Consider the following 60948-nt stretch of genomic DNA (forward strand, 5'->3'; position numbering starts at 1 on the left):
TAATCTGACAATAGAGCGTCACAGTCCCGCCCCTTTCAGAACGAAGAGGGCACCAGAAGATAAGTTCCCATTCATTTCCCCATAGACATATCAAAACGTATTTATTTAAAGACCTTTTAAGCCTCGGATAAAGCCAACTCAGATTGTGACAAATCATGACAATGACAACAAATGTTGGTCCGGACAAATAATTAGAAATAAGAAAAACTCAAAGTGTTACCCTCCCCTTTTTTTCTTCTAATTTGTTTGGCCCAATTATTTTTTGTTTATTGTTATTATTTGTCACCATCCGAATTTAAAGACCACCACAATTTAGTTTCTTGTTATCTTTTTGTATGTAAAACCTATATAAACATGGCAGAGAAAGTTTTTGTCTTTGGTAGATTATTTCTCTATGGTAACACTGTTTAATTATACCGTTGGATGTTTCAGACGTTATACCTTTATACGTTTGGAAACTCAAAACAATTCAATGGCAACAGAAGGTTTGGCATTGGCAGAGATTTGTCACATTTGTTGTGGGTGTATCCCACACATACTAGAATGTTCATTGTCATTGTCAGCGTGTGTGGTGCTATGTTAACACATTTTCCTGCACATTAGATTTGTTTCTTCAGTATTTTGTTTCTTTCTGTTTTCTTTTTTTTCAGGATTTGGAAAGTGAAAGTGGTTAAATGTGTCTGTGTTTTATAAATATTGAACCAATGGTAAAAGTACTAACAAGAGCTTGTGACTAAATAAAGAACTATTTTACGTCTGTTGGAATGAAGGTTCTTTCATATTCTGCAAACTGCATACAACTGCTACAGTTTCTCATTTTTATTTTATTTGTTTCTTTAACCTGTACTACCTATAGAGCGTCGCAGTCCCGCCTCCTACCCGGGACCAGGAAATGAAATCCAATGCATTATTCTCATAGACATTTCGTAAAGTATTTATTTAAAGACGGTTACGCCGCGGACAAAGCCAACTCGAGTCGTGACAACTCATGACAACACAAACAATATTTTGGACCAAACAAATAATTACAAAGAAGAAAAACAACAAAAAAAGTGTTGTAACCTGCCGTTTTTTTCTTCTTTCTAATTATTTGTTTGGTCCAAAATATTGTTTGTGTTGTCATGAGTTGTCACGACTCGAGTTGGCTTTGTCCGTGGCGTAACCGTCTTTAAATAAATACTTTACGAAATGTCTATGAGAATAATGCATTGGATTTCATTTCCTGGTCCCGGGTAGGAGGCGGGACTGCGACGCTCTATACTCAAGGTATTATTATTATTTTAATTACATCCATTATTATTATTTGTTATTATTATTGTTATAACTATTTGGGGTCAAGTCCGATGGGGTAAAGATCCCTTATTGTTCGTACAGCAACGCAGATCGGCTGAGGCTGCCAAAACTTGCAGTTCTGGCTTAACTGTGCAGTCCAAAACTTGGCAATATGGTAGAGGGCTATGCTACTTTAAACGGTGAGGCCCACAACCATTGGCCAAAGGGTGGCGCTATAGCACTCAAGTGAAAATTTGAATATAAAAAAGATATAGCTCATGAATCTGACACTCAGCGGACTCCCTCTTTACCAAGCGTTTCCACCTTGCAAGTTCTGCCTCGCGTAGAACATACACGCCCGTTTAATCTAACGTGATGATGTTTATGGTCGCTGTCGGGACACCTTACTAACATGTTACAAATGGACAGATCTACAAGCTAACAGCGCATCGGTTGCGAACCGCGTTACAACTTGTAGATCAGCTTATTTTGGCAAGCAAGCCCCTATCCGATGGATCCACTGGTTAATAAAGTAGCAATCTGTAGGATATCCTTTTCCCACGTATAATGAGAAAGAAGGCAATTTATTTAAGTTTGACCTCAAGACTAAAGGCTAATACAACTTGGCAAGAATATTATTAAAAAAAATGATTGAACAATTGCTCACTCACTCCCCTTTGCAGATGTAGTGTTTCGCAGGTAGCGGGTATTGAATCCCAGTCTCCCACTCGCCAGACCGACACACAACCTGTTGAGTTGAGTTGGCTGAGCCTGATTGGCAGGGCTGTTGTGGGCCGGGTCTTGATATCTTTCATCAGAGCTTATGATTATTATTTGATTAATATCATATCACTGTCGTATGTCGGAATGACTGGGGAAATGGATCAAATCTGGACACACAACACAGCTATAATTTCTTTGTCAGATGGTAAGTCCACTGATGCGTTCTTGTGATGATATGTCGTCATGAAATATTAAATGATTCACGGGACATTTGGAGTTACCGAGGCATGCATGTCTGGCGTTCATGTTGTGATCAATATACAGTAGCCTACAGTATAGCCCTATTGGCCCCACAGCCGATCAGCCTAAGTTTTAAGCCATGCTCTGCAAGCCAGCTCTCCTCCAAAGGTGAGATATGAGCAGGCAGCCTCATTGGGAACAGATGCACAACCATTTTGTCGTGGTATTTATATAAGTCACACATTCTACAAGCTTTGAACTGAGCAGATTTAGCAGATTGGCCAAAACATCTTTAAAACGGCCACATTTTGCATTTCTTTCACCATAGTACATGCTACTTTCATGGACTGAAGAGGGCAGTTTTTTACAGACGGGTAAAGGGGCAGGGGCTGAAGCCTATGCACGTGTCTGCCTTTTCTTAATGGTCACCAGTGGACCTAGAATACAGTGTTTTGGGGGTCTTCTCCTGGCTGGCAGGCCGGCCGGCCGGAGGATTGACATTAAAGATGTGGATTGATCCATCATGACATGCTGTGGTCTCACTCTTTCTACCAACACCTCTTAGTGCGGCAACAAATTCCCATGATGACAGTCTGTTGTGACAGTGATCTTTATTGTCTGTATATATATAAATGATAAACCCTTATTCTGAAGTGCCACACCGGAAGTACCGGATATGCCTGTTACCCAATGTGTTTATAATGACACTGCTAATAAAGATGCTCAAGTTATTATGGTCACGAGCTGAATGTAAGTGCTGAGTCCTCATTCTTTTCCTCCGTTATGTTTGTTTATTCCGACTAGCTCCAGGCTATCTAGACTCTTCCTTATCGCTGTAATGGCAGCTCTGCTAACACAGTCTATACAGAGTAGCCTATCTGGTATTTTTGTAACCTCCAAAAGAAAAACTAAAAACAAGAAAAAAATATATTATGAGACCATCACTGCGTCAAATGTAATTCATTTTTTTATAATTTTACAGAAAATATACAATATTCAAAATTGGCCAAATTGTCACCTATCTAAGAAAGGATTAGAAATACATTTTCACAATATGGAACAGTGGTTCAAGGTTCAAGGTGTTTATTGTCACACAGATGTACAGGTACAGCATTGTGAAAAACTTATGTTGGGTGATCCTCCACAATACACATAAGTAAAAAAGTATAAAAGTTTTAAAAAGTTTAAGGAACTCAGATCAGTATACAAGGCCGTAATACCATGGAATGTTCAATGTTCATTCATTTAGGCTTGTTAAGCAGCCTTACAGCCTGGGGGAGGAAACTGTTCTTTAGTCTGCTTGTGTTGGCTTTGATACTTTGGTACCTCTTCCCCGAGGGCAGCAGCCTGAAAAAAACTGTATGGGGGTGTGTGGGGTCCTTAATGATCCTCAGGGACTTCCTGAGGCATCGCTGAGAGTACAGTTCCTCTATGCTGGGCAGCCGACACCCAGTGATGCGCTCGGCTGAGCGCACCACCCTTCTGAGGGCCTTGTGGTCCCCGTCTGTGCAGCTCCCATACCAGCTGGTGAAGCTGCTTGTCAGAAGGCTCTCAATCGTCCCTCGGTAGAAGTTCCTTATAATTTTAGGACTCAGGCCAAACTTCTTTAGGCGTCTGAAACCATATAAGCGTTGTTGCGCTTTTGCAACCACCACAGTTGTGTGTGCCTCCCATTTCAGTTTTTCGTGGATGTTCACCCCCAAGTACTTGAAAGTTTCCACCCTCTCCACCACAGCGCCGTTGATCGTGACAGGAGGATGTGGGTCCCTCCCCCGCCTGTAGTCCACGATGACATCCTTGGTCTTGGAGACATTCATCAGGAGATGATTCTCCTCACACCACCGCTCTAAGTTGGTCACTTCCTCCCTGTATGCTGCCTCGTCGTCTCCGGTGATCAGCCCCACCACCACCGTGTCATCAGCAAACTTCACGATGGTGTTTGTAGGGTTGGGGAGTACAGGAGTGGACAGAGAACACAGCCCTGTGGTGCTCCTGTACCGAGAGTCAATGGGGAGGAGGTGCAGTCGCCCACTCTCACCACCTGGGGGTCAAACAAGATGTAATGCAAATCCTACTGCTTGGCAGGGTGGGGGCAGAGGCGGGGGGGGGGGGGGGGGGTGCCCCATTTGAAATATATATTCTTTTGGGGGGTGTCCCTAGTTCAAACATGATTTTTTGGGGGTGTCTCCAGTTCAGTTATTAAGGGGCCAAGCTAAATGGCCTATGGTCCCTTATTGTAGTTGTTTGTCTTTAAGGGGCCGCGCCCGAAGTGCCTGGCCCCTTAAAACAAAATTGCATTTCTGGCTTAACCGTGCAGTCGGTTTTCGTGAAACTTGGCAATATGGTAGAGGGGTATGCAAGTCCCCCTACGTAAACACCCGTCGCTTAGATATAGCTGCAATGTCGCATTTTCAGCCCGGTTCGGCCGTCGCTATAGCGAACCAAAATATACATCCACGCTACACTCATAACAGAGGGCGACCAAGCGCTTCATTATAGACGTAGCAGCGATATCGAGCGATCCCCAGTGCTGTCTGGGTACATTATAGTATTATTATTACATTACAGTTATTGTGAAGACACACATTATGTTTCTGTGTAAAAATAAGTAATTAAATAACGTAAAAAAGTTATCTAAAGGGATAAATGCCCTAGTCCATGCACTGGAGTGAAACATAGCAGGGATTTTTGTCCAGTGTCCACTTTAGTCCACTGTATTCTGGAAATGGTAAGTCTTTTGACCTCTGACCTGGTGCCAATTTTTGTTTTACACCTCTGCTGCTTAGCGGACGGTGTGGTGTTGTAGAGGAGGTCTCCCCGGACGCGTGCGTATGTCACACTAGTCGAAACATAGCAGGGATTTTTGTCCACTTTATAAAGTCCTAGACCTAGAATGCCTGTGATCATTTAATTAACTTCGTACATTTTCATGTATCATAGGCATAGAACGGTCGCTACTGTCCCTGGTTGAATTCAATTGTGTGCGGCCTGAATGTGATAAATGCTCCGTTTGTACTCACCCATTAAATAATTCCAAAAACGTGGAGGGAAATATGGTCCTCTAGTTTTATATCCATGTGAAAGTTCTGGCACAAAACGTGTATTTAGTAAATTATCTCCACTTTTTCAAGAGATGCACACGGTCACACAATTGGCAGGTGGTGTGATTAATTACCCAGCACCTATCGCAAGGCACCTGCCAATTGTGTGACCCAAACTTTTGTGTTTCCCTTGTCAATTGGTGATGACGTCTAAAATCAGTTCATCGATCATTCCAGTCCCCCCCTCGCCCGGAGAGAAAGACGTCCGTGTGCATCTCTTGAAAAAGTGGAGATAATTTACTAAATACACGTTTTGTGCCAGAACTTTCACATGGATATAAAACTAGAGGACCATATTTCCCTCCACGTTTTTGGAATTATTTAATGGGTGAGTACAAACGGAGCATTTATCACATTCAGGCCGCACACAATTGAATTCAACCAGGGACAGTAGCGACCATTCTATGCCTATGATACATGAAAATTTACGAAGTTAATTAAATGATCACAGGCATTCTAGGTCTAATAAAGTCCATGCTCTCCAGTGAATAGCATTTATCCATTTAGATAACTTTTTAATTTAATTTCTTTACACAGAAACATTACTTATTACTTATTTTTACACAGAAACATAATGTGTGTCCTATAGCATCGTTTAAATGCTTAATTTATCGTTTTAATGTGCAATACTCTAGAGGGTACTCTTATTTTGAAGAGATCGTCCACCGGAAGACTTATATTTGCTAGCTTAGATTTGCCAAAAAAAACAGTGCCCAGCGGTTAGCACTGCAGCATAGTGGTTGTTAGCCTTTAGCTCTGTGGTTGTTTTTCATCGTGGTGAAATAAAGGGAGTCAAATGGAGTCTGTATGGCTGAAGATAAATGAACACATGACGTCGGTGGGAGAGGACATATTGTGTGTTTTGGACAAACAGCAGCAGAGTGGTGGTGCTGATGTTTGTTGTGTGAAGCTTGATGTCAGAGTGTTTGTGTTGGAGCGTCTCAGTTTGGCTGCTCAGGTCATGGTCAACCTCTTCCAGAGAGAGATGGAGACACTAGAAACTCTGCTGGAGAAACAAAACAAAGTGCTGGACATTGATGTTGATATGGATATCGATCTACACACTGCAGGTATGTGTGACACACACACACACACACACACACACACACACACACACACACACACACACACACACACACACACACACACACACCCCAATTGCAGCTGTGTGTACAATTGCGACTGGAGGTGTGGTTTTGCTTACTCATCCTTGTTCACTCTACTGTGTGTGTGTGTGTGTGCGTGCGTGCGTGCGTGTGCACCTGCCTTCCTGATGGGCCTAATATTGCCTATCATTCTGTTATTAACCCCCTCTGGCATCTCACTTTTTTGCTCATAAGTGGTATACCGTATGGCTGACTTGGTACTGTAGCTTAGGGATTATTGCTAATGTTATTTTAAAGGCTTAAAAATGCATCTATCAGGAAAAGAGACAATGAGAGAGCTTTACAAGCTGTTGTGGCAGACTGACACACGCACACAGACCTCTGTATCGTTCCAATTTCATTTTGTATTGGTTTGCTCCCAATCTTTTGCCCTCTGGTGGTGGGCGGGTGGTGTTACAGCGTGACACACAGACAGACAGACAGTTTTGGCCATCTTCTATAGTTAGTGCTCACTTCGTTCGCAATTAGGGCATTTGAACATTGATGCCTGTCAGTCACAATGGGGGACAGGGTCTCATTTTGTGGGACGCTTGAAAAGTCTTGGAAATGAGGGACTGTCCCACGCAAAGGGAGACATCTGGTCTACGTTCTGTGAGGCAACTCACCGTTTCCATGTGAATCCTGAGATCCTGATAACAATGAGATGATTCTCACTGTTCTATTATAGCAGCTGGGTTTACTTTTTATCATTACTGCCGGGCAGAGAAACCTTGTATCTCCATAATTCAGAAGGAGCGAGTGCATTCTCCGACACCGGCAATCAGACGCGGGGGGAGGGGCGGCACCTGCCTTCATTGGAAGGTGGGGGGATTAGTGGAGTTCCGCGGCAGTGTTGGTTCGTTTCGTGGCCGACACAGCAACTGCCGACAACAGTCGCGGCTCACGATATGCTTTGCAAGTTCAAATTCACCCGTGTCTTCCCTGTGAGGTTTGGGTCTGGGGTAGGGTGTCAAGACTGCTGCCGCCGGTGCCAGAAAATGCACTCGCTCTCTCTCACATAATTTAACCTTTGATGTTTTTTTGTAAATTAATGTCCTAATCGGTGTCACCCAAAAGTAACCAAAATAGCCGATCTACAAGCTTTTCATTTAATTTAAATTTTCTGAAAAGTAACATAAGAGGTTTCCACCTCACAGCAACAATATTATACCTACTTGTGTTATTAATATTACATCACATTCCTTATTAAGTTATTTATTGTATTCCTTTATTCCAGACCAGTGTGTGGAGTCCAGTCTGCAGGTGAAGATCAGTTCTCCAGCCACGACTGTTTATATTAAACAGGAACCTGAAGACCACCTTAAACAGGAACCTGAATACCACCTTAAACAGGAACCTGAAGACAAACAGGAACCTGAAGACCACCTGGCTCTCAGTAAGTTTAAATTACTCTGTCTTTATTTGTTTTATTGGTGAAAGTGGGTAGTACTGAGAGTGCAAAGATGAACCGATATGACCCTGTTATCGATTTTAGCATTAACAATGTGACTACATTGATGGTATTATAAATGCGACGACGGTTCGGCAGTAAAAGTATGAATGGGTTCACTGAAGCTTTGCAGTTAATTCCTGCAGTTAGTTCCTGCTGAAGAAGACTCACTGACCTAACATTCAGCTCGTCCCACATCTTCTATGAGAACACTACAATGTAAACAAAAGGCAAAGCACAGTTAGGCCAAGCGCACCATCAAAGTTCAGTTCAAATTTAGGAAAATGTGGCCAAAGAGTAGTAATCTGTTGATACTTTTTCCAGCCACTACTCCGCACTGAGGTACAAGATTCAAACCTTTTATAGTAAAGAGTATCTTTGTATTTGTTCCTAGACTTTCTGCACATTCTTGTGTGTAAAGAGGAGGTTTCACCTGAAGAGGAGAGGAGCTCCAGTCTGGTCCAGGAGGAACCACAACCTCCACAGATTAAAGATGAACAAGAGGAGCTACTTCAAAGACCAGAAGAGGCTGGTGGGTCAATGACTGTTTTCAAATACGCAATACAAAATACTGCTTAAAGAAATACTTTTACATTTTGAAATACATTTTGAGTAGGGCTGTCAAATGATTAAACATTTTAACCAGATTAATCTCAGTTTAAAAATATATTAATCACGATTAATCAGCATTCAAACTATGTCCAAGATTATGCCATGTTTTACAAGCTCACGATACCACACATGTTGAGCAGCTTGTAGATCGGGTATTTGTGTTACTTTTTGACTTTTTTTTCCTCCAATATAATTTTTATTTTCACCTTGTGTTTACATACTATAGATAGATAGATAGATTTGTCATTGCTTGCACGAAACAATGAAAGTTGAGTTCAGAGCTTCACCACTGGCATACAAATAAACACACTGTAATAAATAATTCACAAAGTGCAATAGTGCTAGTGCAACGTACTAGTGCAGTGTAATAACAATAGAGTTCAGCAATCCAAAGTTCAATGCATAGTCCAAGTCCAGTACAGTACACTTGGTCAGGGATGGGGGGATCGGGGGGGCAGGTTGTTCATTCAGCAGCCTGACAGCCTGTGGTTACAGGCTGTTGGTCAGTCTGCTGGTTCTGGACCAGATAGATCGGTATCTCCTACCAGAGGGCAGACGTTGGAAAAGATGGTGTGCTGGGTGGAACTAGTCCTGTAGGGTGTAATTTGCACGGCGTAGGCTGCGGGAGGTGAAGATCTCTGGGAGACTGGTCCCAATGATCCTGAAAGAAAAGGCGTTGCTGTGCCTTCCCCACAGCAGAGGTGATGGTGGTCCTCCAGGACAGGTCGTCGGCCACAGTCACGCCCAGAAACGTAACACATAATTTGCGGACCACGTATCCATACGTTTCTAGGGCTTTTTTATTGAATACTTTCAACACATGGACAGATGCATGTTTCCTTCTTCATACTACGAACTAACAAGCGAACCACAGTATCGAGGGACCGCCATGACAACAGACAGTGGCCGGGTTACAGGTCTTCTGTTGGGGGATCACGGATCACCATGCAGAGACCGTCATAATCGGCGATCGCTCGGACGTGTGATTGTAACGCTTTTTTATTCATTATAATTGCAGTGATAAGACCGCAATGAACGCGTCGGTTGTAATGTATAACGAACTTTTCTGCATCCTAAACCGTGGTGTTGTGTTCTGTGGAAGCCCTTTTTTTCCTTGTCGAGTTGTCCTCTTGTCGACATGTCGACATCACAGCCTGGTTTTGCCCACCGTTCAGGCGGCCCCCGAACGGTGAGCGATCTACAAGGAGATCTCCTTGTAGATCGCTCACCGTTCGACGGCCCCTGAACGGTGAGCGATCTACAAGGAGATGGTGAAGCTTTTTTCCATCGCTCCTACGGGGGAGCGATGAAAAGTTCACCGGGGGTGTCCAGAGAGGGGCTAGCTAGCTGCATGCCCATACATGTTTCCCTATAGCTTGCAAACCAACATCAGCTAATGACAACGCGTCTCACCGTTATACTATAGTTCTGAACCGAACGGTGGAATGGGACTTTTTATAGCCTACGGATCAAGACTTTGCTGCCCATGACCCCCCATGTTACTGCGATCAAGACAATGAAAGCAGATCTGTGAGATAGATTAGGCGAGGCGCTCATCATCATCATCATCATCATCATAATCATCCTCCTCCTCCTCAAGTTTGGTCTGTGGTGCCCACATTATCAGTGGCTTTTACTAAAAGCCACTGATAATGTGGGCACAGACCAAACTGTAATAAAAAGGTTTACATGACGTTCTGCCTCAGTCCATATATAGCGAGCTGTATTGAATAAGTAGAGAACAGAATATGGGACAGTTGCACCGCTCACTTCACAGGGGGGTGATTTGTATTATTATTACAGTAGAAGTTGTTTTCTTATGAAAGCAGAGAGTCTTCTGTTTCATACGGTATATAGTATTTATATGTCGCTATAGGCCTTATTTTGCGAATCTTGAGGAGTTCAGGTCCATGTCTTCTCTGAAGTTATCTCTGGTGGGTGCAAGCTGCAATCAATAACCAATTTGTACATGGGACAAACTGTACATGGGATCAATGTGTACCGTTTTCCTCGTAAAAGTACACATTCAGGGCTTTCATTCGGTGTATAGGATGTATAGCATATTTATTGTGTTCATTTTTATATCTGCCTGTCAATGTCTCTGACTGTAAACCATCCATAACTCTTCTTGCTGTTGAAGATAACCACTTCCAGGCAAAAGCAGGTGTTGCAAAAAGGTCAATATCTCCAGAATGGAAGATAATAAAATCAAAATGTATTTTTTTTAAATTGAAGTGGACAAGTTCAGCTTTCTTTTGATGTATGCGTGTGATTCTCGCTATAGGAGAACATTTTGCTGTGGGCCCCGAAAAATGTCCTTCCTTCAATGTTAAGCCTATAGCACCAGAAGAACAGGCCTGGCCGGATTCTGTAGCAGCCAATGTGTTAAAGTTAGAAACCCTCTCCACCTCCTCATTTCCGATGGAGAATGGCTGAGATGTCCGGAGACTAGGGATGGGTCCGATTTGTCGACAAATCGATTATCGTTAACGGGACCCGAAATCGATTATGAAAATTAATAATCGATAATATTTCTTTTTTTAATGAAAATCTGTTGGAAAGGCAATACTGTCATCCAAACAGGACAGGGCTATAGGCCTACCAAAGTGTGCCTTACCCAGGGGGCAAACCACCCTTTTTTTAGGAAACCTGCATTTGTCATAACATACAAAGTTGTCCACCAGAAATAATATCTATGACCCCATAGGATCACAACCTATATGGACAACTCGGTCAATTTTGTTGCGAAAGTCCAATATGGCCGCCCCCAATATTAGCCCCTATTAGTTATAATGGGGGGTGAATAGGGCACAATTTTAAACTGAGAGATATTTCCACGAAACTTCTCAGGTTGATCAATGATATGAATACGAACATTTTTTGTATTGCAAGTTTCCATGAAATCAAATATGGCCGCCACAATATGGCCGCCACATTATTAGCACCAAAAAATAGGTTTTGGCTCTAACTTCTGAACCAGATAAGCTAGAAATGCAAACTTGGTGTCTATTTCATGGTTTCTGACCATGAGAGACTCAATGGAATACCTATTTTCATTATTGGGTGTGTCTGGACCCTTATTGTGCATATTTACAAGATGGTGGCTACCCGAAATAGTGCTTTTCCATGATTTCTACCATGATTGTTAACTGTTTTGGCAAACACAAGCAATATTAATCCATTGGCTAAGATTCATGGCACAGAAGGAACATATTTTCTTGAGCTTGCATATTGTCAAAATGGCTGCAAACATGAACAAGAAAAGACATTACATTTCCTGTCAGATCCTATTACCCAGGGGGGCAAACCACTCCTTTTTTGGATACCTGCATTTGCCATAACATCAAAGGTTGTCCACCAGAAATATCTATGACCCAATATAATCACAACCTATGTGGACACACCGGTCAATTTCTTTGCTGGAAATCCAATATGGCCACCACAATATTAGCCCCCATTAGCCTATAATGCGGGTGAATAGGGCAACATTTTTAACTGAGGGATATTTCCACAAAACTTCACAGGTTGATCAATGATATGAATACCATATGTTTTTGTATTGGAAGTTTCCATGATATCCAATATGGCCACCACAATACTAGCACCCAGAAAATAGGTTTGGCTCTAAATTCTGAACCAGATGAGCTAGAAATACAAACTCATGGTTTCTAACCACAAAAGATATTATTGTTCTGGGGTGTTTCTTTGCAGAAAGACATCCCTCTGGCTGTATTTTGGTTTTGTTCTACTGTTTGTTGGCATTTCCTCTGTTTATGTTGACAATCATCCCTGGCAGGGACGTGCATCGCCAAGCCGGACATCCCTTCCTTCACTGAGTCTGGATGGTCTCTCAGTGACTGGAATGCAGAGCCAGCCTGGCCTATGTCAATGAACAAGACAATATCATGTAGCTGTATCAAAGGCTGCCAGAAAATCTGTTCATGTGCCAGGGACTGGAGACAAGATGCAGCAGGAGCTTCACTCCATTCCTGACTGGGAATGTCTCAGATGCATGCATCATTCTGTGTGCTCTTTATGGGCCCAAACCACTGGCTCAACTCCAGTCCGCTCCTCTGACAAGTGTCCTGCTCATTGACAAGAGTGACATCCTAGCACACTGGGAAGAGCACTTCAGTGAGGTCTTAAACAGAGAGTCCTCAATTTCCGAAGAGGATATTGCCACGATACCCCCCCCCCCCCCCTGTATGGCACCTGTACCTGGTAATCTGGATAGGGGGAAGTCCCTCAAGACTTCAAGGACGCATCCATAGTGCATGTTTACAAGAGGAAAGGGGACAGGGCATACTGCGATAACCATCATGGTATAGCCCTCCTGAGTCCTGAACATCACAGGAAAGATCTTAGCAAGAATCATCCTCAACCGGCTAATCAGCCATGCTGAGAATGTTGTCCCTGGATCCCAATGTGGTTTCCACGGAGGCAGAGGTACCTGTAACATGATCTTTTCCATTTGCCAGCTGCAAGAAAAGTGCAGAGAGCAGAAAGGTCTCTATATGGTGTTTGTCGACCTCACCAAGGCCTTTCACACAGTCAATCGTGAGGGCCTGTGGCAGATCCCTGGCAAGTTTGGCTGTCCAGGGACATTGATCTCTCTCATCGCGTCCTTTCATGACAGGATGCCAGCCAGAGTCCAAGATAATGGTGATGCATCCCCAGTCAGGAATGGAGTGAAGCTCCTGCTGCATCTTGTCTCCAGTCCCTGGCACATGAACAGATTTTCTGGCATAGGCCAGGCTGGCTCTAGATGGACAGGGGACCATCACTGAGAGACCATACATACTCAGTGAAGGGATGTCCGGCTTGGCGATGCACGTAACATAAACAGAGGAAATGCCAACAGAAACAGTAGAACAAAACCAAAATACAGCCAGAGGGATGTCTTTCTGCAAAGAAACACCCCATAACAATAATACTTAATAGAGGGAAATTATGGCTAAAATATTTATATATCTCTCGTGGTTAGAAACCATGAGTTTGTATTTATAGGTCATCTGGTTCAGAATTTAGAGCCAAACCTATTTTCTGGGTGCTAGTATTGTGGTGGCCATATTGGATATCATGCAAACTTCCAATACAAACCATTATGGTATTCATATCATTGATCAACCTGTGAAGTTTCGTGGAAATATCCCTCAGATAAAAATGTTGCCCTATTCACCCGCATTATAGGCAAATGGGGGTTAATATTGTGGTGGCCATATTGGATTTCCAGCAAAGAAATTGACCGGTGTGTCCATATAGGTTGTGATTCTATTGGGTCATAGATATTTCTGGTGGACAACCTTTGATGTTATGGCAAATGCAGGTATCCAAAAAGGGGTGGTTTGCCCCCCTGGGTAATAGGATCTGACAGGAAATGTAATGTCTCTTTTCTTTTTCATGTTTGCAGCCATTTTGACAATATGCAAGCTCAAGAAAATATGTTCCTTCTGTGCCATGAATCTTAGCCAATGGATTAATATTGCTTGTGTTTGCCAAAACAGTCAACAATCATGGTAGAAATCATGGTAAAGCACTATTTCGGGTAGCCACCATCTTGTAAATATGCACAATAAGGGTCCAGACACACCCAATAATAAAAATAGGTATTCCATTGAGTCTCTCGTGGTCAGAAACCATGAAATAGACACCAAGTTTGCATTTCTAGCTCATCTGGTTCAGAAGTTAGAGCCAAAACCTATTTTCTTGGTGCTAATATTGTGGCGGCCATATTGTGGTGGCCATATTGGATTTCATGGAAACTTGCAATACAAAAAATGTTCGTATTCATATCATTGATCAACCTGAGAAGTTTCGTGGAAATATCTCTCAGTTTAAAATGTTGCCCTATTCACCCCCCATTATAACTAATAGGGGCTAATATTGGGGGCGGCCATATTGGACTTTCGCAACAAAATTGACCGAGTTGTCCATATAGGTTGTGATCCTATGGGGTCATAGATATTATTTCTGGTGGACAACTTTGTATGTTATGACAAATGCAGGTCAACCCCCTTTGCCCCCTGGGTACCTGGGATGTGTCTGAGTAGCTGCATGAGGAGTGTGAGTCATTGAGTGTGAGTGGAGATTGATTCCAATCAAGATACATGTTTGGAGGATTTAGCAGGTGTTGGGAATTTACCTAATCAGGCCTAGGCTGGGGTTGCTATGGTGATCAATTGGCTAAACACTTTTTTTTCCTTTTTGTTTTTAATAAAAATAATATTTTGCAAAGGCTATATTGTCATACAAACCCTGCCAATATATTAGGCCTAACTGCATTTAGAGGATACATATGTAAACAATATTAAACATCCTGGGCCAGGATGGGGGGTGGTAGCCTTCACGTCACTCTCAATCAAGGGTAATGCATGCAACCTGTGCTGCTAAGTGTTAAGGAAGTAATGATGTCGAAGGCACGCAGCAAAAACAGTTCTGCCTGGCAGTACTTTACAAAAATAAATGATAAACAAGTCAAGTGTGACATATGTGATGCAAAAATGGCATACCATAGCTCCACGACAGGGATGCTATCACATCTCCATAATGTGCACCCTACATTGGTGAGTAGCAGCGAAGATGATGCAAGAGCAGCAAGACAACCACGTATGACAGACTTTGCTCAACCCTATCGCAAGTGTGACCGGAGCCGCAGCGAAAAAATATCGGCACTGATTACCAGGATGGTGGCCAAAGATATGCTCCCTATAAGCTTCGTAGAGGGGAAGGGATTTCGGGAATTAATGTCATTCGTTGAGCCAGAGTACAGCGTTCCCACTAGGAAAACCGTCACTCTACGTCTGGAAAAGTTGTATGAAAAGCGCAAGGAGAGTCTTCAAACTGCTCTAGCCAACACAGACCAAGTGGCCATTACGACAGATGCATGGACTTCACTCACAGTTGAATAATATGTTACAATAACGTGTCACTTCGTAGATGCAGAGTGGGAAATGAAAGCTGTTGTGTTACAAACACGCGCCATGCCCGAACGTCACACGGCTCAGAATCTCGCAGACGGGCTGAAAACAGCAGCTCAAGAGTGGGGCTTGAAAAACAAAATAATAGCGTGTGTCCACGATAATGCCAGTAATATCACTCTCGCCACACGGCAACTGTCAACCTGGGATTCGAGCACGTGCTTTGCACACACATTGCAGCTGGCAATAAATGATGGCTTTAAAATCAATTCCATAAATCATGTTGTCGCAGCAGCCAGTAGACTGGTAAGCCACTTCCACCACAGCACCAAGGCTAGCCAGGCTCTGAAAGGAAAGCACGAGGCCATGCGTGTCCCGGCCCGGGAGGAGGAGGAGGAGGGCAGCAGCCACCAGGACACGCATAAGCTAATACAGTACTGCCGCACCAGATGGAATTCGATCTATGAAATGTTTGCAAGACTTGTTGAACAGAGGTGGGCCTGTTCGGCAGTTCTGTCAGACAGAATGGTCACCAAATTGTCAGATGCCCGCACACTAGAGCCAACGGACGCTAGCTGGCACATTATGGAGGAGCTGATCCCTGTCCTGAGAGAGCTGCAGGTGGCAACAACAGCACTGAGCGGAGAGAATGGTGTGTCCATCTCCATGGTTTATCTAGTAACCTCAAGACTGCTATCTAAGTATCTGGCTCCAGCCCTTCCATCAGCTGAAGGACAAGGTAACATAATAATAATAATAATAATAATAATACCACCACCTGTAATTCAAATAGCGCTTTTCTAATTTAGAAAAGCGCTATTTATTCTAATTCGGTTACTCTTGAGGTGCAATACAAAACTAATGGACGCTTTACAATGTGAATTTAATTTACAGGTGATTCAGCCAAGGTGGCAGAATTCAAACGCACAGTGTCGGAGTCACTGACAAGGCGCATGGATCCTCACAACACCGAGACAGCCAAGAGAGTGGCATTCATTGCATCTGTCCTTGATCCGCGACACAAACACATGCGGTTTGTGACAAATCAAGAGATTAAAGATGCCGCCAACGCCAAACTGGCTACTGTACTTGAAACATTTGAAGAGCGTGCTCAGGCTGCAGCAGCGCCATCATCATCATCACCACCACCACCACCACGACCTTATGATAACTCCGCTGATGATGAAGATGAGCCACGGCGCGCGCCACCGCCCCCAAAGCAACGTCGGGCAAACGTGATGGAAAGCTTCTTTGGAGAGGAGTACTTCTCCAATGAAATTGACGAGTCCGAGCTGGACAGGTATTCACGTGAGCCGTGCATCCCATCCCAACAAAGCCCTCTGATGTGGTGGAAAGCGAATGCACACAAATATCCCAAGCTCTCTCGTGTTGCGAGGGCTTACCTCGCCATCCCCGCTACGTCTTTCCCATCGGAGCGTGTGTTTTCCGCGGCGGGACTGTTAGTTAACAGGCTGCGCACTCGTCTCCTCCCAGAACATGTGGACATGCTTCTGTTCCTCAACAAAAACTTGGACTAATAAATAATTTGATTATTGATGCGATTATAATTTGATTGTCACTGCATCTGTGCATCATTGAATTGAACAGAATAAAAAACATTTCCACAATTGAAGCTTATCTATTTGTCGATAATTGATTAATATTGAATTATGCTAATCGATTTTCTTTTTTTACACATCCCTACCGGAGACCTGCAGAAATCAATGTTGTTACCATTGTGGACATTGCCTGCCAATATAAATGTGTGTGGGACACTGATGTGGAGGCTGGGAGGCAGAGATGCTGCTACTCTGTCATATCTATTTCAGGATCATTAATCTGTTATCAAGCTGATTGGCTGTTTCAATTATGCAATGAAAAAATACTGCTTTAGTTTCTAGATGTGCTTTCATTTTGTTCTTTTGTGTCCCTGACTCCCTGGCTGGGTCTGTCTTTCCGTCCAAGCACGGAAATAACGTTATAGCGTTTGTTGACTACCAAGATTCACTGTTGCGCAGCCTAACACACACACACACACCAGGGAGGGCGGCTTGTACAGTACTACAGCACAAGTACAGTACAGCGCCACTCTGTTTAAATCACTCTTATTTGTTTTATTGGTGAAAGTGGGTCGGTACTGAGAGTGTAAAGATGAACCGATATGAATCGGTTATCGATTTTAGCATTAACAATGTGAATGCGTTGATGCATTAACCCCTGCTTTGATCAAATTGTATTATGAATGGGACGCCGGTTCGGCAGTAAAAGTATTAATGGGTTCACATAAGCTTTGCAGTTAATTCTACTTCTGTACCAGTAAGACGTCACGTGCACGCATCCACCTGGGTGACGGCAGACTGCTGGGCGAGCACTGGCGCTTTGGCATTGGGGGTAAGATCTTAATTTTCGGGCCTGTTAAGAACTCTAGTTTCCGCTGGCTGCCGGGCGCGGCTGCACTAATAACTTTGGGGCAGGCCCGTCTAGAGTTTAAATGGACAGGTATCGGTCAAAAGGGAGACATTGAAGAGGAAGGATGGATGTAGGATCAACATATGTCAGAACAGGTCAGCTCCATATATGGAGATCTTAGGGTTTGAGGTCAGATGTAGAGTTGCTGGCCAATATTGATGACATCAGGGATCTCCATTTACAGTATGGGCTTAATATTGATGAAATCAGGGATCTCCATCCCTGATGATGTCACTTGATGTCACACGCTCTCCCACCCCTACCACCATATATGGTGCCGACACACCAACTGACGGGAAATGTGCGATTCCAACAACTAACCTGCTGGAGAAGACCTAACATTCAACTCGTCTCACATCTTCTATGAGAACGCTATAATGTAAACAAACGGCCATACAGCACAGAGCACAGTCAGCGCACCATCAATGTTCAATTTTGGAAAATGTGGCCAAAGAGTAATCTATTGATACTTTTTCCAGCCACTACTCCGCATTGAGGGATAAGATTCAAACCTTTTATAGAGTCTCTTTGTATTTTTTCCTAGTCTTTCTGCACGTTCCTGTGTGTAAAGAGGAGGTTTCACCTGAAGAGGAGAGGAGCTCCAGTCTGGTCCAGGAGGAACCACAACCTCCACAGATTAAAGATGAACAAGAGGAGCTACTTCAAAGACAAGAAGAGGCTGGTGGGTCAATGACTGTTGACATTTTTCAAATAGGCAAAAAAAAATACTGCTTAGACCACTTTTCAACCTATCTTCATATAATAGGTCCTCACTAATAATCGTAAAAAAATGGCGCAATTTTTTTGTACTCAGTCTGTGTCTCATAGGAGGGCTGTGGGCAGTTCAGAAACCATCTTCCAGTGACATCATCGATGGGGAATCCAAGCTAATAGAAACTGCAGGCTTTCTATTCCTGAAAAGTTGCAATGCGAAAATGGAAGCCATCGTTCTCACAATAATGAAAATCTAAAGATTTTTGTAAAAAAATCTTGTTTTAAAAAAGATCTGCCTAATGATGTCACTGGAAGACGGTTTCTAAACTGCCGACAGCCCTCCTATGAGACACAGACTGAGTAGAAAAAAATGGTGCCATTTTATCATGATTATTAGTGAGGACCTATTATATGAAGATAGGTTGAAAAGTGGTGAAGTAGTCCTTTAAATAAATACTTATTTCATTTTGAAATAGATTTTGAGTAGGGCTGTCAAATGAATAAACATTTTAATCGGATGCATCTTAGTTTAAAATGTATTAATCACGATGAATCAGCATTCAAACTATGTCCAATATTTGACCATGTTTTACAAGCTCACGATGCCACACGTTTTGAGCAGCTTGTAGATTGGCTATTTGTGTTACTTTTTGACTTTTCTTTCCCTTTTACAAATTCAATATACAATTTATTTTCAGCTGATGTTCACATCAGGATGGGATAATTATTTTAGCACTTGAACAACTAGTGACTGCTCCTTTATACTGAACAAGACAATAGATTTGGTAAAGTTTGATTTGAATATGTAGTATAATGAAAGGTCTTTCTACTGGTGATTTCCACAGAGAACCACAGAGAGAGGTCTACAGTATCTAGAGAGATGGCCTCCAAAAGACATTCAACGTTGTCAGAGGAACAGCCAGAGATGGACCAGAGACATGGACTGTTTGATGCAAGGATTCAACCTGTAGTAAAATTGTACAAGATAGGTATGTAGTGTTTTTTTTACTGTGGTTTAAACCTGTAGTAAAGTTTCATACAATTTAGGCATTTAGCAGACACTCTTAATCCAGAGTAATTTACAGTAAGCAAGAACAAAACATGGTAATACATCAAATACATGAAAAAAAAATCAATAATCATACGTAAGCTAAGAACCTAACAGTGGAATATGTATATAATGAAACTGTGTATACTGTATACACTATGTGCAATGTCTACATAAAATGCCATCTAAGTTACATAACTTGAGCCTTTGCATAGGCCTGTAAGGTCGTCGAGGCTAGGGCAAGTGCTAATGCAAGTGCTACGGACTACGATGGAGTCTGAAGTGGTGGCTACGGCGGAAGATTGGGAGTGAGTCAGGAGTTCTGATTGCAATGGGAAGTGCATTCCATAGTTTGTTTGTTTTTTATTTTTAGATATTTGTTGGGGCTTTTCTGCCTTTTCTGCCTATTGATAGATTTACTGTAGGTAGACAGAAAACGGGGAGAGAGATGGGCAGAAAAGACACACAGTAAAGTTTTTCGGGATCGGGACTCGAACCCGCGACATATTGTCATGCTGGTGGCCACGGTGCCTGGACCACTAAGCCATAGTTTTGGAGCCATAAGGGAGAAGAGTTTGGGATGTGTGGAGTGCTGTCTTGGCGTTTTTAGTGAATGTACTTCCAGCTTCCCTCCGTTGACTGATCTGAGCACGTGGGAGGGTCTGATAACAAGAATACAAGAACGCAAGCCCCCGAAAAACATGCTCACTCCGGGTGTGGTAGGCCTCTTCACACCAAGAAACAAAATCATCCACATGGCCCAGTTGTGGATGATTTTGTTTCTTGGTGTGAAGAGGCATTTTTACAACTCAACGTCACAAAGACCAAAGACATGTTTATTGATTTTCGTCGATGTCCACCTGCTCCTCAGAGCAGTGTTATTGATGGCGAGTCAGTAGAGTTTGTAACTAATTACAAATATCTCGGGACAATAATAGACAATCGTCTCAAATTCGACTGCAACACTGAAATGGTGTGTAAGAAAGGCCAGCAGCGCCTTTTCTGCCTAAGAAAGTTGGCCAAATTTCAGGTCGATAAATCACTTATGATTTTATTTTATAGATCTTTCATTGAGTCTGTCCTCACCTTTGCTGCCATTTGCTGGTATGGTAACCTTGGTGTCAGACAGAAAAATGCCCTTAACGGGGTTGTTAAGGGGGCCAGTAAAATTGTGGGGGCAAAATTCAGCTCCCTGAGTTACTTGTATGATGAGCAGGTGCTAAGAAAAGCATCATGTATCAGAGCAGACAGCTCTCACCCCCTATACCGGGAATATGAATTCCTGCCATCCGGCCAATGGTTAAAGACCCCTGTTACAAAAACAAACAGGTACAAATTTTCATTCATACCTACCTCCATCCGAGCCATCAACAAGGGAAGCAGGAGGAGGTAGAGGTAGTTACACTTGGTGCACTTTAGCCCTGGTTGCACTTTATATTTAATGTAACATTTGTATCTTGTGATAATGTATACGTATGTCTGTTGTTATGTATGTTGTACTGTTTGTAATGTCTTTGAGAGCTTTTACTATCTGCTGTAAAACGAAGTGCCCAGTTTGGGACATATGAATAAACTTGACCTTGACCTTGACCTTGACTTAAAGGAACACAATCAGGTGTGAAATCATGAGTCATAATTAGCAAGCAGTGCTTTTTGAAACATCAAAGTCATGCAAGATAACGTAAAGGCTATACTAGTGCAGTGCCATATCAACATCATTCAAAACGAGGTGTGTAAATGACAAATATGTTACAATCGATAATATGCCGTCTCGTTCTTACAACTTTGTTGCATTACCTCAAACGAGTTCTGAAGACAGTGTCGCGCTGCCGAAAGATAAAGTCCACAGCGTGTCTCATCACAACGCACTGTGAGCTTACTTGTAGGTCAGATACTTTGAGCGAGCAACGCCGCCATAAGGCAAAATATAAATGTAAAGTGTAAAGCCAAATGTATCCGTTGCACCGAAAATAGCAGCTCTACAAGCTAATCTGGTTATCCTATTTGAATACTTTGTATTTGGTCGTAACACATTGTATTTTTTTGTAGACTTTCTGCACGTCCCTGTGTGTAAAGAGGAGGTTCCACCTGAAGAGGAGAAGAGCTCCAGTCTGGTCCAGGAGGAACCACAAGCTTCAGAGATTAAAGATGAACAAGTGGAGCTACTTCAAAGACCAGAAGAGGCTGGTGGATCAGCGTTGACATTACAAGCAGTGAAAAGTGAAGATGATGATGAAAACAGAGCCTGTAGCCGGCACCTCAACTGTACACATGAAAACACAAGCTGATGTAGAGGACTGTGTAACACCACAACCAACTAGTGACAACCAGCTCCTCTCTTCACACTGTTCTGAATCTGACACTGATGACAGTGATGATTGAGGACAGCACAAGCTGTCCCATGACCTGAACTCGTCGAAACAAATTGACTCCATTAGGAGTCACACACGGAAGAAAAGTTTCAATTGTACAGAGTGTGGCAAAATGTTTAATCGAAAGCAGAATTTAAAAACACACATGAGGATTCATACAGACGAAAAGCCATTTTCTTGTACAGTATGTGGTACAGGCTTTACTCAGACGAGTCATCTAAAAACACACATGATGACTCATACAGGCGAAAGGCCATTTTCTTGTACAGTATGTGGTAAAGGCTGTGTTAAGACAAGTCATCTAAAAACACACATGATGACTCATACAGGCGAAAGGCCATTCTCTTGTACAGTTTGTGGTACAGGCTTTACTCAGGCGGGTGATCTAAAAAGACACATGATGACTCATACAGGCGAAAAGCCATTCTCTTGTACAGTATGTGGTAAAGGCTGTGTTACCAAAGGTCATCTAAAAAGACACATGATGACTCATACAGGCGAAAAGCCTTTAGTTTAAGACATAATGATCAGTCAGTCTAATCCAGGATGACAATGATCCATAGCAGAGGAATTATATGTATAATATGACAACATCAACATGACATACACAACATAAAATACAGTTTATTGTGATGGCGTTTGATTTTTTATCTTGTGTATGGATCTTATTTTCTATTCAACATGATGGAATTTCATTTTTATTTAATCTAGCATTATTCCCTCCAGCTCATAGGTTACTGGTAGTACAACATGAGCATCAGTGTGTGTCCACATGAGTCAGCATTTAACAAGTTTTATGCATTAACATTCATACAATAATTATGTTCATTGCTATGCAGTAAATGATGGTGCAGTAAAGTGCTCACAAGCTGCTGGGTTTGTGTAGATCAGGGGTGTTAGCTACATCTTACATAATGTACCTTCAGACCATAACAAAGCCACATATGCATCACAGTTAAACAATGACCTCTCAGACATGCTAGTGTTAACTATCATTTAATATCAATGCTCTTTTGTCAGGTGTGTGCAGTGAATACAAAGTGTAACTTAGCCTTGTTTCAGCCTTATTCCACATTACCAAACCAGACATTCAAGGTAAACAAGAAAGAAATGAAAAAACAAACATCAACAACTGCACCCATTTATTATATATAGGTAAACTATTGTAGATCTGCTATTCTCACTATTAAATATACATTATACATCAGTTTGCTCATAATGGGTGTTCTTGTACGTCTGGGTCTTGGGGAGACCAATGTCCTAGCAGTGTTTTATCACACTAATATATGTTACAGAAGTGTGTGTGTGTGTGTGTGTGTGTGTGTGTGTGTGTGTGTGTGTGTGTGTGTGTGTGTGTGTGTGTGTGTGTGTGTGTGTGTGTGTGTGTGTGTGTGTGTGTGTGTGTGTGTGTGTGTGTGTGTGTGTGTTAATGGCCTGCCCAACATGGCTCTTTTAATTTTTACATGGTAATGAGAACGCAGGCCTATTGCTTATTTCACGGTCCAATGACATGGACCAAGTGAAACACCTTTCCCCATTAGAATAACACATCCAATGTATTACATTTCTGGTGTGAAATGGCACGAGGGATCCCCACAAAAAAAACACCCCAAAAACCGACAGATGTGCCGTTTTGTGGGCTTTGAGCACCTGTCCCCTCAGTTCTCTCTGCACGGCCCTGCAGTAATATATATATGTTACGGATCTCACTGTAGGTTCTGGGGGTTCAGGGGGCCTAAAGCCCTATTCATAGTCCAGATTTAGGTGAAGAGGTGACCAGAACGGTGGTTTTGATGGAGCTGCTCATAGTCCATCACCGTGCTCATATCTCCTACCCTCCAAATCTGCCCATTGTTTCCCTCTGCTTTCTCTCTACTGCCTATCTGCCTCTCTGTTATTTCATTCTGGTCCTTTCCTGTTCCTTTCCTATTCTCTTTCTATGTCTCTATTATTTCATCCCTTTGTTCTGTCGTTCTCCCGCTGCTCAGTTTCGGGTGTTTGTTTGCTTTTACGTCGGGAGCTCAGCTCGCAGCAAGGCCGCACTGGGCAGTGCTGTCGACTCCTGTGTCCTCCTGGCCGTGACGAATATCTGTGTGTGTGGAGACAGAGGAACGGGGAGGCAGGGGAATGGGAGGAGCTACGGGAGGCAGTGTAGGAAAACTAGTTTGCCTCCCCGTTCCTCTGTCCCCCCACACACACTCGTCATGGCTAGGAGGACAGCACTGCCCGGCTTTTGCTCCGTGGTTGTTTTGCGAGCTGAGCTCTCATTTCAACTATTATAAAGTATACTATAGCCAACACACCATAACAACTTCTAGACCAATAACATTGTCTCGGTGACCACCGTTTCGGTGGTGAGTAAAAACAGAGAGAAGGGCTGGGGAGAGCAGTGGTTTTCTCTTCACCGCAGTTCAGTGATGTCATGTTGTAGTTTTCGGTGAGAGCGGTGGTCACCTCATCACCGAAAACTGGACTATGAATAGACCTTTAGGATTCCCCATACGTGGCCGGTTAACATTAGCATTTTACATTATTCCCAAATCTAAACACATTGCTTTTGTATTTCTTTGCGATGTGAGCTTTTATCAGCTGTTCTCTGTGCGCAATTCTGTTGCGCTTTGAAGTATAAATGTCTCCTAGGGTGCATCTCACTAGCCAACACACAAGATGAGGTTGAATAGACTGAAACCAGCGTTACCCAAAACAACAGGTTTGGAGATCTGTTGGGAATTGATTACATGAAACCACATTGTATGTCACATTGTATGTTTTAACTGTAGACATGCCTGCTGCTATTAACCCTTATCACCACAAGGTGGCAGGAAAGCCTTAGCATGCCCTGCTTTAGAAATTATGTTAAAGGGGGCACGGTGGTACAGTTGGTAGTGCTGTCGCCTCACAGCTAGAAGGTCCTGGGTTCGATTCCCGCTCGGGACGCTGTGGGTGCTGGCGGCGTGTTTCCTCCTCCGCATCATCAGTGCCCATACCCGAGGCGGGGTTGGCGAAAGGGCCTTTCTGTGTGGAGTTTGCATGTTCTCCCCGTGTCCCCTAGGGTAGGTACCCTCACAGAAAACATGCAGTAATCCTGGTCTCTAAACTGCCTCCCCCTGGCCAGCCAGGGCACCTGATTGAGGGGAAAGGAACTGGTTGGAATAACGTGTTCCTTCTACGCACTACGTCCAACCAGGGAAACTCCCCCCTGTCAGGTGTAAAGGAGCAACTTGGACACTCAGGCATGAGTTCAAATCCGTTGCTCTCCCCATGTCCCCCATATATGGGGACTAGGTTGGCGGAGGGTGTGTAGAGCCCAGGATCACATTAGATAATTGACACAGGGGTGAAAAATGGGTTACAAAATTGTGGGATAAAAGAATATTAGAAAAAAATAAATGTTATAATATAAGAAGTATGTAGTAATGTAGTCTTAGTCCATTACTCATGTTCAAATGAAAGGCCTCTGGTTCACTGTGTTTTGCAATGGCCTTCATCAAATCCCACTTTAATTCTAAGGGGCTCAAGTCAGAAGACTTACGACCACTGTCAGAATAATGGAAGATAGACGATCTACAAGCCCACAGCGCCTCTGAGATGTACTGGAGTAGAAGTTATTGTATTCAACATCAGAAATACTAAGTAAAATACATGAAAAGGTTTATAAGTATAGGCTTACAGCGCTGTACAGTACTGTGGTTTACAAAGCAGAGCATCATGCTGCATGAGCTCTTTAGTTTGTATTTATTAGATAGATTGACTGATCAGCTGATTAATGTTTCACTACTTTATTATTTTTATACATAACAATAACAGGAGATGCACACACATCCACACATTCTACAAGTGCTCAATAACTGACACATACTAAAAACCAGTAAGACGCCCTGAGGGCGAGAAGTGACGAGGTCGTGTGCACGCATCCCCCTGGGTGACGGCAGACTGCTGGGTGAGTGCTGGCGCTTTGGCATGGGGGGTCAGATCAACATATGCAATTAATTATGTAGTTAATTTAAAGAAAGGAAAAATCTGGTGGTCACAGAGATGACAAGGATGGAGGACAGGTTCTTCGCCAAGTCTATTGGCCAATGCCAGCAAGGCCAGTGGACAAAGTGGGAGGGCTTCATACCAAGGTCAGTGAAATGGAGTGACCTGTGGAAGACGCCTCAGGCAAGACTAAGTTTTCTTATCAGAGCCACGTATGACACCCTTCCTAGTCCAACAAACCTGGCACGATGGTACGGCTCTGAGGACAACTGTGGTCTCTGTGAAACAGGCAAGGGAAATCTCCGCCACATCCTGTGTGGCTGCCAGATGGCCTTGGCCCAGGGTCGTTACAGGTGGCGTCATGACCAGGTACTAAGGAAGCTGGTGGAACACACAGAGCATGAGAGTCCTGGCCAACGAGAAGTCAACATCCCAACAGAGGCAGCTGGTTCAGTTTGTAACAGCGGGACAAGCCAAGAAAAACAGCACTAAAGCAGACAAAATAGCGGTCCTGACTCCAGGCAAAGACTGGTCAATGAGAGCAGACCTTGACAAACAGTTACGCTTCCCCTTTGACATCACCATCACCACACCGAGACCCGACATCGTTCTGTGGTCATCAACCGAGAAGCGAGTCCTGTTAGTCGAGTTGACGGTCCCTTGGGAGCAGAACATCCAGGAAGCGTACGAGAGGAAAAAGGCTCGGTATGCAGAGTTAGTGGCAGAATGCCAAGAGAAAGGCTGGAGAGCAACAACTTATGCAGTGGAAGTTGGCTGCCGCGGCTATGCTGGCCTCTCAACAAACCGCTTCTTGAGGGACATCGGCTTCATGGCAGCAGTCTGGGGGTCACTACCTGGTGAGCAAGGGGCAAGGCCAGGATGGCTCTCAGCTACAGCTGGCACTTAGGCACCGTCGGAGGTGCGTCAGGCAGAAATGCACTGCAGGTACCAACATCTGCCTGTCATGTAATTGTACTGCTCATATATGGAGCGTGTCTTGAGTGTACAGGGTTTGATGAGGTCAGATCAACATATGGAATGTCAGAACAGGAAGGATGTGTGGGGAGGATCAACATATGGAAAGTCAGAACAGGTCAGCTCCATATATGGATATCTAAGGGTTTGAGGTTTGAGGTCAGATGTAGAGTTGCTGGCTGGCTCCATATATGCATATCTAGGTGATGATCCAGACTTCTCCATGTATGGTTATCCAAGGTTAGATGAGGTCAGGTTAGATGAGGTCAGTGATGATGAGGTGGCGTGACGTACGTGTCACAAGGTGTGATGTCACGAGGCATGACCATAGGCCTATATGTTTAGTTTAGTTTATTTGAACATCTTCACAGAATCAAGTACAAATTTTACATCAGCAAAGAAAAAACAAACAGCCCCGTGAAGGTGATCAAAAGTCTTGGGCTGAAGCTAAAAGCTTATAAGTGCCCTGCATCCTTCTCACAGCACAACATTTGAGATTGAGCATAGTTATCAGTTTAACAGTACATTAATCAGAGACAAAAAAACAACAACCCTACACCCAACCCACGCCTGTGTCACCGTAGACATTATTATTATTATAAGAATAACCATATGGTAATTATATAACAATATTCCACATGTCGGCCACTTTAACTTAGATTCCCCTTCATTCCATCAGTGGTGGACAAAGGACTTATAGGCCTACTCAAGAATTCAAATTTACAAATTACAAAGTACTTTTTCATTTTAATATCAATGCATTGCTGGATTCATGTGAAAATAGCTGATCTACAAGCTCAAAGTGTGTCACACCACAACTCGCTGTGAGGTTGTAGATCGTCTATTTTCCACTATTCCACAGTGGTCATCACAGTCTACTGTCTTGAACCCCATAGAAAATCCATAGTGGGATTTGAAGACAGTTGCAAAACGCAAACCTTACATAATCTATCATTATCATTTAGTGAGTTACACACCTCCACCACCAGGGGGCGAAAGACATTAAGGCAACAGTATGTGGATTGTTTATTGCACATACAAACACTTTGAGCCGGAAGCAGGGTTGTGCAGCAGTGGTTAGCGCTGCAGCATGGTGGTTGTTAGCCTTTAGCTCTGTGGTTGTTTTTCATCGTGGTGTGCTACTAAAAACGGACGTCAAAACGTGTCAAATGGAGTCTGTACGGCTGAAGATACATGAACACATGACGTCGGTGGGAGAGGACATAGTGTGTGTTTTGGACAAACAGCAGCAGAGTGGTGGTGCTGATGTTTGTTGTGTGAAGCTTGTCAGAGTGTTTGTGTTGGAGCGCCTTAGTTTGGCTGCTCAGGTCATGGTCAACCTCTTCCAGAGAGAGATGGAGACACTAGAAACTCTGCTGGAGAAACAAAACAAAGTGCTGGACATTGATGTTGATATGGATATCGATCTACACACTGCAGGTATGTGTGTTACGCACACACACACACACACACACACACACACACACACACACACACACACACACACACACACACACACAGTTAGTAAACTCTGAACAACACCAGCTTAGCTACAGGTAGCATTAAGCTAGCTGAACTGAACTACATTTCCCAGTAGCTTATTGTCCTCACCAAGTGTGTGTGTGTGTGTGTGTGTGTGTGTGTGTGTGTGCCTGCCTGCCTGCCATGCTAATATTGCATATCATTTTGTTATTAAACCCCTCTGGCATCTCACTTTCTTTTCCTTTTTTTAATAAATGTGGTCATAAGTGGTATGGCCGACTTGGTACTGTAGCTTAGGAGATATTGCTAATGTTATTTTAAAGGCTTAACAGAACAGAAAGCCAACTATTAGGGGACTAACTATATTAGGGCATTTGAACATTGATGCCTGTCAGTCACATTGTCACAATGTGGGACAGGGTCTCATTTCGTAAATGAGGGACTGTCCCACGCAAAGAGAGACATCTGGTCTCCGTTCTGTGTTCACCGTTTCCATGTGAATCCTGAGATCTACATGATTCTCACTGTTCTATTATATCTGCTGGGTTTACTTTTTTATCATTGCTGCCGGGCAGTGAAACCTTGTATCTCCATAATTCAGAAGGAGCGAGTGCATTCTCCGGCACCGGTGATCAGACGCACCTGCCTGGGAAGGTGGGGGGATTAGTGGAGTTCCGCGGCAGTGTTGGTACGTTTCGCGGCCGACGCCGCAACTGCCGACAACAGTCGCGGCTCCCGATATGTGTTGCCAGTTAAAAAACACCTGTGTCTTCCCTGTGAGGTTAGGGTTAGGGTTTGGGTTGTCAGCGTCGCTGGTTAAAACTCACCCGTGGCCCCCTAAACAGCCGTGTCTTCCCTGTGAGGTTAGGGTCTGGGGTGTGTCAGACTGCTGCCGCTGGTGCCAGAAAATGCACTCGCTCTCTCTCACATAATTTAACCTTTAACCTGTAAATTAATGTCCTAATCATCATTCTACAGTGTCACCCAAAAGTAACCAAAATAGCCGATCTACAAGCTTTTCATTTTTATTTTTCTGAAAAGTAACAGTTTTGGACATAAGAGGTTTCCACCTCACAGCAACAATATTATACCTACTTGTGTTATCTATTTCAGGATCATTAATATGTTAATAAACTGATTGGCTGTTTCAAATATGCAATGAAAAAATACTGCTTGCTAGATCTGCTTTCATTTTGTTCTTTCATTTTAAAAAAACAAACCAAAAAACATTCTGATTCATAATTTAAATTAATTTAGTCATGTTCAGTTTTATACAGGAGCTGTTTATAAAGTTTAATATCAAAAATACATTATAGTCCTTATTCATGACACATGATCAGCGGCAGCCTTTTTATGAAAGTTAATACAAATTTATATCACATCAAATTCCTTATTCAATGATGTATTGTATTCCTTTATTCCAGACCAGTGTGTGGAGTCCTGTCTACAGGTGAAGATCAGTTCTCCAGCCACGACTGTTTATATTAAACAGGAACCTGAAGACCACCTTAAACAGGAACCTGAAGACAAACAGGAACCTGAAGACCATCTGGCTCTCAGTAAGTTTAAATTACTCTGTCTTTATTTGTTTTATTGGTGAAAGTGGGTAGCGCTGAGAGTGCAAAGATGAACCGATATGACCTGGTTATCGATTTTAGCATTAACAATGTGACTACATTGATGGTATTATAAATGGGACGACGGTTCGGCAGTAAAAGTATGAATAGGTTCACTGAAGCTTTGCAGTTCATTCGACTTCAGTATTAACTAACCTGCTGAAGAAGACTCACTGACCTAACATTCGGCTCGTCTCACATCTTCTATGAGAACACTACAATGTAAAAGAGCACAGTCAGCGCACCGTCATCAACGTTCAATTTAGGAAATTTGGCCAAAGAGTAATCTGTTGATACTTTTTCCATCCACTACTCCACACTGAGGTACAAGATTCAAACCTTTTATAGTCTTTGTATTTTTTCCTAGACTTTCTGCACATTCCTGTGTGTAAAGAGGAGGTCTCACCTGAAGAGGAGAGGAGCTCCAGTCTGGTCCAGGAGGAACCACAACCTCCACAGATTAAAGATGAACATGAGGAGCTATTTCACACAACAGAAGAGGCTGGTGGACAAAGGTTAACATTACTAGCAGTGAAAAGTGAAGATGATGATGAAAACAGAGACACAGAGCCTGTAGCCGGCACCTCAACTGTACACATGAAAGCACAAGCTGATGTAGTGGACTGTGGAACATCACAACCAACTAGTGACAACCAGGTCCTCTCTTCACACTTTTCTGAATCTGACACTGAAGACAGTGATGAGTGGGAGGAGACTAGGGGAGATCAGTCAGCTTTAAACACACTGAAATCACAAAACACACAGCACAAGCTGTCCCAGGACCTGAAATCATCGAAACAAACGGACTCCATGAGGAGTCACACAGGGAAGAAAAGTTTTAATTGTACAGTGTGTGGCAAAATGTTTAATCGAAAGGGGAATTTAAAATCACACATGATGACTCATACAGGCGAAAAGCCCTTCTCTTGTACAGTATGTGGTAAAAGCTGTGCTCACAAGGGTGATCTAAAAAGACACATGATGACTCATACAGGCGAAAAGCCTTTCTCTTGTACAGTTTGTGGTACAGGCTTTACTCAGTCGGGTCATCTAAAATTACACATGATGACTCATACAGGCGAAAGGCCATTTTCTTGTACAGTATGTGGTACAGGCTTTACTCAGGCGGGTACTCTAAAAACACACATGATGACACATACAGGCGAAAGGCCATTTTCTTGTACAGTATGTGGTAAAGGCTGTGTTAACACAAGTCATCTAAAAAGACACATGAAGACTCATACAGGCGAAAGGCCATTCCCTTGTACAGTTTGTGGTACAGGCTTTACTCAGGCGGGTCATCTAAAATCACACATGATGACTCATGCAGGCGAAAAGCCATTTTCTTGTACAGTATGTGGTAAAAGCTGTGCTCACAAGTGTGATCTAAAAAGACTCATACAGATTCATACAGGCAAAAAGCCTTTAGTTTAAGACATAATGATCAGTCAGTCTAATCCAGGATGACAATGATGCAAAAGCAGAGGAACAAGTAAGACGCGCGAACGCGGGAAGCGAACGCAGCTCGTAAATTGCAATAACAACAATTAGAATAAATTACGTACTTTAAGGTTTTTTTAAAGTTCTATTTTTTTTGTTTAAGATTTTTTTTAAGTTAAGTTTTTTAAAAACTTTTCTTTTTAACTTTTTAACTTTTTTTTTAACGTTTTTTCTATTTATGTTTTTTTTTCAAGTTAAGTTTTTTTTAAGTTAAGTTGTGTGTGTGTGTGTGTGTGTGTGTGCGTGTATGTGTGTGTGTGTGTGTTTTTGTGTGTGATACAGCTGCGCCCTCTGGTGGTGGGCGGGTGGTGTTACAGCGTGACACACACACAGACACACAGACATGATCTGCTGGGTCTCATAGTAAATGCTCACTGCGTTCGCAATCACTGCATTCGCAATCACTGCGTTCGCAATTATATGTATAATATGACAACATCAACATGACTGAATAAAATACAGTTTATTGTGATGGAGTTTAATTTGTATCTTGTGTTTGGATCTTATTTTCTATTCAACATGATGGAATTTCATTTTTATTTAATCTAGCATTATTCCCTCCAGCTCATAGGTTACTGGTAGGACAATATGAGCATCAGTGTGTGCCCACATTTGTCAGCATTTAACAAGTCTTAACGTTGGCACGGTGGCACAGTTGGTAGTTCTGTCGCCTCACAGCTAGAAGGTCCTGGGTTTGATTCCCCATGTTCCCCATATATGGGGACTAGGTTGGCGGAGGGTGTAGAGAGCCCAGGATCACATTAGATAATTGGCACAGGGGTGAAAAAATGGGTTACAAAATTGAGGGATACAAAAAATGATGGTGCAGTAGTGCTCACAAGCTGCTGGGTTTGTGTAGATCAGGGTGTTGCTACATCTTACAGACCATAACAAAGCCACATATGCATCACAGTTAAACAATTCTATTTAACTATCATCATTTAATATCAATGCTCTTTTGTCAGGTGTGTGCTGTGAACAAAAAGTGTAACTTAGCCTTGTTTCAGCCTTATTTCACATTTACCAAACCAGACATTCAAGGTAGAAAAAAGGAAAAAACAAACAACATCAACAACAGCACCCATTTGGTAAACAATTGTAGATCTGCTATTCTCACTATTAAATATACATTATACATCAGTTTGTTCATAATGGGTGTTCTTGTACGTCTGGGTCTTGGGGAGACCAATGTCCTAGCAGTGTTTTATCACACTAATATATATTTTGCCCCACAGGCAAACCCACTTAGGCTTGAAGTTGGTTCTGACTGGGCACTGGTTCCTTTGAAAAAATGAAACATTTTAGAAAATATATATTTGACAATGTTTATTTAAAACATGACAACAAAATAATGAAAATAACAGTGAAAATAATAGATAAGATAAAAATAGAAATGAAGACAATGCACAAGGTTACTCTTAAGGAAGGTAATAGCAGAAGTGTCAAAGTACATGAGAAAAAGGCACACACATATTCACCAAATGTACTATAATCTATACAGCAAAAATCACTTTAAATGCAAAGAAATATACCAATAATGCTCCACAGGGACTAAAACATGGTAAAAACTAAAAACATAGAAATAGAAATAAACACGAAGATAAAGTGCTGACTGCAGGTCTAATAAACAGCAATGTGAATGCATACATATTTCACAACAAATCACAAGTCGAAAATGTGAGAGGTCTATGAAAATCGTCCAATATTGTTTTTAGGCCTGAGGAAATATGAGATTCCGTTTCATGTTTCAGATGAAGCGTGAAAACCAACAGAACCAATGGAGAGAGCCTTATCTGCATTCTTGTGTTCTTCAGTCCCCCTAAAATAAATGACAAGAAGCCATGAACAGGAAAAAATGTGTTGAAAAAGGAAGGCCATCTCCTTTCTCCTTTCCTGGAGCTGCTCGCAAACGTGGAAAGCGCTGTACTTCTTCCTGCTGGAGTCCTGAAGATCCATACTGGCTGTCCCTCTCTGACGCTCTGGAGTTGCAGTACACAGACTTTCCTCACCGGCCCTCAAAACTGATTTCCTGGTTAAACAACACAAATAGAATTTCAATTATACCACAACAATGTGTCCAGTTTACTGTTGTGAGAAAATGTGTGTGTTGCAACTTGCAACTGCCCTTCCCTTCCCCCCTCTCACATGTACAAATACAATACATGCCCATTTTCTTTAAAATCAAAAATAATAATAACTTACTTTTTCCCCTCTTTTTCAAGCTGATCTCATCTGACTTTAGGCTGCACAAACATTGGAATCTGCAAGAAAAACAATATTCAAATTTGTTAAACTTTAAACTTAAAAAATATAAATTAAATATGCTTTTGTGTCTATTATTGGCCCTGTCCTTTCCCCCTTCTACACAGAATCCCTTAGCCGGAAATAGCTGATCTACAATCTCACAACACATTGCATTGTGAGCTTGTAGATCTGCTTTTTTGCTGACTGTTTGCCTGTATTGTACATAACCTGTAAGCTACATGCCAAATGTAATTTACGGAATGTCTTTTACAGAAAGTTTGAAGAAAATAGTATTTGTTTTAACATTATCAATGTGTCTGTACTTTTTGACCTATTTAATGCTACCTCGGTGAAGAACATTATAGTGATTTCAAGCTTTTTAACTGTTTGAAAGGCTATCATAATTGCCTGCTTACATATAATAAAACACATTTTAAGCATTTAAATCTTTACTTACTTAGTTGAGAGCAGATATTCCTCTGACTGTGTAGTTCCTTTGTCAGTTTGAAAGTGGTGGGAAAAGGCAGACACAGTGGGGGTTGAAAGACCCATCAGGACCTCAGCTGTCAGCTGGTCACCCTACCCCCAACACTAACCAGCCAAACCAGTTTTTTCACCTGGCTAATGACCCCACCCTCTCCATGCAGTTCCTTCTCCAGTATCCAGTGACCTCAGTACATACTGTAGGCTATACATTTATTGGAAATGTGTACACATCATTTAAATTCCCTTTTAATTGTACATATATTATTTTGTTTTGCTCAAACTAGTGGAGAAGAGTTCCAGTAGAACTAAAAGACAATTGATTGATTGATTGATTGATTGAAAATTGTATTAACAGTTTGCAGAATTACAGTACATTTCAAGCACAAACTCAATACAAAGGCTGTTAACTGTGAGTGGACGACCCAATTAAGCATTACACTTGTTTACAACAGGGTCCACCATGTTCAATTCATCAAAACATTTAGAGATGTACAAATAGACACTTCTATATAGACAAGGAACAGTACAGGAATTCATCATAATGGAGGTAAAAAGGGAAAAGAAACATATACAGTGAGGGGAAAGGGGGGGGGGGGGGATTCAGATTTTACGGGGGCCAGTTTCGAATTGCAGCCATCCGTAGGTGCCCTTTGAGAGCGGTTTTGAAGGAGTCAAGGGATTTGCATGTCTTAATGACTGTTGGTAGGGCGTTCCACATTTTGGTGGCATAGGAGCGAAAATAATTTAGTCCCAGTCATGTTATGCTGGGTTTTATGGTGAAAATAGCCAATCTACAAGCTCACAATGCGCTGTGACATGCTGTGAGGTTGTAGATCAGCTATTTTCAGCATTAGATGTAGTCTAAAATCCAATTATATTTAGTCGACAAAAACTAGACTAATAGTAAAACTAAATGCAATTTTATTCTAAAGACTGAATACAACTAAAATGTGCAGTATTCTACATGTTACAATGTAAACAAACCTTTTAATAAAAGTAAGAGAGAGAGATGGTGAGAGAGAGCATAGAATATAGCGAGAGAGGTAGAGAGAATACTTTTACTTCTACTCCACATCTCAAAGGTAAATATTGTAATTTTACAGGCAGGCAGACAGACAGACCCTTACTATATGTGCCACTATGTGTTAAATAGAGTTAATTTAATAGAGTTAAATATATATATGGGTCCTTTCTGCTAGCAGTGCCTGCCTGCCTGTCTGTAGAACTTGAGCTGTATACTTTCTTGACCGGGGTTCCCAACTTCCAATGCAGGGCTTTGTACTGGGCCCAGGGCTCTTTGCATTGTGACCTGTTCTGTGAGCTTTTAGATGGGCTTGCCCACTTCCAACCCATGCAAGTTAGCCCACATGTAGACCATGTTGGAACTACATGGGCTTGCCCACTTCCAACCCATGCCAGTTGGCCCACATTTAGACCATGTGGGACCTACATGGGCTTGCCCACTTCCAACCCATGCAAGTTAGCCCACATGTAGACCATGTTGGACCTACATGGGCTTGCCCACTTCCAACCCATGCAAGTTAGCCCACATGTAGACCATGTTGGAAAGCCATTGGCTTGCCCACTTCCAACCCATGCAAGCTAGCCCACATGTAGACCATGTGGGACCTACATGGGCTTGCCCACTTCCAGCCCATGCCAGTTAGCCCACATGTAGCCCATGTTGGACCTACATGGGCGTGCCCACTTTCAACCCATGCCAGTTAGCCCACATGTAGACCATGTGAGAACTACATGGGCTTGCCAACCCATGCCAGTTAGCCCACGTGTAGCCCATGTGGGACCTACATGGGCGTGCCCACTTCCAACCCATGCCAGTTAGCCCACATGTAGACCATGTGAGAACTACATGGGCTTGCCAACCCATGCCTGTTCAGATTTATAGCTATCCACGATTTAACTTGCTAAGTTGATAGCATCATGGTCCATAGCTACGCCTACTGAAAGGCCACAACTGCACACCAGAGTATGTCTTTACTCAAACTGTCTAAATAATATAACCCAAGTGTCTTTTATACTTTTATTGTCGTTTAACAAACATACATTTAAACACATGAACTATTTATCTAGGATTGGTTTAAGGGTTAGTTTTAACCCAGTTTAGGTTAGACGTTTAATTAGTTTTAACTAGTTGGTTAGTTAGGTTCGTTTAGTTACGTTTAGTTAGGTTTAGGTAAAAAACCTGTTACAGATGAAACAGAGATATACATAGCATTCGTCAATTACAGGCAGGTTACAACACATGGATAACACATTATTCATTGATTATTAATAGTTTGCATTATGTATCAATAATTACCATTGGTCTAATGTGAGTTGTTGTTCATCATGTCCATGTGGTTACATGAGGTTGGATTCTTCGTAGTTGGTTTGGAATCTGACTGCTAGAGCCCCACTCAGGGTTTATAAAATCTCTGTTCAGTGGAGCCCGCCCTGTGGGCGGTTCCGTACCAACTTGGCATCATTGGCTGCTGGCTCCTTCCTGTGGTTGGTTTATAGCCAACCTTACTATTGGTTTAAAACCAGGAAGTATTACCTGCCATGTGCTAGCACATGGCCGGAGCACCCTGCTGTGAGGTTTACTGTAGCCATGGTATGGTAATTACATGGGCTGGGGAATGGTCTATTTCCCCACTCTACTCTCAACTGGTTTATGAGAGTTTAGGGTTTAACACATTAATCATTTACATTCCTTTTAGGCACTGGACATCTCCACCTTAGATAATGCAGGCATAATGTTTTATAGTTAAACACAGTCATTGGGACATGTTGTTGCTCTTCACCGGCAGTGGGCAACATTACTACCCCCACAGGGTGTCGGAATTCACACTCTTATCTTGTTCCTCCAGCAGCTGCCAGGGGTCTGACAGGGGTCCTAGGCAGCTTTGAGCTTAGGTGCATGTCACTGTCACTTCCACAACATATTTATTAAACATTAACACATCCCAATATCCTGGATATTTCCACACCCCCCGCAAGAACCTATTCATAAACCTATTGAAGAGGTTCTTCAAACACTCATTTCGTTTATAAAGGGTTTGGTTTTCGACACATTGATTATCTGCCGAGGGGGGGGGGGGGTTTGATAAACACAAAGCCATTTTCACCTGGTTGAAAGCCAGGAGGAAAATGGGAAATCACCCCTGAATCAAATGACATTTCAGCTTGCTTGGAATCAGAGGCTGGAATAGACATTGACTTTGGAGTAGTTATACTATGATTAGCTTAACATGCCTTTGAACTGACTGGTTAAGGAATTATAATATTGTTCTTTGTTTTATCTTTTCAGAATTAGTTACTCATTCTAAGGTTCCTGTTTGTTTCCTTACTTGTAATTCTGTTTAACTTGATTCCACTTTGTTCAAACAAATACCTTGACTTGTGATATCTTCGTGGATCACTACTTAATTTGTTACATTTTAGAAGCAGGTTGGTTCCTGCCATTTATTACCTCTCATAAACTTGCTTGGTCCTGAGCAGATTGGAGATAAGATTTCACAAGGTTCTGGTTTACTTTACTGTCTTTTTCGTAAAAGCCCTTGGATTTTGTGTGTTTAGTAACTAATGTGTAATTTAGCATGGCACTTCACTGGCCTGCAAACACAAAGTCATCACATTTCAAACATTGATACTACACACTATTTGCCCCTGTCATTCATTGCCCCTTAATAGGAGGTGTCATTGACATGGGCTGTCAGTTTGTGTGTGGCTGGTAAGTAAGTCACAATTCACACCTTCCACCCAGGTTTTTCCCTTGCTGGAAAGGAAGAATTAACATTATTTTATACCACACATTAATTTACCATTTTACCCTAGTTATGAGTTACTTTATACTTTCTGGTTTGTACTCGTTAACCGGGGAATGTTTATGTATTCTGTAATGTTAACTTGTATCACACAATAATAATCACACAATACACTTTTTGTTAAAAACACACATGAAGTTGTCACTGTCCTTCTCTGCCTTGGTGACAGCCTGGAGGTCTCCCTCCCTGTGTGGGGGGGGGAAGCATGTGTGTGTGTGTGTGTGTGTGTGTGTGTGTGTGTGCGCGTGTGCGCGTGCGCACACGCTCCCCCAATTGTGCCAACATTCCTCCTGGCGGTCATCCTTTTGGGCCCGCCGGTGTTGGGGGGGTAGGCATGTGTGTGCATCCGTCATTCATTCATGACGTAATTGGCATTGACTGCATTTTTTCATTTTAACTTTCCCTCTGCCATCGGTGCCATCGGCAGGTTTTATTGTGACCTTACCGATGGCTGGGCTTGGGATGGAGAGCGCCTTGTACAGCTTTCCCCAGCTTCCATGCGGTGTGGCTGTGGGTGGGGCTTGCTGTGGCGTGCACCACTGTTTCATGGCGGTCGACATCCTGTTGTCTCCCGCGACGGACGCCATCTCTGCGAGGCCTTGCGCCGTGGTTGGTTGCTGCCTGGCAGTTTCTGTAGCGTGCGCTGTGCTGGCCCCGGCAGCTCGCTGGGTGGTTTCTTCCTTTGGACTCACCCTGGCCTCCGGTGCTGGTTCTGCTGACTTGGCGTCAGGTGCCGGCTCCGCTGGGCCTCGTGGCACCGTGTTGGGACGCGCCTGGTCGATGCGCACTGACGTAGTGGCCGTCGGCGCCTCATTTCCCACGTCGGACACTGGGCCCGTCGCTTGCACGGCTGTTGAGGGCGCCCGGCTGGTGTCCACTGTGTGGCCACCGCAGGCTTCATGCTCCTCCGGTGCTGCTGACCTGGCGTAGTCTTCTGGTAGGACACAGCAGGTTCCCTGCTGTTCTGGTGTCGCTTTGGGGGGAGCTTGGTTGTCCTCCGCTGACGTAGTGGCGAGCCCCCTTGGGGCTCGCTGGGTGACGTCATCTGTTGGGGTGAGAGTGCGGTCAGGCGTCTGTCGCCTCCCGTCCGTTTCTTCCCCCATCGAGGTGACGTCTCTGGTGTAGTCTTCCTTGACCTCGCCGACCTTCTGCTCCGCTGCTGTGACCTGGACCTTTGGTGTTAGTGACCCTATTTTTATTTGCCCTAGATCGTGGTCAGCCTGAGCGGCTTGCAGGTTAAGCCTGTCTCTTCCTCGGACAAGCTTTTTATAGTCAGAGAGCATTTGAATTGACCTTTTCGGACTTATTAAGGATTTGGTGTCCTGTAATATTAAATTCAAAACATCGAGAGCTTTATCTAATGCATTTGATGCCATTGGTTCCCTTGTCTCTGAACTAATCAATTTGTTTATTGTGTCAGACAAGTTTGACCATTGTGGTTCCACTTGTAACCACACTGAATCCAGTAACAATTTCCTCATGTTATAGTATTTAGTCGTGCAGTCATGGAGCTCACTATTTACTTGCAAAGCATTTTGTGATAAATTAGCTTCTTTCAATTCCTCGGAATAGTCGCTATAGCTATCCGCTAACTTCCCGTAAGCTATTTTGAGTCTACCAAATGTGTCCGCTTTTGCGGTGTTGGGAGATTTTTGTGACAGACTTATTTCACACTCAGCCGCTAAATTATTGAATATTGATTGCGCCCCTTTGCTTCTAACTTTTAACTCGTTGATTAAAGACATCTTTACTTCACCTATCAAACTTATGAATCTTTGGGATTTTAGTAAGTGTTCTCACGGTTTTATAGTTTTATAGCTTGACACCGGGGATTTAGCCAGTTTAGCGTTTACAGTATTTTTGTTTCTGTTACGGTTCTGGACTAATTTAAGCTAGGTATATAGTTAAAAGTGGTTTCACATTCATTGCTAATAAAACCTGCCTCCCTTATTACTCAATTCGTTTTAGCCTTAGTGGTCTGTGTCATTCCCTGACTGCATGCATCCTTTGGTGCTGCAATTAGCATTTGGGCTGTTTTATGACTTCCCCCCACCCCTTGCTGATAGCAGGAGTGAGAGTGGCCTCTATATTGAGCCCTGTTGTTTACCAAACTCTACCCTCCCCCGCACTTAAGGCTAGGATGGAGAGTCTTCTAGAGAGTAGAGGCAAGTTGCCATTTTGCCCTGTTGCCTATTTACTCTGCCCTTCCCCCGCTCATGGCTAGGTAGAAGTGTTTTAGAGTAGAAGGCACCAGACAATAGGCTAATGGTTTTAGCAAATTAGCTTTGCTCTGGCGGCCATTTTCCCCTGGTTGAAAGCCAGGAGGAAAATGGGAACAATAATGGCCCAGCTCTTAGTTACAATAATCACTCCTGAATCAAATGACATTTCAGCTTGCTTGGAATCAGAGGCCGTACGTCCTTGATTCTGGAGTAATCATTAAAACCCAGAGCTCGGATCAAATTGTCCGCCTGTAATTAGGTTAGCAACCTTTTAGCTACTGTTTTACGCTGGAGTTACTTTGATTGTACATTTTACAAGGCCTGTGGTTAGTACATCAGGCTATTTACCATCTACGCTTGAGACTTTTGAGTCTAGCCGTGGCATCTATTAACCGTGCTTTGAACTATTTAGTTACCAGGCTATCTTAGTTACAAGGCTACTGGTTTAATTGTTAGTAAAGTTACCGCGATTAAGTTGATAATTGCACACTAACCTTGCTCATTTGGAGCGTTTGTTTTAGTAAAGTTACCGCAATTAAGTTGATAATTGCACACTGTGGTTTTTTACTCCGTTTGGAGTAAAAACCTTGCTCATTTTGAGCGTTTGTTTTAGTAAGTTAACCGCGATTATGACAATAATCGCACCGTATGGTTTTTTACTGTTTTGGAGTTTTTGTTTTAGCAAAGTTTACCGCGATTACGATAGTAATCGCACGCTATGGTTTTTTACTGTTCAGATTTATAGCTATCCACGATTTAACTTGCTAAGTTGATAGCATCATGGTCCATAGCTACGCCTACTGAAAGGCCACAACTGCACACCAGAGTATGTCTTTACTCAAACTGTCTAAATAATATAACCCAAGTGTCTTTTATACTTTTATTGTCGTTTAACAAACATACATTTAAACACATGAACTATTTATCTAGGATTGGTTTAAGGGTTAGTTTTAACCCAGTTTAGGTTAGACGTTTAATTAGTTTTAACTAGTTGGTTAGTTAGGTTCGTTTAGTTACGTTTAGTTAGGTTTAGGTAAAAAACCTGTTACAGATGAAACAGAGATATACATAGCATTCGTCAATTACAGGCAGGTTACAACACATGGATAACACATTATTCATTGATTATTAATAGTTTGCATTATGTATCAATAATTACCATTGGTCTAATGTGAGTTGTTGTTCATCATGTCCATGTGGTTACATGAGGTTGGATTCTTCGTAGTTGGTTTGGAATCTGACTGCTAGAGCCCCACTCAGGGTTTATAAAATCTCTGTTCAGTGGAGCCCGCCCTGTGGGCGGTTCCGTACCAACTTGGCATCATTGGCTGCTGGCTCCTTCCTGTGGTTGGTTTATAGCCAACCTTACTATTGGTTTAAAACCAGGAAGTATTACCTGCCATGTGCTAGCACATGGCCGGAGCACCCTGCTGTGAGGTTTACTGTAGCCATGGTATGGTAATTACATGGGCTGGGGAATGGTCTATTTCCCCACTCTACTCTCAACTGGTTTATGAGAGTTTAGGGTTTAACACATTAATCATTTACATTCCTTTTAGGCACTGGACATCTCCACCTTAGATAATGCAGGCATAATGTTTTATAGTTAAACACAGTCATTGGGACATGTTGTTGCTCTTCACCGGCAGTGGGCAACATTACTACCCCCACAGGGTGTCGGAATTCACACTCTTATCTTGTTCCTCCAGCAGCTGCCAGGGGTCTGACAGGGGTCCTAGGCAGCTTTGAGCTTAGGTGCATGTCACTGTCACTTCCACAACATATTTATTAAACATTAACACATCCCAATATCCTGGATATTTCCACAATGCCAGTTAGCCCACGTGTAGCCCATGTGGGACCTACATGGGCGTGCCCACTTTCAACCCATGCCAGTTAGCCCACATGTAGCCCATGTGGGACCTGCATGGGCTTGCACCACTCAGTTCACACGGGTGTGATCTTTATTATTTGAGGGGCGCTAGCCCCTCCTATGCCCAGCTTTCCGGGTTTGTGTGAACACAAACATTGGCTTGTGATTGGCTGATCGCCCCATAGTGAGGATTTGATTGGATGAGCAAAGTACAAAAGTACAAAAGTGAGGACAGAAGAGTGAAGACGCCAAAAGTGATTGGCCGAATCACATTTGCATTGATTTGATCGGTTGAGCACGGAATGTGATGCATGATGATGTATGTCATGATGATAAGAGTGCTATCAGTGCTATCACTAATAACCAGTTACAGTAAAGTAACTAGTTATTAGTTACTTTACTTTAAAAATGATAATAAAAACAATTTAAAAATGGGTTTTCGTTGGGTTTTGTTATTCATTGTAATTTGTAGCTTACCTTATGAAATGTAGTGGAACAATAAAACTCAAAAGATAGGTTCAGAGATTTTGACAGGCATCTTTATTGTATCCATCTGGGTCACTGGTGGGGGTGGTGGTAGAGGTCGGGTCTTTGGCGACTAGTTTTGTCGCGCCATGAACTTTGTTAAGGTACTTTAATAAATTGGCATTGCTCTTTATCGCTGTGGACTTTGGTTTCTGTCCTCCACACAACTTGCATTTTACCTTGATATTTTTAGGGTAGGCCTACTTTATCTTCACAAATTCAAAATAATGGCTGTATTTCCAAGTTTAAAAGCTCCCGCTGTCTGTATTTGCCATTGTGCCTGCCGGCGTTTTGTGTGTGTGCTGTGTTGTGGTTTGTGTGTCTCTGTGTTTACCCCATGCGAGTAATGACATGGTTCCGGGTTTGGTGCAAGAACGCTCTGTGATTGGTCAGTGATTGGCTTATCCTGAAATTCTTGCCCTACGTTAACCAATCATCACATCTTCTGCGACGTGCTCACATGGGGTAAACACAGAGACACACAAACCACAACACTGTGGCTCTGGCTTTTGCATGCTCATGCATGTTTCATGATGTTTGAGAGCAAAGCAGAGCACACAGACACAGAGCAGCAGCAGGTCGCCTCACCCGCTTAGTCACTTGTTAGATAACAGATATAGATATCAAGAAACCACCACTCCTGAATGAAGTGTCTCGTGCTGGGAGTCTGGTGCAACGCACAGGTCCTGGCGGTACTCCTGGTGAGAGCCACCCTGGGCAAGACCTACGCTGAAAAGACTATCATCGGAAGTTGCAGGATTTTAGCGGAAGTATCGCCCAAGGAAATGACGATGATGCTTTACAAATCAGTTTACATTCTCCGCGAATGAAACAAGTGTTGTGATTGGTCGGGAAAATATCGGATCCGGGGGAAATACAGCTGACGGATACATCCGCCCGATAGCTTCTCTGCCTTACGTTGTGACCAGGCTTTTCTTTTCGCAGATTAGTAAGCCTGGGACCGAGGCTAGGTGAGAGTGGACCTGGTGTGATATAGGATGGGCCCGGACAGGAGTCAACCCACAGAGCCTAGTCCCTCCACATGCCAGAATTGTACCTCCCAGTCCCGGCAGAGTAGTTCCGGAGTGGACCCAACAGATTGTGTGGCCCTCGTCTTTCCCTAGTGGGTCTGATCGAGGGTAGCTACTGGGACGTAAGTCTGGACTTGATCACCCCGGCTGGGTCACCCGAGGGTATGATGTTCGCGAGACCCGAAACCCCGATGACCGTGGGATACATCACTGAGGATACGGCCCAGGTGCATCCAAGCGACGTATTTTCGTTCTGTGCACGCTGCACGCTTGGTTGGATCACATAACATAACGCAGGTAAAGCAATCACAGTAACTATAACGTTGTTATTGAATTTGGAATGGTAAATACCGTAAATCCTCATTTATAATCTGGGGCTTTTATTTGTCTCAACCGATTCTGATACCGGGCTTTTATTGGAAGGAGGCAGCTATAAGAAGGAGGCCTATATTTCTACTTTTCTAACCGATCACACATTTTGGGTCTGTTAGACAGTTAGAACCCTGTAAAATGTACTGGACTCATTTATTGAAACCAAGTCCTCATACAATATTAAAAAGTGCAGTTGCGGGTGCTCACTTGTCATTTAAACTTTGTTTTTATAACAATATTGGCATATTGCCTATGGTAAATACCATAATAAAATCAACACATGAACAACCAATGTCAATTTTAAACTGATTCCCTGCTTTCATATGACATGAAGAAAAAATCCAATGGCAGTCCCTCAGTCAAATCTGGCCACAGTAGCCTACTATTTACTATCCTATTTACTGCACATGGCTATGGTATGTATCTAGGCCTACAGTTAGGCTAATGACAAGTTCCCAGCTAACATGTCCAAGTGGGCCCCATATGGGGTGCATGTGTGCGTATGGGTACCAAGTGGGCATGGGCTAGAACTGGGCAATTATACTGGGTTCCAGGTAGGTTCTATGTGGGCTAAGTGGGCATGGGCTTGAACTGGGCAAATATCGTGGGTTCGATATGGGTTACAGATGGGCCAAGTGGGCGTGGGTTAGAACTGGTCACCCATGTATGGGTCCCTTGTGGGTTATATATGGGCTAAGTGGGCATGGGTTAGAACTGGGCTCCCATGTCTGGGTCCTATATAGGTTACGTATGGGCTAAGTGGGCATGGGTTAGAACTGGTCACCCATCTATGGGTCCCTTGTGGGTTATATATGGGCTAAGTGGGCGTGGGTTAGAACTGGTCACGCATGTCTGGGTCCTATATAGGTTATGTATGGGCTAAGTGGGCATGGGTTAGAACTGGGCACGCATGTCTGTGTCCCATATGGGTTATATATGGGCTAAGTGGGCATGGGTTAGAACTGGTCACCCATCTATGGGTCCCTTGTGGGTTATATATGGGCTAAGTGGGCGTGGGTTAGAACTGGTCATGCATGTATGGGTCCCTTTTGGGTTATATATGGGCTAAGTGGGCATGGGTTAGAACTGGTCATGGATGTATGGGTCCCTTGTGGGTTATATATGGGCTAAGTGGGCATGGTTTAGAACTGGTCACGCATGTCTGGGTCCTATATAGGTTATGTATGGGCTAAGTGGGCATGGGTTAGAACTGGGCACGCATGTCTGTGTCCCATATGGGTTACGTATGGGCTAAGTTGGCATGGGTTAGAACTGGTCACCCATCTATGGGTCCCTTGTGGGTTATATATGGGCTAAGTGGGCATGGGTTAGAACTGGGCTCCCATGTCTGGGTCCTATATAGGTTACGTATGGGCTAAGTGGGCATGGGTTAAAACTGGTCACCCATCTATGGGTCCCTTGTGGGTTATATATGGGCTAAGTGGGCGTGGGTTAGAACTGGTCACGCATGTCTGGGTCCTATATAGGTTATGTATGGGCTAAGTGGGCATGGGTTAGAACTGGGCACGCATGTCTGTGTCCCATATGGGTTATATATGGGCTAAGTGGGCATGGGTTAGAACTGGTCACCCATCTATGGGTCCCTTGTGGGTTATATATGGGCTAAGTGGGCGTGGGTTGGACTGGTCATGCATGTATGGGTCCCTTTTGGGTTATATATGGGCTAAGTGGGCATGGGTTAGAACTGGTCATGGATGTATGGGTCCCTTGTGGGTTATATATGGGCTAAGTGGGCATGGTTTAGAACTGGTCACGCATGTCTGGGTCCTATATAGGTTATGTATGGGCTAAGTGGGCATGGGTTAGAACTGGGCACACATGTCTATGTCCCATATGGGTTACGTATGGGCTAAGTGGGCATGGGTTTGAACTGGTCACCCATCTGTTGGTCCCTTGTGGGTTATATATGGGCTAAGTGAGCGTGGGTTAGAACTGGTCATGCATGTATGGGTCCCTTGTGGGTTATATATGGGCTAAGTGGGCATGGGTTAGAACTGGTCATGCTTGTCTGGGTCCTATATAGGTTATGTATGGGCTAAGTGGGCATGGGTTAGAACTGGGCACGCATGTCTGTGTCCCATATGGGTTACTTATGGGCTAAGTGGGCATGGGTTAGAACTGGTCACGCATGTCTGGGTCCCTTGTGGGTTATATATGGGCCAAGTGGGCATGGGTTAGAACTGGTCACCCATGTCTGGGTCCTATATAGGTTATGTATGGGCTAAGTGGGCATGGGTTAGAACTGGTCATGCATGTATGGGTCCCTTGTGGGTTATATATGGGCTAAGTGGGCATGGTTTAGAACTGGTCACGCATGCCTGGGTCCTATATAGGTTATGTATGGGCTAAGTGGGCATGGGTTAGAACTGGGCACGCATGTCTATGTCCCATATGGGTTACGTATGGGCTAAGTGGGCATGGGTTTGAACTGGTCACCCATCTGTTGGTCCCTTGTGGGTTATATATGGGCTAAGTGGGCATGGGTTAGAACTGGTCATGCTTGTCTGGGTCCTATATAGGTTATGTATGGGCTAAGTGGGCATGGGTTAGAACTGGGCACGCATGTCTGTGTCCCATATGGGTTACTTATGGGCTAAGTGGGCATGGGTTAGAACTGGTCACGCATGTCTGGGTCCCTTGTGGGTTATATATGGGCCAAGTGGGCATGGGTTAGAACTGGTCACCCATGTCTGGGTCCTATATAGGTTATGTATGGGCTAAGTGGGCATGGGTTAGAACTGGGCACGCATGTCTGTGTCCCATATGGGTTACGTATGGGCTAAGTGGGCATGGGTTAGAACTGGTCACCCATCTATGGGTCCCTTGTGGGTTATATATGGGCTAAGTGGGCGTGGGTTAGAACTGGGCTCCCATGTCTGGGTCCTATATAGGTTATGTATGGGCTAAGTGGGCATGGGTTAGAACTGGGCACGCATGTCTGTGTCCCATATGGGTTACTTATGGGCTAAGTGGGCATGGGTTAGAACTGGTCACGCATGTCTGGGTCCCTTGTGGGTTATATATGGGCCAAGTGGGCATGGGTTAGAACTGGTCACCCATGTCTGGGTCCTATATAGGTTATGTATGGGCTAAGTGGGCATGGGTTAGAACTGGGCACGCATGTCTGTGTCCCATATGGGTTACGTATGGGCTAAGTGGGCATGGGTTAGAACTGGTCACCCATCTATGGGTCCCTTGTGGGTTATATATGGGCTAAGTGGGCGTGGGTTAGAACTGGGCTCCCATGTCTGGGTCCTATATAGGTTATGTATGGGCTAAGTGGGCATGGGTTAGAACTGGGCACGCATGTCTGTGTCCCATATGGGTTACGTATGGGCTAAGTGGGCATGGGTTAGAACTGGTCACGCATGTCTGGGTCCCTTGTGGGTTATATATGGGCTAAGTGGGCATGGTTTAGAACTGGTCACGCATGTCTGGGTCCTATATAGGTTATGTATGGGCTAAGTGGGCATGGGTTAGAACTGGGCACGCATGTCTGTGTCCCATATGGGTTACGTATGGGCTAAGTGGGCATGGGCATTCGACGCTGAATCCAGATATCATAATGTCGAGACTGTCCGATCCCAGGAAAGTGGTCAAAAATAGCGCGAACGTTTTGTAAAAGTGTCACAAATGCACCCAGAAACGATATATTTCCAATGTTTTAAAATAATCAAGGGGTATGTATCCCCACTTAGTTTTTCAACCCGATTCCAATGGTGGTGGTCTCATCTCTCTACAATGTCAGGAAGTGGGTGTAAACGCCTCCTATCGGTCCCTAGCCCTCGAAACACGTCTGGAAAAAAGTGAGACCATTTTCGGACTCAGCACGACGAGCTGAACACGCTGATATGTGTTTCCCAGCACACGGACTTACGGTTATCTTAATTGGCTAGTTAATTGGTTAGTTTTCGACGCGCGATAGCTCGGCAACGATAGGTCCATCAGCCAAGTAATTTACATGGGCACGTACAGCTCTCCGATATCTACGCTCCGATAGGTCCGCCATTCTCGTGCAACACCCGTAGCAAGAGTTCTCCAACTCTGACCTGTCATCCACAAGCGTTATAGACATGATAAACCTTACAGTGTATTGAATGGTGAAATGCTAACCCTAATTTTAAGAACCACACGTCCGTGAGCGGGGAGACACATATTGGCGCGTTCGTCTCATTGATATCTAGGCGTGGATGTAAGGCACGCCCATTTTCGACCCTTGTGGGCGGAGCTATCACGCGTCAAAGTCTAACCCTAGTTTTCTTAACCGCATGACCGTGTACGAGGAAACACATATATGCGTGTGCGCATCATCAAGCCCTACGCGTGGATGTGAGCCACGCCCCTGTGCGACCTTTGTGGGCGGAGTTAACCACTCTTAATTAGGTGCGCTATGGACTTTATCCCTATTTTTAAAAAAGACCACTTGGCCGGACTTACCTTTTCACGCTGAATCCAACGGTACCATCCCCGTTCCTGTGCGACGTCGGGAAAGTTCCGAAAGGTGGCGCCAAATTTCCCAAAAAAGATAATCCTATATAGGACCCATAGGGAAAGTACTGGGTCCTATATAGGACCCAGACATGAGTGACCAGTTCTAACCCATGCCCACTTAGCCCATACATAACCTATATAGGACCCAGACATGAGTGACCAGTTCTAACCCATGCCCACTTAGCCCATACATAACCTATATAGGACCCAGACATGAGTGACCAGTTCTAACCCATGCCCACTTAGCCCATACATAACCTATATAGGACCCAGACATGAGTGACCAGTTCTAACCCATGCCCACTTAGCCCATACATAACCTATATAGGACCCAGACATGAGTGACCAGTTCTAACCCATGCCCACTTAGCCCATACATAACCTATATAGGACCCAGACATGAGTGACCAGTTCTAACCCATGCCCACTTAGCCCATACATAACCTATATAGGACCCAGACATGAGTGACCAGTTCTAACCCATGCCCACTTAGCCCATACATAACCTATATAGGACCCAGACATGAGTGACCAGTTCTAACCCATGCCCACTTAGCCCATACATAACCCATACAGGACCCATACAAGGTTGACCAGTTTTGCCTTGCCAAAAATAACTGAACGTATAAAGGTTTAAGCATGGGATAAGTCGGCTACGCGCCCACACACACACACACACACACACACACACACACACACACACACACACACACACACACACACACACACACACACACACACACACACACACACACACACACACACACAGTTAGAGCATATCTGGGTAAAGAACTGCAGAAAGTAAGCAGCTGACAGCAAGTTATCATGAATGAAATCTGTACCAGCTTTTCTCTTGAAAGTAATGATAAGTTACAATAAGTGTTCCTTTGATGATCTTGGATGTGAACAACAGTGTATAAGTCTAGATAGATATGGATGGACGAACAGTCGGACGGACGGACAAAGAGAGAGAGAGTACCGGCCATTGTAGGCCTATAACATTGTGTTGCAGATGGAAGCTTTTCATTGATTTAATGAGCTTGTAGATCTGCTATTCTGGGCAAAATGGGCGGATATTTCCCTAGGGAGAGAATTATGTATAAAATGATTATCTGATGTAGGCAGCACATGCACAGACGTCAACTAGTGAATAGCAGTTAGGCGTGCACATGTTGTGTGTGGGACTATAATGCCTATGTCCAGCGATGTGCTGTGGATATTTCAAGTAGTGGGGCTATGCCGCGCACACATGCACACTCACGAGCGATCACCAATTGAAATAACCTCTTAAATGTAGACCTAATATACCCAGAATATACTGTATATCAACTGTAATGGGCAAACTTTAGTGTTAGTGTTTTAGTGTTTAAATATTCATTTACCTTGCAAACGTCATATCTGAAATTGAATTAGTTTATCATCGTAAATCCATCAGCCACCTACAGTACAGTCGACTCGACACAATGGACCTGGCCATCACCATTGATATGCATCCAAGGCCGGTCATTCCTATTGTTTCAAGCTGTGACACAGGTGCGAAAACTGGCTGTGCAGGCTTGTGGGAAACGTGCGTCTTCAAACTACTAGGGCGGCCTCCAGGGCAGCCCTACGTACGTCATTTCATTGAGTGATGTCGCAACATCGAGCAGAAAAAGAAGTGTGCATGTTTTAGGGAGAGAGAGAGAGAGAGAGAGAGAGAGAGACACACAGACACAGACAGACACACAGACACACAGACAGACACACAGACAGACACAGACACAGACACAGACACACAGACAGACACAGACAGACAAACGGGTGGGTGGGGGAGGGACGGAGAGAGAGAAACAGAGAGAGAGAGAGAGAGAGATCCCATACTAATTTGAGGAGGGTTGGATTGTGTCTGTGGATACCTGCGTATGTCTGATAAACCTGTCAACCAATTAGTTGTACAAAATGGTGCATTTATATAGGACTTTTATCCAAAGCGCTTTACATAGATTGTGCATTACATTCATTCACCCTTGCACACACCAATGGCAGAGGAAACCATGCAAGTCACCAACCTGCACTTCAGGAGTAGTTTAACTGCCCTATTAGGGGTTCAGCCGCGTATTGGTCAAGGACACTTCGACACTAACTCTGGGGGAGCCTGGTATCGAACTGGGAACCTCACGGTTCCATCCGGCTGTTCTGCCGGCCACTCTACCCCTGAGCCATAACCACTGCCGCGTCCTCAACGGGAGGATGCAGACAGGGAGGCACACCTGTCTGTCTCTGTGCATCTGACTGATCCAAGTTCCTTCAAACACCAGGCTATAATCGAGTCTTCACCATTTTTCAGGCCAAGGACCCCTTAGCTGAGAGATGGAGACGAAGGACCCCCACTACACATTGTATACAATTTAACAAAATATGTTAAATTGATTTCATTGTGAGCTTGTAGATCTGATATTTTGGGGCGAGTTGGATTGGACGTTTCCCCTATAATAGTGATAGCGTTCAAGTGGTCTCCCTATCGAAGACCAATCACCCACCCGCACGCACGCATGCATGCACGCACAAACACAGAACAATGTCATGTAAAAACAAAGTCTTGACACATGACCCCTGCATTGGCACCCAAACTATATTACCCTAGAAAAGAATATGAGCCAATTAAGGACACGTTTTGTTGTCTTTACAACTGTCTGTCATACTGTAAACAGGCCTGTCAGGCATTGATTGATTGATTGATTGAAACATTTATTAACAGTTTGCAGAATTACAGTACATTTCAAGCACAAACTCAATACAAAGGCTGTTAACTGTGAGTGGACAACCCAATTAGGCATTACACTTGTTTCCAATAGGGTCCACCATGTTCAATTCATCAAAAACATTTAGAGACGTACAAATAGACACTTCTATATAGACAAAGGACAGAACAGGAATTCATCATAATAAGCTTAAGCATAAGCTTACAAAATGTAAGCTTGTAGATCAGCTCTTTGGCAAAGGTTAAGAATTGAGGGAATTTAGTCGTTAAATATCTGAAAATACACATTAACATGAAAACATGTATTTATACAAGTGTATATGAAGCTATGAAATCTATGGAATGTTTATTTTATTCTGCAACACAATTTTATGTATGTTATAGAGGTCCCTGCTTCATCTCTCTGAAGGGGTTATTGGCCTGACAAACGTTGAAGACTCTAGCTGCAGGCTACACCTCTATGGCTATCTCAATGTATAATAATTACTTTTTTTTATAATGTTCCAGCATTAATTAAATGAATAGCACTCAAATAAACTACAGATCGTCCCAGAATGCATTGCATTTCCGTTTGAAACGCGAATGCGATTGGTTGTCCTGGGTCACGTGCTTCACTGATTCAGGAAATGACGTGGTGAATTTCAAATAGTCAGACAGGCGCGGAGAGAGCTGTTTGAAAACTAACCTGCGTAACCGTTCCATCCGCTACAGAAAGAGATTCACATTAAATTAACAGACATAAAGTCATCAAAGGCAGTTGAACAAGGAAATAAGAAATTCCCGATCTATTTGTGTGATGGAATCTGCAACAACATGGAGCCGTTTGGCACACAAAGTCACAAGATTAGGGGGAGGCATACTATGGTCCGACGGAGCATTGGTTCGACATGCGTCCGCACCTCGGACTAGCGCCTGCATGACAATACAGCTACAGGCCAGGTAAGAGCATGCTTCTTATTTTTGCGACCAGTAAATCTACATTTAACTTCTGTTATCTGCTGTGCATTTTGCTTCAATAACTAAAATAAGAGTCAGCTGTGGGCTTTATTATTACAAATAACAAGGAAGGCAACAACAATGAACATCTGACGTTTTGTGGGTTTCAAATTATTGCTTTTGGTGCTGCATGGTACAGACACAAACGCTGTTGGAAGTGGCTATGCTTGGGTAAAAGTGTGTCGAAGGTCCCGCGACGAGAGAGCGAGATTCTAGCAAGAGGCTAGAGCATTACAGGTCTGTTTAAGTCAGTGGTTCTCAAAGTGGGGTCCTTGACTGTATTTTGAGAGCTCCAGGGGGTCCCCAGCTAAATGATTGATAGTACAGGAGTCAGGAACCACCAAATGGACCCTTAATAATAATAATACCGGTAGTAAAACGTTTGAAAACAGTGTGGTCGTTAAGCAGCTCAACCCTGAAACACAGCACAAGATTAACTGATTCACCTTGTTTTTACTACATTTATCTTTTATATTATTGACTCATCTTTTAACATGGAACAACATGACGATTTCTTTCATATCTGCTTGTTGGTTATAAATTATCCTAAACAACCAGTAGTTAATACTAGCAGCAGTAACAATATTGTAAATTGGGAGATAGCTCTCTTGGCTACGTGACTTGTTGCCTGCCTGCTCTGCTGAGTTGGAGATCAGAGAGAGAGAGAGAGAGAGCATATATTTACAGGTCTGTCAGTGGTTCTAAAAGTGGGGAAGTGGGGGGTCCTTGACTGTATTGAGGGAGTTCCAGGGGGTCCCCAGCTAAATGATTTATAGTACAGGAACCAAATGGACCCTTATTGGTCTGTAACTGATTGTACAAATGGACCCTTACATGTCTGTAACTCTGAGTGTACAAATTTGTACACTATCAGCGTTAAATTAACATTGATTTGACTATTTTTGAGTATATAGACAGCTATGTGTGTCCCTGGGTCTGTCCCTGGCTGGCTGGCTGGCTGGGTCTGTCCGAGCAAGAAAGTAGCTTTTGGTTGGTTTTCACAACTGTTGCGCAGCACAACACATACACATATTAACTGTATATATGATGATTTGGGGTGATACAGTACAGTACAGTGACAGTACAGTAGAGGGACCCCCACACCGTAAGTCTGTCATTTTTCAACCATTCCGGACGCGGGGCGGCTGACCCCCTGGCCCCGTTCCTGTGGGTCTGGACCTTCCGGGGACCCCCACACAGAGTTGCACCACTCACTTCACACGGGTGTGATTTTACAATATAAATTGTGGTCCCAGAGATAGAATTGCCATGGGGGTCCGTAGCCTAATGCATGTCAAACTGTGGGTCCTTGAAATAGAAAATGTTTGAAAAAAAGATTAAATCTTCTCTTATGGGGGTCCCTGGCATATCTTTTCAAATGTTGGTCTGCGGCTAATAAGTGTCAATTTGGGGGTCCTTGACATGAACAAGTTTGTTGAGAACCACTTGTTTAAGTTTTAGGTTTGTAAGGTGTGCCTGTGCATGTGTCTGTGTATGTGCACCTGATTTGTTTTTGTTGACACCACACCAGTCACAAGGAGGTCTTGATTTTAGAAGTATGGTAGGCTGGGGGGGGGGCTTTTATGTGCCTGTCTGTGTTTCTTTTGGGTAATTCTTCTCTTCGTCTATTTGTTTAAGTAAATTGGAAATGAAGATGTCCAGTGATCCACTGATCCAGTCCACAAATTACTAGCTGTGTTCTGTGTCCATGTCTGGACATAACAAGAAGTTCTTTTTCATGGTGCATAAGGTAAAATTGAGTGTTTAAAATGTAAATTTCTACATGAGACCACACTACAAAATGTCTTAAATCCTGCCAGTTTTTTGAAAACCCTATCAGTGGTGCTTGAATGTTTTCATGTCCCTGTGGACCCCCAGCTGAAAATATTTTGTTTCAGGGACCGACCAGAAGCAAATATTTGAGTTAAAATCGTTTGCTGTGAAAGAATATATATTCAAAGATTTGCATTTAGTTCCAAAAATAGCAAATCATTTATAGAGCCACAGTTTATTTGAGCTGAGTGACAACGTGTCGGTCTAAATGACCTGAGATACTTGATGAAAGTAATTTAGACCGAAACGTTGTCACTCAGCTTTCCTCTCATTAGCTAAAGTATAAAATAATTGTTAATGTGGTTAAACGCTAAAGTGACAGATGCATTCCAGGTCTTAATGGGTTAACCCATTTTGGACTTAGGCCGATTCTAAAATAAATCCTTCTAAATCATGACCTAAGTTTTCTGAAAAACTTCAAATATTTATATAGCGGCATCATTTGTTTGTAATTTTTGAATACTGTACATAGTGTACAGAAACCCAAAAGGGGTTCCTGACCAGAAGGGTAGGGTTACAAAAAGGGGTTCCCGCCTAGAATGAGTTAATGATGTAATTTTGCAAAACATTTGATGTACACTAGTAAAAGCATGCCACAGCATACAGCTGCTATATAACTGGTGGAATAGGGTGTGTGACAAATCTGTAAATAGGCCACTGTTAGCATTTCACATAGGTTTTTAATATTGCCATCATGCACCCAACTTGTTACTTTTGACAAGGCTCCAGAACTGTTTTTATTCCACATTGAAAACAAGTTTCCCACCAGTAGCTTTTAAGCTTTTACAAGGTGTAATACAACACATGTGTGAGTAAGTAGGCAATGAGAGGCTATATGATAGGCGTATGATAGCCCTATGCCATTCAAAGGTTCGGCATAATATTGCTTTAACTTTAATGTCTCTTTCCCCTGTTTTTGTGCTCTTTTCTTTTGAAGACACATGCGATGTCAGAAGCAGAGACTCCATCTGATGTACAGACTGATGTTGAAACGACAGAGGAGGTAAAATGGCTGTTTTAGGGCAATGGTTCTAATAATATTTTGTGGCAATATAGGGCCGTGGGGGTCCTCGCACCCCACTTTGAGAACCCCTGCATTAGAATACGGACCACCATGACAGAGTGTACAGTTATGGTGGTCAAACAAAATGGATTTGGTTCTCAGAGTTGCAGCAACATTAGGGTCCATTTGGTTCGCAATTATCCATAATTTATCTGGAGACCCCTGGAATCCCCTCAAGGACCCCTGGGGATCCCCAGACCCCACTTTCAAAACCACTGTGTTGAAGTGTTTGCCAAGTACATTGGCACACAACCTGGAATTTCCCTTCTATTATTAGACACATAAGTCCCACCTCGATCTGAGAAAGGAAGTGAGTCTGCATGAATCAAGTAGGTTGGACTGACAGGCTGCCACATTCCAATTCCGCACACTCCTGCGCGCTCACTCCTCCTGCATGCATGTCATGTGATCTGTATTTCTCCTGAGCTGTTTGACATTGTGGCCCACACCATGCTACTGCTTAAAGTTAGTTTTTTATGTTTGCTAAAATGTACGTTTTTTTATTGAATGTACTGTAGGCCATCGCAAAGACATGTGACCTACACCTCCCTGTGGAATGAACAGCGTTGGACTGACTACTGTGTCCCAGAGAGTTAGCCGCAAGAAAGTGGACACTGAGTATAACCAGCAGCCCCAGTGTGTCCCCTGGAGGTTCTCATGCAAGTATGTAAACTATGGAATTAGATTTATTTCATTTCTTTAAACATACAGAGAATTTAACATCTTGAAATGTAAAATTATGTGTAGGAACCCTGAGTCACAGTGGAATTGCTGCCCACCTGAAACCCTGATCAGCTGTTGGAACCCTGAATGTGAGCACCTCAAGTGGGACACAGAGACGGAGCCGCCCTACTGGAACCAGTTGTAAGTTGAAATATCGTATTCACTTCAAAATGTACTTGTAGTTTCTAATCACAATCACATAGTTGATAGGATCTTGCCCTTAATTTGATTGCATGCACAGAATGGTTGCTCCACTGTACATTTATCTTGAACTTTCCTCTTGTCATTCTAACTTGAAATGGTGTTTGGCAAAACATTTGATGTTTGATGTACAGAAGTAGAAGCATGCCACAGTATTACAGCTGTAACTGCTGAAAAGGGATCACAACAATTCTGAACAGAGGCCACCGTTTGTATTTCACAAATTTGCCACCATAGCTCAAGACATTTAGAATTACTGTTTTTTGGTTTGTTTTTAATTTTCTGTTCAGAAAATAATCCTCAATATGCAGCAAAAATATCTTTACAGACCATAGCTATTCTTGATGTATAATTAATCATGTAATTTATTGTAGCATTTGGCCGTGTGATTAGATTGTAGTACAACTTTCATGATACATTCTTAAGCGTTATTCATAGTCTTTATTGGTGGTGAGGTGACCACCGCAACTACAACATGACGTCACGGAGCCGCGGTGAAGAGCAAACCACCGCTCTCCCCAGGCCTTCTCTCTGTTTTTACTCACCACCGCTCCACGTTATTACAGCTTCGGTGGTCAGCTCACCACCGGAGCGGTGGTCACCTCACCACCGAAAATCCAGACTATGAATAGGCCTTTACCTCAGTTATATTATTTAAAATATACACGTCTCATAATGTTTCATAATGTAAGAATCAAGCTAGCATTACTAAGTCAGCTTCTTGTTGTTTATTTTTAGGGACACTAAAGAAGAACACAGTGGCAGTCACACAGGACATTCACCAGAAGGAGGGAGAGAAGTGGTCAAAGTGGTTCACAGGAGCTCGTGCTTGAGGTGGGAATAGGGCTGCAAGAGCTCAGAGAGCACTTGAGTACACACAGGACAATGGGGCACAGCCCCACTAGAAAAAAACACCATCTGACACAGTCTTGGTATCACACACGCACGCGTGCGTACACACACACACACACACACGCGTAAACAACTACCTCCTGATAAGTTGGCTTTTTTGTGTTGGGGTCATTTTAACGTCTACACAGGCTTCTGTGAACACCCCATACAGTTTAAGTTGCTTGATTCAGTATTTCACACACTCACTCACCCCATGGCCTAGGGGGTTGTACAGGTGTCATGGTGGATGCTTGGGCACTCTGGTATCTCCAGTGCTTTCGATCTTCTGTTGTCCATATCAGGGTTTGAAAGCTGCAGCCAGTCCACTCCTTGATGTTGTCCACTCAGGCCTGTCTACCTCTTCTCCACTTTCCCTCCACTGTCCCCTGTACTTTGGTCTTTGACAGGGAGGTATGTCTTGTGACATGACCATGAGAGTAGAGGCTCCTGTTCTCCAGCATGGGTGGTAGCTAAACTGTCTTAACATAATCATTTGTCCGGTCTTCTTATACGATATATGTAGCATTCTTCTGTCACACTTGCTTTCAAACGACTGTATCCTGTGCTCGGTGTCCGCTGTAAGTGTCCAGCTTTCAGAGCCAATGGAATAGGGTGGAGAGTACAAGTGACTTGTAAAGTCTGACCGTCACTGAGAAGCTGATTTATTATTTGTTATGTTTCCAAATACTGTATAGTCTAGTCATGGCTGATGTTGCTATCCCAATTCTTGCTTTTATCTTTTGTGGAGCTGCCATCTTCACTCACAAAGGACCCAAGGTATATAAGTCCTTTACTTCCTACAGGCAAGTGGCCTGTTCCTTGGTGATATATGTATGGCTGTAGCTGGTGACCAGGATATTACTTTTCTCTTCATCTCCATGCCATATGCTCTGCCTTGTGTTTTCTCATAAGTTTGATGTCATTGGAGATGGTAGGGTCTTCCTCTGATGGATATGGTGGTGTGATATTCTATGAGTGCTTCCTCCATGATGTTGTTTATAAGAACTGCACTGCTTGGGTATAGTGCTTGAATTACCTGTTGTGGTACAGGTCGTGCTGGTGCTAAAGGTGCTTCTCAATCAGTATTCTGACTTTGAATATCTCCTTTTTGGTCTGAATCAAGATGATCTGCAGCATTACTTTGCTAGCCAGACAGAAAAAACAGTTGTTTCTGTAGTTTTGTCACTGCCCTGCATTCCCTTTCTTGGGGTATTTTATTGGGTACATTGCTTGGTATCTTTTGGTAGATGCGTGTCAATGCTATTATCATGTATTGATTGCCCTCCATGCTCCCAAAGCTCTGCTGGGACATTATCGATAGCAGGCTCTTTACTACCTCCTCTACTTCAGCGTGAAGTATTGGGGCATCCTACCACATGCACTACTGGACTTCATGGCACTAGTATGTTGGGATCTGGTCTTATTGCACATTTGTATAGTTCCTAACAATACTCTGTCCATCACTTGGATATTGCTGCTTTCTCGGTTAGTAGAGAGTCATGCTTGTCTGCTATTATTGTGGCTCTATGTTGCTGTGATCCACTTTACTGCCTCCCGGTAGATCTAGGATGTTATCAGTGGCCCATGGTTTGTTTTTCTTCCTGTCCTGCCCTAGTACTTCAGTTGGGGTTTCTATAAGTGCTTCCTCCATATTGTCTGTCAATGTATCTATGTCTTGCAGTAGGCTAAGTGTTGTTTTCAATGAATCTAACATGATTAAAATTGAGTTTAAAGTTACCATAGGTTTACATAGGAAGGAGGAGTGTCTGATAATATGAATATCAAATATTTAAATACTGAATCAAGCAACTTAAAAACTGGGTGCTCACAAGTTAATGAACCTGCCTGGGGACCCAGAGCCCCTGGTTGTCCCTGGCATGATGCTAGGCCAGCAATGTGTCAAAGTGTGTCCCTGAGCAAAATTCGTAACCCCTAATTGCTGCCCGAGCGCCAGCTCCCAGAGAGAATGGCTGCTCCTTATTCCTTAAAGTATGGGTACAGTGACAAAAAACACCCCAATGTTAGAATGACTCCAAACATGTTTGAAAGTTAAATATCCTTTAAATTAACACTATCTTCACTTGATGGTTCAAGTTCTTGAAATTGCTCAACATTGCCCAATAAGCTTGCAATAGTGTTTTATTTGTTTATTTTTGAGGGGTGCTAGCCCCTCCTATGCCCATCTTTGTGTGTTTGTGTGTTCCCCATAACGATTATTTGATTGGCGGAGCAATGTGTGTACCCCATAGCGATAATTTGATTGGCTGAGCACGGAATGTGATGTATGATATGATCGCCCATCACTTCACACAAGTGTTATTTACACAATTTGTGAATCATTTGTTTTTCCTACGTTTCATTTATGACAGTTATGTTATTGAGGCCAATATAAAACATTAACAGAAAATTGGTCTGAAAGAACAAAGCTTGGTTTTTATATTGCAACCAATAGATTCCATGTGACCATTTTTTTCAATAAACTTTGTCAAAAGATATATTGTCTGATATAGTTTTTTCACTCTGGTAAAACTTAAATTGGCTAACCTTAGGTACTTTTTACATCTTATGTTAATGTGTTTGCAGTTGTTAAACAGGGTTCATGTAAATATACTGCTACATTCTCCCATTTAAATCCCTTCAGGGCCAACTTGAAACCCATTTTGGCAAAGTTCCCGGGTGTTACCCACTTGTGCTGCTAGAAGTGGGATCTACATCGGTCTCAAAGTGCCCAGTTGGACTCCATTTAAGGCCCATTCAGATCCCACTTCAAGCCTATATAGGCAAACACAGGTGAGGCCTACATGGGTTTGACATACAATTGCCAATTTTGACCCCACCTAAAACCCAGTCAGAAACCCACGTAATCCCATATGGGATAACACAGCTGGGCCCTGAGTGGATACTGGGCGAAAACCCACTTGGAGCCCTTAATGGGCGAACACAAGTGTGGCCTACATGGGTCACATATAATTTGCCCAGCTGGAACCTACTTAAGGCCCATCCAGATGCCGGTTCAAACCCATATAGGCAAACACAGGTGGCACACACATGGTTCTGACATAAAATGGCCCATTTGGACCCCTCCTAAGACCCAGCCAGAAACACACGTAAGCCCATATGGGATAACACAGGTGGGCCCTTTGTGAAAAGTGGGTGCACGGCCCACTTGGAGCCCTTAATGGGCGGACACAAGTGTGGCCTACATGGGTCACATATAATTTGCCCAGCTGGTACCCACTTAAGGCCCAATCAGATCCCAGTTCAAACCCATATAGGCAAACACAGGTGGCGCACACATGGTTCTGACACAAAATGGCCCATTTGGATACCACCTAAGACCCAGTTAGAAACACACGTAAGCCCATATGGGCTAACACGGGTGGGCCCTTTGTGAAAAGTGGGTGCACGGCCCACTTGGAGCCCTTAATGGGCGGACACAAGTGTGGCCTACATGGGTCACATATAATTTGCCCAGCTGGTACCCACTTAAGGCCCAATCAGATCCCAGTTAAAACCCATATAGGCAAACACAGGTGGCGCACACATGGTTCTGACATAAAATGGCCCATTTGGATACCACCTAAGACCCAGTTAGAAACACACGTAAGCCCATATGGGCTAACACAGGTGGGCCCTTTTTGAAAAGTGGGTGCACGGCCCACTTGGAGCCCTTAATGGGCGGACACAAGTGTGGCCTACATGGGTCACATATAATTTGCCCAGCTGGTACCCACTTAAGGCCCAATCAGATCCCAGTTAAAACCCATATAGGCAAACACAGGTGGCGCACACATC

The 60948-nt window shown here is 43.3% G+C and overlaps 2 protein-coding genes and 2 long non-coding RNA genes across 6 annotated transcripts in view; all 4 read left to right on the forward strand.

Annotated features, from left to right (window-relative positions):
* Window positions 1-758, forward strand: part of LOC306917964 — a 3203-nt gene extending 2445 nt beyond the window's left edge. Inside the window, exon 2 of the long non-coding RNA XR_013789272.1 lies at window positions 1-758. This exon is cut by the window's left edge and continues 1665 nt beyond it. This is a non-coding gene — a long non-coding RNA (uncharacterized lncRNA).
* Window positions 1-23120, forward strand: part of LOC306917958 (uncharacterized protein) — a 338291-nt gene extending 315171 nt beyond the window's left edge. The window contains exons 5-9 of one of the 3 annotated variants that reach the window (XM_079530863.1): window positions 7719-7877; window positions 8326-8463; window positions 18474-18611; window positions 19489-19632; window positions 21741-23120. In XM_079530863.1, coding sequence (XP_079386989.1) covers window positions 7719-7877; window positions 8326-8463; window positions 18474-18611; window positions 19489-19632; window positions 21741-21979 — 818 coding nt within the window. In that variant the 3' untranslated portion in view covers window positions 21980-23120. The remainder of the gene's footprint in view (window positions 1-7718; window positions 7878-8325; window positions 8464-18473; window positions 18612-19488; window positions 19633-21740) is intronic. The other 2 variants (XM_079530865.1, XM_079530864.1) reach the window with 2 other exon arrangements.
* Window positions 23121-28164: 5044 nt separating this feature from the next.
* LOC306917960 (uncharacterized protein) lies at window positions 28165-31696 on the forward strand. The gene is made up of 3 exons (XM_079530866.1): window positions 28165-28456; window positions 29923-30057; window positions 30482-31696. Exons 1-3 carry the CDS (start codon window positions 28186-28188, stop codon window positions 31546-31548), a joined length of 1473 nt encoding a protein of 490 aa, XP_079386992.1. The 5' UTR covers window positions 28165-28185; the 3' UTR covers window positions 31549-31696.
* Window positions 31697-54083: 22387 nt separating this feature from the next.
* Window positions 54084-57139, forward strand: LOC306917962. The gene is made up of 5 exons (XR_013789270.1): window positions 54084-54192; window positions 55213-55278; window positions 55857-56001; window positions 56086-56202; window positions 57001-57139. It is a non-coding gene; the product is annotated as an uncharacterized lncRNA (long non-coding RNA).
* Window positions 57140-60948: the final 3809 nt, after the last annotated feature.

Source organism: Electrona antarctica (genome assembly GCF_951216825.1).
Source record: "Electrona antarctica genome assembly, contig: scaffold_40, whole genome shotgun sequence".
Classification (NCBI taxonomy): Eukaryota; Metazoa; Chordata; class Actinopteri; order Myctophiformes; family Myctophidae; genus Electrona; species Electrona antarctica.

Coding starts and splice junctions, on each gene's coding strand:
- LOC306917960 (XM_079530866.1), top strand. CDS start 28,186: ATGGAGTCTGTACGGCTGAAGATACATGAACACATGACGTCGGTGGGA. Junction 28,457..29,922: donor TATCGATCTACACACTGCAG/GTATGTGTGTTA, acceptor CCTTTATTCCAG/ACCAGTGTGTGGAGTCCTGT. Junction 30,058..30,481: donor TGAAGACCATCTGGCTCTCA/GTAAGTTTAAAT, acceptor ATTTTTTCCTAG/ACTTTCTGCACATTCCTGTG.